The sequence below is a fragment of the Triticum aestivum genome, chromosome 3D (assembly GCF_018294505.1).
Source record: "Triticum aestivum cultivar Chinese Spring chromosome 3D, IWGSC CS RefSeq v2.1, whole genome shotgun sequence".
NCBI lineage: Eukaryota > Viridiplantae > Streptophyta > Magnoliopsida > Poales > Poaceae > Triticum > Triticum aestivum.
Window position 1 is genome coordinate 51791528 of NC_057802.1, and position 72089 is coordinate 51863616.

General features: G+C 45.4%; 3 protein-coding genes across 3 annotated transcripts; 1 reads left to right on the forward strand and 2 right to left on the reverse strand.

Annotated features, from left to right (window-relative positions):
* The first annotated feature begins 21452 nt into the window (after positions 1-21452).
* Positions 21453-25185, forward strand: LOC123077333 (brassinosteroid LRR receptor kinase BRL2-like). The gene has a single exon (XM_044499606.1). The coding sequence runs from the start codon at positions 21505-21507 to the stop codon at positions 24994-24996; it is 3492 nt and encodes a 1163-aa protein (XP_044355541.1). The 5' UTR covers positions 21453-21504; the 3' UTR covers positions 24997-25185.
* A 2303-nt stretch (positions 25186-27488) lies between these two features.
* LOC123074086 (dolichol-phosphate mannose synthase subunit 3) lies at positions 27489-28965 on the reverse strand. Its single transcript, XM_044497029.1, has 4 exons — positions 28819-28965; positions 28361-28482; positions 28161-28268; positions 27489-27784 (listed from the first exon to the last, which is right to left on the reverse strand). Exons 2-4 carry the CDS (start codon positions 28460-28462, stop codon positions 27725-27727), a joined length of 270 nt encoding a protein of 89 aa, XP_044352964.1. The 5' UTR covers positions 28463-28482; positions 28819-28965; the 3' UTR covers positions 27489-27724.
* Positions 28966-30110: 1145 nt separating this feature from the next.
* Positions 30111-37563, reverse strand: LOC123077334 (protein GET4). The gene is made up of 12 exons (XM_044499607.1): positions 37383-37563; positions 36955-37034; positions 36281-36359; positions 35772-35853; positions 35364-35520; positions 34891-34981; positions 34477-34560; positions 33272-33318; positions 32441-32569; positions 31047-31131; positions 30630-30710; positions 30111-30462 (listed from the first exon to the last, which is right to left on the reverse strand). The coding sequence occupies exons 1-12, from the start codon at positions 37446-37448 to the stop codon at positions 30457-30459; spliced, it is 987 nt and encodes a 328-aa protein (XP_044355542.1). The 5' UTR covers positions 37449-37563; the 3' UTR covers positions 30111-30456.
* Between the last annotated feature and the right edge of the window lie 34526 nt (positions 37564-72089).

Here is a 72089-nt window from a genome sequence, read left to right on the forward strand (position 1 = left end):
CTAAGCTCCCGAGTGGGAGGCTGGCCCTCCACTCGGTAAGATTTTGGAAACTTAGGCGAAACGGATTCGCGGCTAAGTCACCCACTGGGGGATTTTTAGACACAAATATAAGCAACAACAAACATTTTTATATACCGAAAAGCTCTTGTCTTTGATAATCGAAACGACAAAATGCATCTTTTATTACATCTCGACCGACTGAATTCTTAAGTATAGAAGGGGCGGAGCAGCTCCGCATTCCAAGCCCGGGGCTCATCTCTTTTGTGTTCGACATTGTACAGATGGTATGCTCCGTTGTGGAGCACTCTGGTGACAATGAAGGGACCTTCCCAGGAAGGAGCCAGCTTGTGTGGCTTCTGTTGGTCTACTCGGAGAACCAAATCTCCCTCTTGAAAGGCTCGACCTCTCACGTTCTTGGCGTGGAATTGACGTAGGTCTTGCTGATAGATGGTCGATCGGATCAGGGCCATCTCTCTTTCCTCTTCCAAGAGGTCAACTGCATCTTGTCGTACTTGCTCTGCTTCGTTTTCTGAGAAAAGCTCGACTCGGGGAGCATTGTGGAGCAAGTCACTCGGGAGCACAGCTTCAGCCCCATAGACCAGGAAGAACGGAGTTCGACTAGTCGACCGATTTGGAGTTGTTCTCAGACCCCATAGCACTGATGGAAGTTCATCGACCCATGCTCCCGCCGCATGCTTGAGGTCACGTATCAGTCGGGGTTTCAGGCCTTTAAGAATCAATCCATTTGCTCTTTCTGCTTGTCCATTCGACTGGGGATGGGCGACTGAGGCATAGTCGACTCGAGTTCCTTCCGAAGCACAGAAAGCTCTGAACTCATCAGAATCGAAGTTCGATGCATTGTCCGTGATGATGCTGTGAGGAACACCATATCTAAACGTTAGCTCTCTGATGAAGGTAACAGCAGTGCTGGCTTCAAGGTTCTTGATAGGCTTGGCCTCAATCCATTTAGCGAGTTTGTCGACTGCCACAAGCACATGAGTAAAGCCGCTTTTTCCAGTCCTGAGAGGTCCAACCATATCCAAACCCCAGACTACGAAAGGCCAGACGAGTGGAATGGTTTTCAAGGCTGACGCGGGCTTGTGAGACATGTTGGAGTAAAACTGGCATCCTTCACACTTGTCGACTATTTCCTTCGCCATCTCATTTGCTCGTGGCCAGTAAAAACCGGCTCGGTATGCTTTGGCCACTATGGTCCGAGAGGACGCATGGTGACCACAGGTCCCCGAGTGGATATCGTTGAGGATCACTCGACCTTCTTCTGGCGTTATACACTTCTGACAGACTCCAGTCGCACTCTCTCTGAACAACTGCCCTTTGATTACTGTAAAAGCTTTGGATCGACGGACGATCTTCCTAGCTTCTTCCTCATCTTCTAGGAGTTCTTTCCTGAGAATGTATGCTATATACGGTACCGTCCAGTCGGGAGTGATAACCAAAACCTCCATGATCAAGTCGACCACGGCGGGAACTTCTACTTCAGTCGGATCTGTGGCACTCTTCGGTTGTGGGGGCTCTTCAGTGAAGGGATCTTCTTGTACTGAAGGTGTATGTATATGTTCAAAGAACACATTGCTGGGAATGGCTCCCCTCTTGGAACCTATCTTTGCCAGATCATCGGCTGCTTGATTTTTCAATCGGGGTATGTGATGGAGTTCCAACCCTTCAAACTTCTTCTCTAGCTTTCTTACTGTATTGCAATAGCCAGTCATGGTTGGGCTTCTGACGTCCCATTCCTTCATCACTTGATTGACGACTAAATCTGAGTCGCCGTAGACCATGAGGTGGCGGACCCCGAGTGAAATGGCCATACGCAACCCATATAGAAGTGCTTCGTATTCAGCTTCATTGTTAGAAGAATCAAAGTGAATCTGAAGAACATAGCTGAGTTTGTCTCCTCGGGGGGATACCAATACTACCCCAGCATCGGAACCATTCAGCATCTTGGAGCCGTCAAAAAACATGATCCAGTGCTCCGAGTGAACTTGAGTCGGCAATTTCTGTTCGATCCACTCGGCCAAGAAATCTGCTATTGCTTGGGACTTGATTGCTTTCTTTGCTTCAAACTCAATGCCTAAGGGAAGGAGTTCAATCGCCCATTTTGCCACTCGACCAGTTGCATCTCTATTATTCAGGATCTCCGACAGTGGTGCGTCGCTGACGACTGTAATGGAATGATCAGAGAAATAATGAGCAACCTTCTTCGTGGTCATGTATATCCCATACACAAGCTTCTGATAGTGTGGATATCTTTGCTTTGATGGGGTCAAAACTTCAGAGAGGTAGTACACTGGGCGCTGAACTTTGTATGCCTTTCCTTCTTCATCTCGCTCGACCGTGAGCACAGTACTAACAACTTGTCCAGTGGCTGCAATGTAAAGCAGTAAGGGTTCTTTGCTGATTGGGGCAACTAGCACCGGCTGGGTGGAAAGCTGGGCTTTGAGCTCTGCAAACGCTGCTTCAGCTTCATCAGTCCACTCGAACTTGTCAGCCTTCTTCATCAGTCGGTAAAGAGGAAGCGCCTTCTCACCAAGGCGAGAAATGAATCGACTTAGAGCGGCCAAACATCCAGTCAACTTTTGGACATCATGCACACGCATAGGGCGTTTCATTCGGAGTATGACACCAACTTTCTCTAGGTTAGCGTCGATCCCTCGTTCGGAAACGAGGAAACCGAGCAACTTTCCGCCAGGGACTCCAAATGTGCACTTTGCTGGATTGAGCTTAATATCATACTTTCTGAGATTTGCAAAAGTTTCTGCGAGGTCAGCCAGCAGGTCGGAACCCTTTCGTGACTTGACAACGATGTCATCCATGTATGCCTCTACATTCCGACTGATTTGAGTGAGCAAGCACTTCTGAATCATCCTCATGAATGTGGCTCCCGCATTGTTCAGGCCGAATGGCATGGTGACATAACAGAAGCATCCGAATGGCGTAATGAAAGCCGTTTTTATCTCATCGGGCCCATACAGTCGGATCTGATGGTACCTGGAATAGGTGTCCGGAAAGGACAATCTCTCACACCCCGCAGTCGAGTCGACAATTTGGTCGATACGGGGGAGAGGAAAATGATCTTTCGGGCAGGCCCGATTGATATGCTTGAAGTCAATACACATGTGGAGTGAATCGTCCTTCTTGGGGACCATGACTACATTGGCGAGCCACTCGGAGTGGTAAATCTCTCTGATGAACTCAGCTGCCAAGAGCCGAGCCACCTCTTCACCAATGGCTTTCCTCTTCTGTACGGCGGACCGACGAAGATGTTCCTTGACTGGCTTCACTTTTGGGTCGACTCGCAAACGGTGCAGAGCCAGTCCCCTGGGCACACTCGGCATGTCAGCAGGCTTCCATGCGAAGATGTCCCAGTTCTCATGGAGGAACTGGATGAGCGCTTCTTCCTATTTGCTGTCAAGGGTGGTTGAAATGTGAGTCGGGGCAGCCTCAGGGTCAGTCAGATGAATATGAACCGGCTTGGTTTCACCGGAAGACTGAAATGCAGAGTCGGTTGCCGGCTTCTTGGATCGTAACAAATCACTCGGATCTGCATTCTTCTGATACTCTTGCAACTCTACAACTGCCATCTGCGCATCAGCGATCCTTGAGCCCTTCTAGAAGCACTCCTCCGCCTTCTGTCGATTGCCAGTGACAGTGATCACCCCCTTAGGACCAGGCATCTTCATCTTGAGGTATACGTAACACGGTCGAGCCATGAAACGTGCATATGCGGGCCTGCCCAAGATAGCATGATAGGCACTCTGGAAATCCACGACTTCAAAAGTCAACTTCTCTTTCCGGTAATTCTTGGAATCACCGAAAACCACATCAAGTGCAATTTGGCCGAGTGATTTGGCCTTCTTGCCAGGGATAACTCCATGAAAGCTCATATTGCTCGTGCTAAGTTTGGACATCGGAATGCCCATCCCCTTCAAGGTCTCCACGTACAGGATATTCAGGCCGCTACCACCATCCATCAGCACCTTAGTCAGTCGGGTGCCTTCAACCACTGGGTCGACCACCAACGCCTGCCTCCCGGGGGTGGCAATGTGCGCTGGATGATCAGACTGGTCGAATGTAATGGCGGTCTGAGACCACTTCAGATAGCTCGGTGTTGCCGGAGCAACCATGTTCACTTCTCTGTTTATTACTTTCAGTCGACTTTTGCTTTCGACATCAGCAAAAATCATCAGAGTGGAATTGACATTGGGAAAACCATCATCATCTTCATCCTTGTCATCACCCTTGTCCGACTCTTTCTCCTTCTCTTTGGGTTGTTTATCACGAAACTGCTGGATCAGGAGCCGACACTGTCGAGTGGTATGCTTTGGGTAAATGAAATTACCCTCTTCATCTTTCTTGGTATGAATATGGCATGGTAAATCCAATACATCGTTTCCATCTTGATCCTTTAGTTTTTTGGGGTTCCATGGCCCTTTGGGCTTCCCCTTGAACTTTCCTTGGGTCACTGCCAAGGCTTCCCCAGGAGCTGCTGGTTCGGCCTTCCACTTTTGCTTCCGACTGGAGTTTCCTCCTCCGGCATCTTGGGCGACTGTTTTATGCTTGCCGCTCCGGAGTCGGTCTTCCTCTTCGCCGTTAGCATATTTGGTGGCAATTTCCATCATTCGACTAAGGGACATGTCCCTAGTCCGACCAAACTTCAGGTTCAGCTCTCTGTACTTGACGCCCTCTTTGAAGGCGCAAACTGCCTGGTGATCTGACACTCCTTCCACCGTGTGGTTCAAAGTGATCCACCTCTGGATATAGTCCCTCAAGGTTTCACCTGACTTTTGTACACAGGACTGTAATTCTGTCAAGCCCGCCGGTCATTTGCATGTGCCCTCGAAGGTTCTGACAAACACTCGGGCCAATTCTTCCCAACTGTCTATGCTGCCAGGTGCCAGCTGATTCAACCACGCCCTGGCTGAGCCTTCCAACATCAAAGGAAGGTGTTTCATAGCTACATCATCATTTCCTCCACCAATCTGCACAGCCACTCGGTAATCCTCAAGCCAAGTGTCGGGCTTGGACGATCCGGTAAACTTACTGACTCTAGTCGCCAACCTGAAGTTGGGAGGAATCACTGCTGCTCTGATGGCTCTACTGAAGCACTCGGGACCAGAAACATGCACTCTGCTTCCAGTCGGGTGATCTCTGGCAGGGCCTTCCCTGTATGCTTTGTTCCTGTCCACCAGACCTTGAACGAGAATGGATCTCGCATCAAAACCTGGCCCCCTGGGGTCGACTGGAATCCTTCGTCCACCACTGGGAGGACGTCTGTCATCATGCTGCCGAGGCGCATAAGACCCGCTCCTCGGAGGAGGGGTGGGCACTCGACGCCGATCATCAGGGACTCGGTAATCTGACTGCTCATGATATCTGTACCGATCTCGCCGGTCTCCACGTCCCTCACGCCGCAAGGGCGATCTTGGGCTATGGGCCGACTGAACCATGTCTGCTCTTGCAGACTCACTGTGGATCCTATTACGTGACTGGGACACTGCTGTGTTCAACTCCCCAGCTGCCCGGAGCAAATCTCTGATCTGCACTAAGCCTCTACCAGCCTCCGATTGGGAAGGTTGGATCGACTCCACTATTCGGGCTGCTGCTGCAAGATTCTGAATTGGGGTTCGGTATACCTGAGTTGGCGGTGGAAAAAGTTGTCGACGACTGGATTCCGGACGTCGCTCCCGAGCACGTTCGTCCAGCGCGTGCTAGAGGTTCTCCAGTCGAGTGAGCTCGACCAGGTTGGCCAGGCGCGCTTCCTCCAAGGCCAGGGCCTCGGGGGTCTCTCCAATGATTGGAGTGTGAAGTGCATCCATGTTGCGGCGACGGTGCTCTTCTCTCCGCCGTGAAGAAAGAGACTCGGGGTGGTATTCTTCATGAACACGCGACGGATCGCCGCCACCGTTTCCGCCATCATTGCGGTCGAAGCCTGGAGGACTGCGTGGTCCGTCGACCATCAGGACTTCTGCCGCGGGGTCACCCGCACTCGGATGCGGTCTCGACGGAGCCAGTCGAACAGGCCGTAAAGATTTTTGTCGGGCTCAATTGCCGCGACCTGTGGGGCGGCCGACTGGCGAGCCGCTGCGTGCCTCACCCACCGCTGGAGCCGCGACCGACCAGAACGCTTGCGCTAGCGGGTAGCGGGGAGCGAGGAAGCCACAGGAGCCGACCGATACTGAGTCGACGGCTGACGGAGAAGAACGCCACGGACGCACGCGCGAAAATGCGTAGCCCGCGGACGGGGAGCGCGTCGACGTCGAGTGGTGCCTCCTGGAGCCAAGCGGAGTCGTCGGCGACAAAGCTGAGCGCTCCGAGATGGATCTCGCGCCCCTCGGCCAAACCTCCACCGGAAACCATGATGATGGGAGTCGGAGAAAATGCAACTTTCATCGGAAAAACGCTAAAACACCTGCCTCACGGTGGGAGCCAACTGTCGTGGTACTAATGCTGACAGTAGAAAGGGGGTAGGTGATGGAGAGGCAGGTTCTAGCTACGGTGAAGTTGTTGACAAGTGTTTTATGAGTTCAGGCCCTTCTCTGAGGAAGTAACAGCCCTACGTCTTGGAGCCCAGAGGCGGTCGACTGGAATATGAATATGTGTGTTACAGGGGGGTGCGAGCCCTTGTGCCAGAGGAGGGGGGTGGCTTATATAGAGTGCGCCAGGACCCCAGCCATCCCACGACGTCAAGGGTTCAATGTACGTTAAAACATGGCGTTATTGGTAACGCTAGCTATAAAGGACTATAAATGATCTTTAAAACTACAGAGTAAATATTCGGCCGTTGCTGTAGAGTGGCCTTTAATCTTCTTCACGTCGAGTGTCGTCTGGTGCGATCGAGTGCTTCGATCCTTCCGAGTGGAATGTCTCATGTCGAGTGAATGAAGATATCCCTCTTATGCTGATGGCTTTAGGGTAATGTCCTTAGGGCGGGTATCTAGGTCAGGCCTATAACCCTGCCCTAGGTATCTAACCTCATCAGTGAGTATCTCATAAGGAGTCTTGTTCAAGCCCTTGCGGAGGTAGAGCCGATTGGATGCATGACAAGCGGTGTTGATGGCTTCGGCCCAAAAGTTGTATGGAGACTTGAACTCCGCCATCATGGTTCTTGCCGCATCCATCAACATCCGGTTCTTCCTCTCCGCTACACCATTTTGTTGAGGGGTGTATGGTGCGGAATATTGATGCTTGATCCCCTCATCACTAAGGAACTCATCCAAGGTGTAGTTCTTGAACTCGGCGCCATTGTCGCTTCTTATTGTCAAGATCTTTGCATTGTGTTGTCGTTGGGCTTCATTTGCAAAGTCAATGACGGTTTGTTAGGTCTCGCTCTTCCTCTTGAAGAAGTATACCCACGTGTATCTTGAATAACCATCCACAATCACCAAGCAATACTTTCTACCCCCAAGCCTATCAAAGGATGGAGGTCCAAAAGGATCCAAGTGAAGGAGCTCCAAAGGCCTCTTCGAGTAGATGGTAGTCGTGGGAGGGTGAGCCTTTTCATGAAGCTTTCCTTCGATACAAGCACTGCAAGCACGATCTTTAGCAAAACTAACATTTGTTAGTCCACGGACATGGTCCCCCTTGAGAAGACTTTGCAAAGATCTCATATTAACATGGGCTAAACGGCGATTCCAAAGCCATCCCACGTCAACTTTAACCATTAGACATGTCGCGGTCTTAGTGGGTCGCTCCGAAAATTTAATCACATAGAGACCGTTCTCGACATGCCCAACAAAGGCTACTTTAAGAGTCTTGCTCCGCAAGAGGGCCACTGTATCAATATCAAAGAAAGTGGCAAAGCCCATGAGTGCAATTTGACGAACGGAAAGTAAATTCTATGCAAGGGACTCAACAAGCATGACCTTCTCGATCGTGAGATCATGAGAAATGACAACCTTGCCAAGCCCCAATACCTTAGAGGACGAGGCATCACCCCACTCGACATTGGTGGGCATAGATGGAATCTTGTGAACGTCCACCACCAAGTCCTTGCTTCCGGTCATATGATTAGTGGCTCCACTATCGAGCAACCATGATCCCCCACTGGAAGCAAACACCTACAAGAGATCAATGCTTGGTTTTAGGTACCCATTTTGTAATGGGTCCTTTGATGTTAGTGACAAGGGTCTTAGGAACCCAAATATACCATTCAATGTACTCATAAGGAGAACCAACAAATTTGGCATAAACATGCCCATCATTAGCACGGCACAACACATAAGAAGGGTTAAAGTCGCCGGCTTTGTTGGAAGGGGTGGCATTGCCCTTCTTGACACCACCACCCTTCACATTGTTCTTCTTCTCCTTGGAAGCACCCTCTCCCTTCTTCACAAAGGTTTGCTTGAGAGGGGGAGGTCGTTTGGTCTTGTCATTCTTCTTCTTGTTCTTGGGCATGGGTGCGAACCCAATCCCCTCCTTGGACACAACTTCCTTTTGATTGCTCAAAAGGTTGTTGAGGTTCTTCTCACCTTGTATGCACGACACAAGGCCTTTCTCAAGTTGCTCCTTCAACTTAGCATTCTCCTCAACAATATGCACATGCTCACAACAAGGGTTAGTAGCATTTGCATTATCAATTAAAACCATATGAGGAAAAGTGGCTTTCTCCTTGGTTAGCTTCACTTGGAGTTGATCATGAGACTCCTTGAGGCTAGCATGAACACCTTTCAAGACCTTGTGAGCCTTGTCAAGTATATCAAACTCCTCCTTGAGTCTAGCAAGATCAACCCCAAGTTTGGCCTTCTCGGAATTTAGCGCATGAGATACAACAAGAGCATGATCAAGATCTTTCTTTAATTTAGCATGATCATCGTTGTATGACTCCTCAAGAGCCAAACGATGACCATGCTCTTCCTCAAGAGCGTTAGAGAGATCCGATATCTCATCGGCATAGTCACGACTATGCCCCTCCATCCTAGAGATGGTCTCTTCGTGAGCCTCGATCATGTCATTGGCTTCACCAAGTTGTTCCAAGAGAGCAACGAAGTGCTTCTTGGATTTACCCTTGAGTTTGCTCATAAAAGACTCAAACTCATTCTCCTCCACATTAGACCCCTCATGTTCATCAATGCAATCCGTCAAAGAGGGATTATTAATGATGGTAGTTTTGATGTTGGGGGTTACCTTGTTGGTGGCTTTAGCCATGAGGCACTTGGCGGTGATGTTCTAATTGGGTGAGTCAAAGAGAGACACCCGTGGAGTTGTTGCAATGGCAACGGAGGCCATGGCAACCGACCCACCATCTTCATCATCATCATCATCCTCATTGTACTCTTCTTGTACCACCAACGCCTTGGGAGGAGTCTTCTTGGTGAAGTTGCTCTTGTTAGGGAAAGACTTGGCCTTGTCCTTTCGGATGAGCTTGCCACCATTGTTTTCCCTCTTCTCATAAGGACATTCCGCAACAAAATGGCTTACATTTCCACAATTATAGCAAGTCCTCACACGTTGCTTGACCTTCGTGCCACTTGAGTTGTTCTTGTTGAAGTTGGGCCTTGAGTTCTTCTTGCTCCAAAATTGCCTTGAAGCAAGAGCCATGTGTTCATGATAGGCATACTTGGTATCTTCGGGGTTGCTCTCCTCTTCTTCCTATTCATCCTCTTCTTCCACACTAACCTTGGATTTTAAAGCAAGGTTGGGCTCCTTTGCTCTTTGAGAACGTAGCACCGCATTGTCGGCGGTCTTGTCCAAGATGCTCATAGCCACAAACTCATCCAACACTTCACTTGAGGACAAGGTGTGGAAGTCCGGCCTTTGACGAATGACGGAGGACATGGCCTTGTGGTAAGGCATCATTGCCTTGAGAAATTTGCGCTTGATCCAATTGTCATCCGTGTCCTTGCTCCCATGATCTCGGAGTGAGACCGCAAGTTTGGTCACTCTCCGATAAAGCTCACGAGGTTCTTCATATTCTTTCATTGCAAACTCATTGGCTTCATTTTGCACCACTTCATAGTTGGAGAGTTGAATGCTTGCGCTTCCCCTGTAGAGGAAACAACTTGGTACCAAGCATCTTTGGCCATCGCGTAGGGCCGGAGGTGAGGAAGATCTTCGGGTGGAATTGCATCTTGGATGATGAAGAGAGAATTCTCATTGAATTGATTGTCCGCGGCTTCTCTAGGAGTGAAGTTGCTTCGGTCATGCGGATGGAAACCTTCTTCAGTGATTCTCCAAAGATTAGTATACACATGATTTAAATGACGCTTAAACCGATAGACCCAAGAATCAAAGTCCTCATTTTTTACAATCTTAGGGGGAGGACCGGCATGATTCAAATGAGTGGAAGGAATCGGTCCCCCATAAACAAGTGGAGGTTCCACATGGGCAAAGATGTCGGTGCCATTTTTACCACTAGAAGAAGGAGCCTTTTCACTAGTAGCTTCCCCCTTGTTGGAGTTAGCATCCGTCACCTTGTTAGTGGGATCACCCACTTTCATCGGTGCGGTGGATAGTTTAAGCCCTTCAATGAATTTGTTAAACATGCTTTCAACCTCGGTTGTCATGGAGGTTTTCAATGTGTCCAAAGCCACATTGAATTCCTCACAAGAGACCGCGGTTCCCCCATCGGCCGTAGACGAGATTGGATTCACACCGGAGTGCTCCTCACCACCATCTACGGTGTCAACCATACTCTTCAGACGGCAAAGTCCTTAATAAAGAGTCGAGGCTCTGATACCAATTGAAAGGATCGATATAGTTGACTAGAGGGGGTGAATAGGCAACTAACAATTTTTAGCTTTTCTTTACCAATTTAAACTTTGCATCAAAGTAGGTTGTCTAGATATGAAACTAGGTGAGCAACCTATATGATGCAACGACAATAATTACACAAGCAAGCTAAGGATACAACACAAATAAGCTTGTACAAGTAAAGGCACGAAATAACCAAGAGTGGAGCCGGTGGAGACGAGGATGTGTTACCGAAGTTCCTTCCTTTTGAGGGGAAGTACGTCTCCATTGGAGCGGTGTGGAGGCACAATGCTCCCCAAGAAGCCACTAGGGCCACCGTATTCTCCTCACGCCCTCACACAATGCGAGATGTCGTGAATCCACTATTGGTGCCCTTGGAGGCGGCGACCAGACCTTTATAAACAAATTTGGGGCACTCTCCACAACCGAATTGGAGGCTCCCAACGAAACCACGGAGCTTCACCACAATGGAATATGGCTCCGAGGTGACCTCAACCATCTAGGGTGCTCAAACACCAAAGAGTAACAAGATCCGCAAGGGATGAGTGGGGGGAATCAAATTTCTCTTGGTGGAAGTGTAGATCTGAGCCTTCTCAACCAATCCCTAGAAAATCAACAAGTTTGATTGGCTAGGGAGAGATATCGGGCGAAAATGAGCTTTTGGAGCAACAATGGAGCTTGGGGAAAAGAGGTGAAGTCAACTTGGAGAAGAAGACCTCCTTTTATAAGGGGGGAGACAATCCAACCGTTACCCCCGCTCAGCCCCGCACAGGGCGGTACTACCGCTGGGGGCGGTACTACCACTGTGGCCAGCGGTACTGCCGCACAGTGAGAAGAGAGCGAGAAGCAAAGCAGGTCCTGGACCCAGCGCGGTACTACCGCAGTGGTAAGGGCGGTACTACCGCCTATAAGCGGTACTACCGCCTCTACTGCCGCAGCTAGTGCCGCAAAACCCGACACGAGAGGAGAACCCTCGAGTCGAGGCGGTAGGAGCATGGAGCCACAACGGTACTACGGCTGAGAGTTCCAAGCGGTGCTACCGCTGTGGAGCGGTACTACCGCTTGTAACTCTCGAGCGGTACTACCGCTGGGGTTCGTGGTACTACCGCTGGGACCAGACCTCAGGGAGAAGGCAGCAAGGGACCCTTCAACGAAGTGGAAAGCTCGGAGGGTGTGAAGGGGATGTGTACGTGTTGATTCCACCCTAGCCTAACCAATGCGGACCCCCTCTTGATAGTACGGTGACTCCTACGACACAGGTCCACCAAAACTGAATCGAAAGGGCTACACCGTCTTTGCTTCAAACTCCGAGGGGAGGGAATCGTCTCGTGCCAAAGGATGAACCTCTGAAATACTCAACGCACATGTTTAGTCTGCAATGATGTTGTCATCAATCACCAAAACTACTTAGAGAGAAACATGCCTTAACAGCAGCAGAACTTGTCCGTCTTCGGGTTGTGGTAACTGCCAGATCCCTGGGCCCTGATCTTCTCCACCAGCTTCTCTTCGAATGACTTGACGTTCCCCTCGTCCACATCATCTCCAGAATCATATTGCACACATTAATGAATAACATTAATACATTATGCATTCAAATACTATAAACATGTAAGACTAACTCAATGCACAAATAACATTTCAACTAGGCCTTACCTCGTACGGCTCATCATCACTAGCATATGGGTCGAACCCAGTCATGTCAAACTTCCTCTTCTTGCCCTCAAGATCATCATTCTGCTATATTGTCAAGTAATTAAGCACATCAATTACAAGGAATTGAATTGCAGTTCAAAGAATGTCATTACGAACAAAATTGTGAAGGTGAACTACAAAGGTATGTTGCAAGGGACCAATATTGCCAATATATTTTCCAATGCAAAAACAATTTAATATGAAACCTACAGATAAATAGATAAAGCTACCTAAACAATTTGCTTTTGCATAATGAACGAAAGCTCCAAACTATATTGAAAAAGTGCATTGGTTACACATGGTATGTACATTTCAACAACTTATTCATAGACTATATATTAAGCTATATAGATACTAAACAGTAGGGTTATCAATATACAAGTTCATTGATATGTACATACAAATAAATGCTTTCCTTATAAATACATAATCTAAGCAATCAATCAACAAATAAGTGCTTTCCTTCATATATGCTAATGAAAATCCAAGATGGATTCTTAACATTCCTTGGATTAACCCAACACTTTTCTTTTGAGGCAATTTCCCCCACAATACTTAATGAAAAAAGATAGTGTATTTTTTTGCTAGGATGCTGCCTCGGAATATTCACTTCATAATTATACAATGATGACATCCCAGCTGCATATTTTTGTAAATCATCATAAGTAAGAGGAAAATCTCTGGCCAGGTTAATTTTATGAGGCTGGACAATAGGCCTGCCTACAACATTTGGTTTATAAAATTTTGTACAACAACAATATTTCAAGGCCATGTTCATGTTTTTGAGGCCACCCTTCTGCAAATGTATCCATATTTTCTTGTAAGTTCATTATAAAATTTGTACAAACTGAAACTTAAAGAGCCTTGGTATGCATTTAAAGGTTGAACAAATGGTGAAGCCTAACTCCTACATATAATTAAAATACCCTAACTCCAACATCTAATTAAAAACACTAACTCCTAGATCCACTGGATCATTGAATCACAAAGTTTACTTACATATATCATTGGATATAAATGAATCCAGTACAAATAACCCTAAATCATACATGTAATTAGAAAAATCCTAACTCTTACTTCTACTACATCACTCAGTCACACAATTTAATTACATTTATCACTGGCTATAAATGAATCCAATACAAAAAACCCTAACTAAACATCTAATTAAAAACACTAACTACTACATCTACTACATGATTCAATCACAGAATCTATATATAACTGGCTATAAATGAATCCAATACAACAAAACCCTAACTAAACATCTAATTAAAAAAACCTAACTACTACATCTACTGGATGATTCAATCACAGAATCTACATATCACTGGCTAAAATTGAATCCAATACAAAAAAAACATAACTAAACATCTAATTAAAAAACCCTAACTACTACATCTACTGAATGATTCAATCACAGAATCTACATATCACTGGCTAAAATTGAATCCAATAAAAAAACTAACTAAACATCTAATTAAAAAACCCATCTACTGGATGATTCAATCACAGAATCTATCCAAACTTCTTTGTACCCCATCCCTCAGTCCGGCTACTTCTAAACTAATCTAATAATCATATGTGGTCCACCATTCTTGCACGAATCAAATACATAAAACCCTATAATGCAGAGAAAACCCCCCATCCAACTAATCTAACCCTCCATCCAACTAATCTAAAGCAGAGAAAACCCTAGAATCTAAAAACTACCAACTAAAAGGGATAAGAAATTACCTTCTGCTCCACCTGCTCCTCGCCAGAGCCGGCCTCCACCTTGTGCGCCTCGCCAGAGCCCGCCTCAACCTTCTGTGCCTCGCCGGAGCTCGCCAGAGCGGGCGCATCTGGCTGGACTGCGCCACTCCAGCCCGCCTCCACCTTCTCCAGATCTGCAACATCTGCTGCACCGTGCTGGACGCCGGCACGTCCCCTCACAAATGTGCCCGCCGCAACCTGCTGCGCCATCTTCACCAGATCTGCGCCCCAATCGGGGCGCTCGCCTCCTGCGTCCGCCATGGCGATGGAGGTGATGGAGAGGATGCGGTTGGGGAGGGGGAGAGGGAGACGACGAGGTGGGAGAGAAGAGGGAGACGATGCGACGGGGGGAAATGGTGGGCGATGCGGCCGGGGGTGGTTCCCCTCGTCATTATAAGATGGGACAGTTTTGGCAACTTCCCATGACACGTGCTGCCCACGCGCGGGCGGTTGCATGCGAAAACGAATCACCGGCCGTATACGAATACGACTAAACGAATACGCATACGAACTAATCGGGTCGTGTACGAACCCCGCAAGGCTCCTCGACGGCTATACGCGGGGGCAACAAAGACGATCGTGCCTCTAGTTCTGAACCGTTTTTGGTTCATCCTGACCGTTCTTGTGTTTTTCCCCCTCACGTTCAGCCCAGGGGGGAGCACCGGAGCAGCAACGGCCAAAGCATTTGGGGAATGGCGTGCCTTTTATGCTTCCCAGGCGAGCGTAAGCTCCTTTTTTTTAGAATCAGCGTCTCTGTTGTAAACTATTCCTGGCAGCAACCATGCCGCCGCAGCCTGCGTCCTATTAGCATGGCAAGGTGCTACTGTGCTTGGGCCGTGTACTTCCGTTGGTAAGTCCTGAGGCCATGTTTCGGAGTGCACTTTTGGTATGAGTCTGTTTAGGACACATCTAGATGTGATATAGTTATGTCACATCTAAGCTGATGTCCACTCTGTTTATTGTCTATTTTTTTGTCCTATTTTTTTTGTTTCTTGTTGCTTCATTATATATTTGTGAGAGCTTAGATGTGACATCCTTAAAAAACATCTAGATGTGAATTAGACAAACTGTTCTGGTATATCCAGAGGTGAAATCTTGTCAATAGACATTTTAATTTGTCTATAAGATCAGTTGTGGCAAAGTTTGTTAGCAACCAAAAACATGCCCCCTTGGCACGGTGTTGTCATGGGATTGCTTTTAAGGTCCTGGTGTTTTTGTATTTTAGCTAAAAAATACTCCCTCCGCCCGAAAAAGTTTGTCACTTAAATGGATATATCTAGCACTTGTTAATTAAATGGATGTATCTAGCACCAAGTTAGTGCTAGATACATTCATTTTGAGGGATAAGTTTGGGACAAGCTTTTTCGGACGGAGAGAGTATTTAGGTATTTGGGGTTGCTTAATGAAAAGATTTTGAAAGGGCAGGACAATACAACTCAAAATATGTTCTCTAATCTTAGTGCTCGACAAACTTTTCTTCCTTGTGTGTCTCTGCATTCTTGTATGTTTTCTCTAATACCATTTTTTTAATCCATGAACATTTATTTTTAATTTTTGTGAACATTTTTCAAAAAATAAATATGCGAGCATTTTTAAATCCATGAATTTTTTTCAAATTCATCAATATTTACCAAATTTCACATTTTTTAAAAAAGCACAAAAATTCATATTTATGATTTTTATGAAATTAATGGGCGTTTACAAAATTCTTGAATATTTTTTCAAATTCACAAACATTTTTAAAAATCCACTAGAATTTCTAAATTTATGAACATTTTTAGAAATTCATGTTTTTTTTACATTTTTTTGTACGACTTTTCAAATTCTAGGATAACCGGATCTAATTTTTTTTCCCTGAATCGTGAGCGCTGGCGAGCTAGCGGTCTGTTTTTTCTAGCGTCCAGCAGAGACGAGCGAAACAAAACAACGAGCGGGAAAGGAACGAGCGAGCGACTGGGCCCGCCCTCCCGCCGCGTCACCCAGGAAGCCGCCTGCGCGCGACGAGCTGCAGCCCACCACTCGCCGGCGTCAGATCAGTGACGAGTTAATTGCACGAACCCATGCCGGTACTCGAACGTAACGAGCACATTGTTCTGAAAAAACCGTAATGAATCACATGCTTGCTTATACAGTAGAAAGGAAAAAAAAAACATAGCTTCCACGGTAATCTACAAGGATGCATCCAAATTGGCCCGCTGCTTGAGAGTTTTGTCAGCAAAACTAACATCTCAGTCTCACTTGTGACTTGTGAGCGCTGTTGCTCGCCACAAAAGCAAGTCAGTACTCAGCACCATCCAACCAGCCAGCATTTTGCATTTGCCAAAAAAAGAGAACCGTACTGTCGGACTCAGCACGACGTACACTATAGTAGCGAGTGTCAAAATCTCAGACCATCTGGAAATTTACAAAAATGTTTCGCATTCGAGAAAAACAACATAACTGATCCTTTTCTCCACGAGAACAATTGTTTTGCATCAAACTATAGATTTCTTCCAAGAGTATAGCTGCAATTGTTTGTTGTTGTTTTTGCTTGCCACGTGACATGTACTTCCCATGTCTGAAAATTTCAATGTTTATGTAAATATAAAGTTGCCAAACTTAAGTTGAGTTGTGCCACAATACCTTAGGCATATGTTTGGTCACAACTGCATATTTGGCTTGCCACATATTTTTTATCTAGATGGTCCAAATGGCACAAGCTCAATTTTTTTTGTGGCAACCTCAACTTGTCCAGAATTAGCTGTGGCAAAGTTTGTAGCACCAAACATGCCCCTTTGCACAATGTTGTTATGGACTTGCCGTTAAGTTCCTAGCGTTTTTGTGTCTTGGCTAAAAAATATTTAGGTATTTTTATGTCGCCTAAATAAACGGATTTCGGAAGCATACGAGAATACAACTCAAAACATGTTTCTTAATCTCCTGCCATGTCTCGAAAGCTCTTCAAAATCTTTTCACACACATTGGAGAGCTTTCTGTCGTTGTTTTAGTTTGTACTATATTGTATTTTGCATAAAAAGCATATGCGATATTTTGTACCTTCTTAGTAATTAGAGTTTTGGAGGCATTTTGAGAAAATACCTTCGCCTATTCTTGTATTCCTATACTTTGGAACATCTTCAATTTTTTGACACACATTGTTGCCTATCTTTGGACAACACCAATCGTTGCCATGCGGGGCAAGCCCCTAATCGTCCCCCTCGACGGTCGTCTAGTCACACTTAAATGCGAGGTCTATACTGTATGACCATCGTAGAAAAATTTACACGCAACATCTCCTCATGTTTATTCAGCATGATCGAAAACATGAGTAAATCCATAAGGCATATAAAAAACATGTAAAAAAATTACAATATCTCAATACGTCCTTTCAACAATTATTTTTAAGTATGGACATATCCCCATTGGTCGTAGCCACTGTAAAGGAAAAAAAATATCACACACATGCAACATAGTAAGCCAAAGTTTGCAACATCGCAAAAACACTTGTGCTACATAAACACAACATTCCTGTAATTGGTAGAGAACATCAAGAATCATCACATCTGTGTCTTTTCCCAAAACGAGCTTGTAATATGTCCAACGAAAATACACAACATGAGCTTTCCCATGACTTCATATATGAAAATGACATTGGAGAACTCCAATCGACCGAGTCAAAGAAGCAATGCAGGAGGAAGAACAACCGAGTAAAAGTAGGAGAGACGAAGGAGGATCTTTATGGGGACCACACAATGTGGGCACCAGAGCGACATGAAAGGATGTAGAGAAGAAGAGGAGGCAGTGGGGTATAAATCGAGAAGGATGAGAGGGTGTACAGCGGATGGGGGTGGGGCACTAGTAGGCCAAGGAATGCTACAATGGAGCAACGTGTCAAGTCGACCCAAGGTTGACGCAATCAACAAAGCAGATTGTATCATTTCCTTAACTCTTTTTTTTATACTTTCATTTTTTTCAAACGTTACAACACATGCCTCTACTAGTCCAAAGCAATTTGCATAAGTTGTGTTTTGTCCAACATGTCCAACACTTTAATAATAATAATAATAATATTTTGTAAATAAAGTAGACACACTTTAATGAGGCATAACAGTGATTAGAAACAAGTTTGAAAAATAAGAGGAAACGAATATAAAACAAACAAACAAAATAAATTATAATAGATCATGATTTTGGCTGATTTGGAAACAAGTAGGGTTTTTTCATAAATTTATTTCACACTGCATATGTCCAAATGAGTAGATGTAAGAAAAGTGGAGGGGGCAAATGTAATTGCCCCCACCTCCTATGTTTCTTTCTTCCCCAACGCCAGCGTTCCCCTTCCGCCGCAGCAGCAGCTTGTACGGTCGGACGAGCTTGCGAGGCAAGACACAACAGACGCCTCGCCCTCTGCCAATATATACGTTGTAACTGACATGCCCCTCACTTTAACCGCCCGATTTGACCTCCACTTCACCGAGACGCCCCTCGACCCACCCGCCACGGAACAAGAATGGAGGCTCGCTACCGCGGTCATGCCCATGTGCGAGGCCCTCCCGACTGTCGCTCTCCTCCACCCAACGCCGTTGCGCGAGCGCATGCCCTCCCCTCTTCACGTTGCCACTCGCCACTGCGCGAGCACGGGTTACTCATCCATCACCGCCACCGAGGGCCTCCATGCGTGCTCATTGCCGCTTCTCCCCCCTCCCGCAACCGCAACCTGTTCTCTATGATGGACATCACGCCGCACCGCTTGACCTTCCGCCCCTTCCACCTCACCGCCGCACACCTCCCGACCATCATGGGCGAAGCTAGATGAGTACATGGGTGTAAATATGAACACCCATTATTTCCTATTTAAAAAAGAGTATATAGGCTCATCTGTTAAACCATATGGTCTAGCAAATATATGATTAAAGTTGTACATGAGTGCTCCAAAAATGAGTATATCTGAAGCAATTCCTTACATACGATTAAATTTGTACTCTAGAATTTTTTACATATAGCTTTCCTAATCATATAGTACAACCACTATTACGAATATTTGTCAAATCATATGTTTTAGACATATATCTAACATAGATATGTATAAACCATATAATTTACACAAGTACCAAACACTATTTAGAAAAATCATTTTTGTTATAAAGTACAAATTGAATTCAGCGCAATACATGAGTATTTTTCAATAATATATATTACAAATATATAATAAATAAATAATACAACTAATTTTTAACTTTGTTATGTTGTTAAGTATGCCACATAAGTAATAAAACTATAATTCTTAAGACGAAAGTATGATAAGTATAAAATTTTAGTATAAAATATATCAAGAGGAGCGGGCCGATCGATAAGACTGAAATTGGTGACTTAATAAAAATAAAATTGGACTTATGTACACTTAAAATTAAAATTTTGGCTCCGCCACTGCGCGTCGGCCCAGCCCTCGCTGCCACGCGTCTCCTGCCTTCTCTCCACATCCGCAACTTCGAAGCTCACACCACGCTCCTCATCACTTCTCTCTGCAGTCGCCGCTTCAGGGCGCTCGCCACGCACCCCCCTCCCCCGCTCTGGGTCTAGGTTCCCAGGGTGCCCAGTCGGTACACGGGCACAGGCGCGCGCGTCCCCGTCCTGAGGGCAGGCAGCTTGCTGGGCTACGTGAGCGGTGGCGATCTTCCAGCTGTTGGGACCGTCTTCCACGGGCCAGCGAACTGGGAGGTTGTCTTCGCCCTGCTTCTCACGCGTCGCCGCCTCATCCGCGCCCCTCTCCACCTCCGCCCATCTGACGCGGACCTACAGGTCGTTGACGGCGCGGTGGTGCGTCTTCCAGCACCAGCACCAGCACCGGCATGGGAGGCCGTAGCTCGAGGGCGTCCTCTCTGCCGAGTAGGGTGGCGGGGGTGTTCTATAACACCCCTATGTAATGAGCTACAGTAACCTCTTTTATTAAGCTAAGTCTTTTTCTAAACAGTGCTTGATCATCTTTGTCTCATATCTTATTTCAAATTCCATTTTAAAATCAAATTTAAATCATAAGTGAAATTGAGAAATTCACAAACATGATAACTAAAATGTTCATAATGTGGCAAATAATCCATAGATACTGTTGGTGGAGAAACCAACATTTTATAAAATGGTTTAATGCCCTAAAATAATTAAAACAGGGGCCAAAATAATAATTTAAATGCTTTTTAAATTATAAAATTTCCAAACTAATTTATTTAATTGCCAAACTTTTTGAGCAGTGGCCTAATTTATAACACTAATTTAGGTACAAGTTTTATATTTTATAAAACTAAAATACTTTTGTTTTAAAAAGAAAACAGAAAACAAATAAAAGAAAAGCAAAAATAAAAGGAAAGGAAAAAGGCCCCCTATTCCCACAGAGTACGAGAAGTGCAAGTTCTGTGATGCTCTCGATCGGGCAGAGTAGAAGAAGGCGGTGCTAGGAGAACCGCCACGACGCCCGCTTCTATGTCGTGCTTTTGCCAGGGTGTCATCTATTTAGTTTGTCAATTTGTATGGCTAATGTCATGTTGAACATCTAGTGTTTTTAAGTAACATTTTTGCTAAGTCTCAATCGACTGAGACTTGGTTATGTCTCAGCCAATGTTATATTCTTGCGTGGAGATCCGTGCATTTTCTTTCTTTCTTTTTGTCTTATATACTATGTCACTTGATTGAGACTTGACTAAGTCTCAGTCGACGGAGAAATAGCCACACCCTTTGAGTAATGCTAGATTCACATGTATTACAGAGTTTACAGATTGATGTTAGTTGGACTTTTCTGATTGGGTTAGGAAGGGTGGAGGGGCCCACACTCATGAGCGACGAGTTAATTAGTGTGAAGGGAGTCCGTAAAAGTCCGTAGTTTTCCATTGATGTAGGATTATCGAGTTTTTTTTTTCTAGCTACATCGAACATCTATCTAGTAGTTTACAATGAAGATAGGGGAAAATTGAGTGCTAGCGTTGGATGACCAGTTTTAGGGAGTGTTGCTGAGCTCGGTGCAATTTCCATTCATAAGATCAATGTGTTCCTGACTTCGTGTGCCATGATTCGCCTCCGCTTTCTCACGTGCATGCCTTCCTTTTCCCTCGTGCACACATGATTCCCCATGGTTGATCCAGAGGTAAAGCAGATCCTACCATCATTAACGCAATATTAGCAAAAGCCTTAAGACACGCACACACGCCGTGGGTTAACCGACCGATGATGTTTCTAATACTCCTACACACACAACAAAAGCCATCTTTATCGAGCTTTTTACCGCCAAAAGCCACAATGGCGCACGCTCTCTTTCTTTTCCTCAAACACCTTTCTTGCTACTAAGCTCAGACCATCCAACATGAGGGAGACCATGAGTCCATGACATTCCTCATCGGCGTCCCCGTGCCAGCCATGCCAGTGGCCATGGATCGCATGCTCCTCCTCGCCGCCTTCCTCCTCCTCTCGTCGACTTGCACGACGACGACCGTGTCCGCGGGAACCGGCGACGACGCGGGGGCGCTCCTCCGCTTCAAGGCGTCCGTCCACAAGGACCCTAGGGGCGTGCTCTCGTCTTGGCAATGGCAGCAGCAGCAGCAGCCAGGGACGCCGGGCGGTGGTGGTAGTGGTAATGGCACGTGGTGCAGGTGGTACGGAGTGACGTGCGACGACGAGGGGCGGGTGGAGCGGCTCGACCTCGCCGGCTGCGGCCTCTCCGGGCGCGCCTCGTTTGCAGCGCTGGCCTCCATTGACACGCTGCGCCACCTCAACCTCTCCGGCAACGCCCAGCTCCGCGCCGACGCCGCTGGGGACATTCCCATGCTCCCCCGTGCGCTGCAGACGCTCGACCTGTCCGACGGCGGCCTCGCCGGCGGCCTCCCCGACGACATGCAGCTGGCGCACTACTACCCCAACCTCACCGACGTCCGCCTCGCGCGGAACAACCTCACCGGCGCTCTCCCTCTTAAGCTACTGGCGCCTAGCACGATCCAGGTGTTCGACGTCGCCGGGAACAACATGTCCGGGGACGTCTCCAGCGCGTCGTTTCCCGACACGCTGGTCCTGCTCGACCTCTCCGCCAACCGTTTCACCGGCACGATCCCGCCGTCCTTCTCCGGCTGCCCCGGCCTCAAGACGCTCAACGTGTCGTACAACGCCCTCGCCGGCGCGATTCCAGAGTCGATCGGCGACATCGCTGGCCTCGAGGTGCTCGACGTCTCGGAGAACCGCCTCACCGGCGCCATCCCACGCAGCCTCGCCGCGTGCTCGTCGCTGCGGATCCTCAGAGTCTCGAGCAACAACATCTCCGGCTCTATCCCGGAGTCCCTGTCGTCGTGCCGCGCGCTCCAGCTGCTCGACGCGGCCAACAACAACATCTCCGGCGTGATCCCGGCCGCGGTGCTCGGGAACCTCACGAAGATGGAGATCCTGCTTCTCAGCAACAACTTCATCTCGGGATCGCTCCCGAGCACCATCTCTGCCTGCAACAACCTCAGGGTCGCCGACTTCAGCAGCAACAAGATCGGCGGTGCGCTGCCCGCCGAGCTCTGCACGCGCGGCGCGGCGCTGGAGGAGCTCCGGATGCCGGACAACCTCCTCACCGGCGCGATCCCTCCCGGTCTGGCCAACTGCTCGCGCCTGCGGGTGATCGACTTCAGCATCAATTACCTGCGCGGCCCGATCCCGGCGGAGCTCGGCATGCTCCGTGCCCTGGAGCAGCTCGTGACGTGGCTCAACCAGCTAGAAGGCCAGATCCCCGCGGAGCTCGGGAAATGCCGGAGCCTCCGCACGCTCATCCTCAACAACAACTTCATCGGCGGCGACATCCCCGTCGAGCTCTTCAACTGCACCGGCCTCGAGTGGATTTCGCTGACGAGCAACCGGATCAGCGGCACGATCAGGCCGGAGTTCGGCCGGCTGTCCCGGCTCGCCGTGCTGCAGCTGGCGAACAATAGCCTCGTGGGCGACATCCCCAAGGAGCTCGGCAACTGCAGCAGCCTGATGTGGCTGGACCTCAACAGCAACAGACTCACCGGCGTGATCCCGCACCGCCTCGGCCGGCAGCTCGGGGCGACGCCGCTGAGCGGCATCCTGTCAGGCAACACGCTGGCGTTCGTCCGCAACGCTGGGAACGCGTGCAAGGGCGTGGGTGGGCTGCTGGAGTTCGCCGGCATCCGGCCGGAGCGGCTGCTGCAGGTGCCCACCCTCAGGAGCTGCGACTTCACGCGGCTCTACTCCGGCGCGGCGGTGAGCGGGTGGACGCGGTACCAGACGCTGGAGTACCTGGATCTCTCGTACAACAGCCTCGTCGGCGCCATCCCGGAGGAGCTGGGCGACATGGTGCTGCTCCAGGTGCTCGACCTGGCGAGGAACAACCTCAGCGGCGAGATCCCGGCGTCGCTCGGCCGCCTCCACGACCTCGGCGTGTTCGACGTGTCGCACAACCGGCTGCAGGGCAGCATCCCGGACTCCTTCTCCAACCTCTCCTTCCTCGTGCAGATCGACGTCTCCGACAACGACCTCGCCGGCGAGATACCGCAGCGCGGGCAGCTCAGCACGCTGCCGGCGAGCCAGTACGCCGACAACCCTGGCCTATGCGGCATGCCGCTGGTGCCGTGCAGCGACCGGCTGCCGAGGGCGAGCATCGCAGCCTCCTCCGGCGCCGCAGCTGAAAGTAGTAACGCCAGGTGGCCTCTGCCGAGGGCGGCGTGGGCGAACGCCGTGCTCCTGGCCGTGATGGTCACCGCCGGGCTGGCGTGCGCGGTGACGATCTGGGCGGTGGCGGTGCGCGTGCGGCGGCGGGAGGTGCGGGAGGCGCGGATGCTGAGCAGCCTGCAGGACGGGACGCGGACGGCGACGACGTGGAAGCTGGGCAAGGCGGAGAAGGAGGCGCTGAGCATCAACGTGGCCACCTTCCAGCGGCAGCTCCGGAAGATCACCTTCACGCAGCTGATCGAGGCCACCAACGGCTTCTCGGCCGCCAGCCTGATCGGCTCCGGCGGGTTCGGGGAGGTGTTCAAGGCGACGCTCAAGGACGGCTCCACCGTGGCCATCAAGAAGCTGATCCCGCTGAGCCACCAGGGCGACCGCGAGTTCATGGCGGAGATGGAGACGCTGGGCAAGATCAAGCACCGGAACCTCGTGCCCCTGCTGGGCTACTGCAAGATCGGCGAGGAGCGGCTGCTGGTGTACGAGTACATGACCCACGGCAGCCTGGAGGACATGCTCCACCTCCCGGCCGACGGCGCGCCGGCGCTGACGTGGGAGAGGAGGAAGACGGTGGCGCGCGGGGCGGCCAAGGGGCTCTGCTTCCTGCACCACAACTGCATCCCGCACATCATCCACCGCGACATGAAGTCCAGCAACGTGCTCCTCGACGGCATGATGGAGGCCCGCGTCGCCGACTTCGGCATGGCCAGGCTCATCAGCGCGCTGGACACGCACCTCAGCGTCAGCACCCTCGCCGGGACCCCCGGGTACGTGCCGCCGGAGTACTACCAGAGCTTCCGCTGCACCGCCAAGGGCGACGTCTACTCCCTCGGCGTGGTGCTGCTGGAGCTGCTCACCGGGCGGCGGCCCACCGACAAGGAGGACTTCGGCGACACCAACCTCGTCGGCTGGGTCAAGATGAAGGTCAGGGAGGGCGCCGGGAAGGAGGTCGTGGACCCGGAGCTCGTCGCGGCCGCGGCCGGCGACGAGGAGACGGAGATGATGAGGTTCCTGGAGATGGCGCTGCAGTGCGTGGACGACTTCCCGTCGAAGCGGCCCAACATGCTGCACGTGGTCGCCGTGCTCAGAGAGATCGACGCGCCGTCGTCGCAGCCTCCATTACCGGCGGCAGGTGCGTGCAATGGTCATGGCCAGGACGCGTAGTAACGAGGCCTCCATGGTTTTTTGTGTTGTAATTGCTGCTTGTATGTGTTGCAATATGGTGTATACAATTGTTGTATGTACGTAGCTTTTTGCCCTTGTGTTGGACTAATAATAAAGCAGTGTGTTGCTGTTGCATATAGCCACCTGTCGCGTCATGGTTTGTCCCTGGATACTGAAGAAAACCCAACCCTTTGCAAGACAATTTTCGATTGGTTGCTACACATTTGTGTGTCATTTTGATCCTTGTGGTTGATAATGTGCTTAATGAAGTGACAATGACAGATGTCAGATGGGTGACACGCCCCACTCCCGGGTAATAGGAAGCATCACCTACTGTGACTATCTTCCTTTTTGCTACGAGTGAAAAAAAAAACTTTGCGTCGGTCGATCCCGATTCCTCCATAGGAAAGCCGAAAGTGCAGCCACAAAGTATGAGACGGGGACATCACCTCCCGCGTGAGTACGAGCCAATAACAAGTGGGAGACGGGGAGCAAGTCAGAGGCTTGACGGTTCAGGTTACGGGGTGGGGGTCGTCGCTGTCGCTGAAGAAGGGGGGTTGAAGAAGTGGGAGACGGGTTTAGAGAGATGACTGGGACGGCGGCGGCGCGGCGGAGGTTGTGGCTCCGGCAGGCCAGGGCGGCGAGGAGCAGTGGCTTGACCAGGATTTTTGGGAGGAAGAAGATCAATGTGGGTTGAAACTTAAAAGAAAATCGGGAGTGTCTATTTACCACTCACCTAAAAAAATTGTGTCGGTCGAAATTATAGTCCGTTGGATCACCATCCAACAGCCATGATCAAGTGCTACTTTTCATCTTCAACCTCCATTCTCTTCTTCCTCCCGCGCCTCCAACCTTCCCCATCACATTCGCCTGCCTCCATCCCCAAGGTCGGCGGGCGTTGCCGTGCGCTGCCCCGCCCTCCCCTCAACATCCCCCGACCGTCACGACTATCCCTTTAAGTCCCTCTTTCTCCAACAACGCCGACGGCCCCACACACCTGTCAACCTGCTCCCTCGCATTTGCAGCTCGTTGTCGCTTGCAGTGTTGTCTCCGTCTCCAGCAAGGTCTTGGTTCAGCCACGCTGGGTCGACGTTCATTGCTGCCGCTCCTCACAATGTCCTCGCCTTTTGTCTCGCCAGAAATCAACTGACCAGTTAGAAAAAAGTAGGTACCTGACGTTTAACAAAACTGAAATAAATCAGGTAATTACAGCTTATGTGGTCCGGTATCCTTGTGGTTTGCTTTGAATAGTTTGAGACTAGTTGCCCTCAGTCAGGGGTAAAGAGGGTCAGAGTGAAGCGAAGGAATGATGGCTAAAAAGGCTTGACGACAGGTCACAAGCTAAATAAAGTTAATTTTTGATGCGGATGATGATGATATGAACAACTCGAATAAGAAAATGTAACTAGCACCTACTGACAGAGATCAAAAGCACACTTTCAATCGATGGTAATGATGCTGCCACTTGTGCTGCTTCCATGGTAATTTCAGCACAACGAACGGGAACAACTCACAGCAGCCAAGAGCCAAGGCACTTGGTTGGTACTTGTTCATAATGATCAGGTCAGTGTTAACAACAGAAGGTATGAAAAGTACTCTCTTCAGTACTAAGTTAGCAGGAACTGCTAACATGTTTGTTAACTGCGAGATTGTCCGTTGAATGCTCTCAAAACTGTCCACAAAATGTCAGCAACTGGTACTTCTGAAAGAAAAAAAAAACAAAGTGCTTTTTTTTTGGAGAATCACTAGCATTAGGTAAACCTCAACCTCACATAGAAGGCGCCAATAGGACCCAAAAATCCAACAGCACCACAAACTCCACTATAATTTTTTTTAAACTTTTGACATGCCAAACCAGGAACAGAACAGCAGCATACATGTTTAAGCAACAGACGCCAAGGGCCTGGTATACGAAACACACAACATATATGCACATATAATGGCCCAAGGGGCTCCAGGGAGGGGCTGTCGAGGACTTCATGCAGGTCACAGGTGCAACAGACGAGGAGGCAGCGACAGAGAACCGCACGGCAGAGCGAGTTCCCAATGCCAGAGAAGATGATGGACCAGCCTCAAACAAGTCCCTGCCGGAAGCAGCTAGCTCAAGGTAGCAGGCGACTGTCTGCTGTCAAATTGGCATGTGACTGAACATGTATATAATAGCATTATGAGTTGAAACAGGTTCACTGCACAGTCCATTCTACAATTGTTTTTTAAACATGGAGCAATAATGGTATCGGTAAAGGTTTAATGATCTTTTGTTAAATCATGAGGAGGTCAAACTTCAAAGTGCCAATGAGATGGAACTTTGCTGAATTTGAGAAGTTCCAGAGTTGCCAAATGAAAGGAACCTGCACTGGGCAGAAACTTACACACTAGAACTAAACCATCAAAAGAACTAGCAATTTGAAGCATCACCAAAGGCGATACTGCAGAGCACAAACTGATACACATCCAGTGATGAAACCCAGATGGTTACAAAGCAAAGCATGTCATGAACACCGGCGGACTTGTTAATGAACCATTCTTAGTTGTTCTCACAATGTTTTCTGACACAAGTAGTATCGTGACAAGCCATCCACCTCAAATGTAGAATTGTAACACGCGACTCACAAAAACTGTGTTAGTAACAGTATCTAAGCATAGTGAAATGTCATATAACCTTTTCTAGCTATGGTATCCAGGAAGCTTCAAACTGGCCACAAAATATTAAACATTGGAATCGACCTCAGTCAGAGCCCACATCAACACCCCTTTTGGATAAGAATTCCTTTGCCTCCACAATATCCTGCATAGTAGGTCGAGCACAAATAATTAGAAATGGGAACAAAGCAAAGATGTAATTATACAGAAAATTTAAAGTTTCAAAATCAGGTGGCTTGGTTTTATTTGTAGTGGCCATTATGAAAAGCCATACAATCATACACATAAGGGACAAAGAAACTTATGATCCCTTCTGCATAATACCTTGAATCTCATTATGCCAGCAGAAAACCAAAATAAAAGAGTGTAAAATATACAATGCACAAGTGTATATTAAGCTGAGAATACCTAGGATGTAAATTCTAGCGATTATTAGTTCTCAGCATGGCAATGAGACTGCATAGACAAAAAGAGAGAGAGAGAGAGAGAGAGAATTAGGTTACTAGGACTACATCCACTACCTGCTGTAGTAGTATGGCTTCTCGAGGACAAGTGGGAAAGAACATCAGCCCATACCCAACCATGAAAAGGCCGTAGCATCCAAGCGCCACTACCAAGTAGATGGGAAGCTACAAGAACAGAAGTCACAAGCAACCATCTTAATCGAAAGACAGTGTCTTAACTGCAATAAATTAGCAAGTGAAAAATTGATGGCACTCACCAGCCAAGTATAACTGCGAGGAACTGTCGAGGTTTCAAGGAGCGCAACCCAGACGGCCGAGATCGCCGACAGCACTGCGATGATCTTGAATATGTGCTTCATCTAGGAAATGCAGCGTTCGTCTGCCATCAATCAAAAGGGCGAATTAGAGCCTAAAATGCAGAGCGAAAAAATCAAACTAGAATTTGTAAACATTTGCTCCAGCAAGCATTATCAAAAACACCTATCAACTAAAATCCTTTAACATGTAAACTTGAACATGCACTGTCAAAACCATGCAGCAAGTACTCATCAAGAAATAGTCATCATTATATTCTCACAATATGCAATCTAAAGCCAGTACTCATCCAATACAGAAATCAGGGAGAACATTTGAACAAGTAGAGGATGCAAGAGGAAGGAGGGAGGGAGGGAGGGAGGTGGGGATGAGGGAAGGAGGAGGAAGGAGAGGTGGCTACCTTCCTATGGACTGGTCGCCGGCGTTGCCGGGCGGGAGCGGCTGCTCCAGGGAGGGAGGCGCTGCTGTGCTCCTGTACCGGAGGCGGGGCAGCGGAGGCTTCGGCTGGCTGGGCAGGCCGCAGCGGAGGGCCGGCAGTAGTGGCGGCGGGCCGGCGGCGGCCTAGGACCCGGCCTTTTTGTGTGACGCCTGACACGAAGGCGCCACACTACACTGTGCAACGCCTCACATATAGGCGCTACACGCCTGGCCAGCGTCGCATCCGTGTGATCCGAAAATTACTAAGTCAGTGTGCAGCGCCTAGCTTCTAGGCGTTGCACTAGTGATTGCTTTATTTTGTAGTGCAACCACTAGTGCAGCGCCTGAGAGCTAGGCGCCACACTATACAGTGCAGCGCCTAGCTCTTAGGCTCTGCACAATGACTTAACAATTTTTAGGCAGTCTGGGGTGCAACGCTGGCCAGGCGTGTAGCGCCTATCTATGAGGCGTTGCACAGTGTAGTGTGGCGCCTTCATGTCGGGCGTCACACAAAAAATTCAGCCACGTGAAATAGTTTCACGGACAGTTTATTCTGTGGTTTGATTTTGTTCATAGGTCAAATTTGTCAAATTTGCCGAACCCTAGAGACGTCCTCAGTTGGATCGGCGGACTGTAATGTACTTAGTGGGAAAAATTGGCAAGAGTACATCACCAAATTATAATTCGACTAAAATTTACATTATCAAAAAATAGATTTTACATTACCAAAAACCTTCAACTCCAACGAATAATGTAAAATTTACATCACCAAAAAATCTCCAACTCCAATAAATAATTTAATTTACATCACCGTGGAGGTGAGGTGCACCAAAGCATGCTTTGGCGGCCACGGGATCTGAGGAGGCGTTCATGGGGTCTGGCAGCGGCAGTCGCGGCACAAAGGTTTTGCATCACTTGGTGCTCTATTTTACATCATGAGCTAATCTTGAATAAAAAAGTTGCATCTACGTCATCTGTTTGAGCAGCATTTTTGTGCCTTGGAGATGTAAAACTCTATTATTTTTACATCTACTGAAGGTGCTCTAATGTAGTCATTCATTATGCTCAATTTTTAAAATTCTCGGTGTTCTCCTTTTTTTCTGAATTTCCGAGGATATGCAGTCAACAAACAAAGCTTGTATACCTCATGTTTGCAAACCCAACTGATTGAAAGAAAATAAACAGGTTTAATGCAGGACTGTCATGGTTTTCGAAAAGTGGAATTATAGCACCTGATATCTTTGCTTAAACCATCAAAACAAATTTAGCACGGAATGAGGAAAAAAACAAAACAAAATGCCATATCATCTTATAATATCTGTTACACTGCTGGAAAGCATCAAAACCCTTTAGGAGAAGAAAAGAAAAACATCAAAACCAATAGAACAATTTTACAACAGATCAGCGGCGCATCTTCATGTAGTTTGATGTCAAATGTACTAACTCCGTCGACTATGACTGAGGAAGCTCCAACAAAGCACTTCCTGTGCGTTTTTCCTGGGTGACCCACTGTTGATCTCCCACAAATGTATTATTTTGGTCAATGGATGCCTTTTTTTAGCTGAAAACCAATCATTGCATTGAAGGCAAGGACATGATGATCAAGTTCGTTTCTCGTCAATTACACCTGCACAAATATAGAATATGAGCAGTGATGAGGAAGTGTATCTATATAAATATAAATAAAATAGCACATGGAACTGGTTAGAGCAAAACCCAGCTAATTTGGCAGACTTTAAAAGGAAGCAATTCAATATAGCGACCACCATGAAGTCCATAAAAGAAAGTGTTTACCTTGAACATTTCACCAAAAAGTCCCTCCAGAGGATTCTGTTGCCGTACACCATAAAATTTTGCAGCTATTTCATCCAATAACTGCAAAGCGTACACCATAAAACGATGAGGAAGTGTAACATCATGAGGTCTATTTCTGTTTGCATTCCTTATTTTCGTAAGAACAGGTGGTCTCCAACATTAAGCAACAACACAACATGGGGTTTCCCGCCCTTTTTTATTAACAAGTGGTCCTTTGTGAGCAATTCATCGATTTCCAGAGTGGAGATCATGTTATGTTGAACATGTCTCACAGCGATTTCCAAATTATCTAAAAACATCTTTCACGGATTCACATTGTTTCGTAACAATATATATAATTTTTTGATAAATAGGACTCCTGTTATAGAGCTACAAAATTTCAATAGTGGGCCATACCTCCTCAAATACACTGTCTCGATCTGTACTTGTCCTGTACTTTTGTCGAAGTGTCCTAAAAAGAGGGTAAGCATCTCTTTCAAGCCTGTAAACAACATCTAGTTAGTAGTGCCCATAAGGCCATAACAAAAGAAAAGAATGATAAAATAGCTTGTTATTTCATGTATAAGATAGGAAAAGAAAGTCGATCTTGATTTACATATGGTTACAAATCAAGTACATGAGAAACTGTCAAAATATGATATCAGTCATTTCTGACATGGGCATTTGAATATATTGGTAAGGCAGGAGCATTCGTAACACCTACAGGCAGTAAATTTATCTTTCTAGCGATAGAACTATAAAAACATGTGTAGCTGACGTCTGAGAACTATCATGCAAACTGCAGCATTATTTCACAAAATTTGCATGTGGTGTATGGGAACATCGTGGAACAAATAGAGAGAAGTGCATATTACACCCCTCAACTCTAGCCCTAGTCTAATATACACCCCCCAACTCTAATACCATCTAGTTTACACCCCCTAACTCTCAAAACCGGCCAGAATTCAACCCTCCCCTCCTCGTTGACCGGTTTTGACCCAGTTGACCAGTTTTGACCTGTTGACTGGATGAACAGTAACTAAAATAAAAAACGTTTTTTCAACAAGTGAACAGTAATTCAGAAGAAAAAAAGTTGGAAATAAAATTCAACAAACAATTCCAATTTCTTATCGGGTGAATAGTAAATTCAAAAAATTACTAATTTTTTTTCAAAAAGATCTGAAATCTTTTTGCATGGACGATTTTTTAGTGGGTGATGTTCGTGCCAATATTCAACTTGTTTGAACATTTGAGTGGTATCTTAAAAAAAATATCGGCCCGAATTGTACACGAACAGTTAACTATTTCACAAACATCACATTTGTCTTTTTTGCTGAGAACTACTCAGATGTCCGAACAAACTAAAAATTGGAACGAACATCACGCACTCAAACATCGTCCATGCAAAAATAATTCAGAAAATTTATTTTATTTTATTTTTCGGAATTACTGTTCACATGAACAAAAAAATAAATTTTTAAAATTAAAATTATTTTTTGAATTTGTATTGTATTTTTTCTGAATTTACTGTTCACTCGTTGAATTTTTTTAAAAAAACTAGTTACTGTTCACCCAGTCAACAGGTCAAAACTGGTCAACTGGGTCAAAACCGGTCAACGAGGAGGGGAGGGTTGAATTCTGGACGGTTTTCAGAGTTGAAGGGTGTAAACTAGATGGTATTGGAGTTGGGGGGTGTATATTAGATTAGGGCTAGAGTTGAGGGGTGTAATATGCACTTCTCTCGAACAAATATGCATACATGGAAAGGACACCCGAAATACAATGCAAGCCAAAGAATATGAGAGACTCACGTTTGAAGAAGATACTTGATAAACTCAATTAAATCTGTTTTTGGAAGTTCCAAGTCAGCAGATTTTAGCTGCTCCTTCATCCCATCCATAAGTAAATTTGCGTCTCTGAGATTCCCTAGTGATAGATACCTTTAAGAAAGAACAACATATTAGAAAACCCGGCATCTCCATCCCCAAAATCCCAGTAAAATTCTATCCCAACAATGAGACGATATTTAATTTACAGTCTTAAAGTGTTCTTCTGTATGCATTTCAGTGTGATCACATGGAGGATATTGTGTTGAGGCAGTATATCATGTTGCACGCATCCCTAGCACACTGCTAACTGACGTGTATCTATCGCTGTAAATGAAACAAACACTACACAATTCCTTCACATCGGTTTCTACAGTGCGAAGTGCGCCCCTTTTCAATGGTATCAGACTTTCCTCTCATACAACTTACAAGGGATGATCTCTCATGTCATGACTATGGGTCATGGTTCCAAATAAAGAGAAAGATTATCTTGTAGGCAAACTGAAGATATTACTAGCTTGGTATTTGTATTGATCTATAGATTCGTTGACATTTTTTTGGAAGGGACGTTACAAATTGCTTGGGCGAGACCCATCTATATAAGGGCTGCTGCATCCCTTTTTTCAATTATAAGCAAACATTAAACTAAACCTCTCTCGCACATCTCCATCTACTAACCGCTACCTCAATTGTTTCACCCTTCCTCTTGTTTCATCTACCAATTGCTTCTCCTCTATCCCAACTATTCTACCCTACATTAGTCCTTAGCACATAACATCACCAGAGCAAACAAGAAAGAAAGGAATGAAATCTTACATTAGGACACTGCGTGCAATTGCAGTATCATCTTCACCAGGGTAGCACTGTACAGAAAGGAAGAAAAAAGATCAATATGATTCTATATTACACAATGTCAAGAGCATATATGAATCCATTTAACACCTAACAAAAGTTGGGCATGAATAATGAACACAGATCCAACCCACAAACAGATTGGGGTATAAGACAGTGATTTAACAAGCTTGTGATTGTGTTCTGTTTCCATATTTTCATATTTTGACGAAGGATGACCTATACATTAGTAAACCCATTGTACAAAGCAAATTGTTGTGGACAACATGGATTTACTAATCATATCGAGCAATTGCTAATTACACTAAGCAGCATTAAGGAAACCATCAGTTTTTCAATCCTCAGTCTGATTTTCAAACCGATTCTCCAAAAGTGTTTAATTTGCATCCTATATCTTTCTATGTCATGTAAACCCCATTTGTTGGTTCGGTTGCTTTGACCTCCGTTTCATGCTTAGATGGACGCCAACATGGAAACCAGCAAGCAGGTAAAACATTAAGGGCCAGTTCTTTTGGTGGCCTTTTTTGGGCTTCTAGAATAAGCTGCCCCCTACCCAGCTTATTCTAGAAGGCCAACCAAAAATATATTTTTAGAAGCCTACTAATCAAGTCTTAATTAATAGGTTTCTAAAAAAATAAATTTGGTTAGGCTTCTAGAATAAGCTGGTTAGGGGGCAGCTTATTCTAGAAGCTAGCAACAGAACTGGCCCTAAAAAAGTTGTGCAGTTACAACATCTCTCTGACAGATTCACTTGTATTTCTCCTTAGCAATCTAAACAGAGGGTGGGTGACCTTGGAGACCGATAGATGGGCCCCCACACACATGGCATCCATGTGAACGACAATGAAATGAACTATTTCACATAGATGCTGCAACAGTCAAAAAACATGTAAAACGAACCAGGGGATATATTCATGGTGTTGGAAAAAGAGGATTCAAGTTAAACGGTTTTGGAGAATGACGTGGATAAAAAACTCAGGCGATAGCTTGAAAGTGACCTTATTGTACAGAAGAAGTAATAAAATTACTATGTTTGTGAAAGACGTTGGAAATATTTTGGTAGGGTAAACTTTTGCTATCTCTCAAAGAAACAAATATATATCATTCAAACAGAATTCACTAATTACCAAGCATCATTTGTAATACCTACTGTTTAGAACAACAATTACCTTGCCCATAAAGTTTACCAGCATAGAAGCAAATTTTTTAGGATCGTTACCGCGCACAAAATGACTTGATACTTTAGTCATGTCCTGCAGTCAAGGTCACTCCAGGTTAAACTGTAAGCATAATTACCGAAGTAGTAAAAATATTAACAGCATCGATGACAAATAAAAATCGTAGCTCTACAATGCTCTTTCACTTGCTTTCTAGATATCAATTTACTGCATGCATGCCATTGGGCACCATCTAGGACTAGAGGAACATACATCATCTAAGAGCAAATAAATGGCCTAGTGAAGAGGATTAATACGATCTTTCCTAGGCATGACTTGGTTGACATGCAAATTACTCAAATTTTGCGATTGAGGAATGTAAAGAGCAGAAGATATTCACAGTAAGACACAGAATCATGGCAGTACCGTTTCTGGAGATTCCGAATAAATGTATTCACCCAACATAACATGCAGATCAGGAGATCCGTTTCTTGATGTCCCAAACTCAGCAGACCACCTTAATAGCAGGATGATACATTATTAGTGCATAACAGCCAGAAAAGGGAGAAGAAAAACACCTCCCCTGGTAACATAGTAAACAAAATAAATATGTCTCATGGCAATCGGCATCCAGAGTTTTGGATGCGCTGAGAGGAAATCGAAAGGAACCAGATGTTCAGAACGATGCATGCTCCTATCATGTTAAGCCCATTAATCACTAATGCTCAAAACTAGAATTCATAACTGCAGGTCAAGTTATCCGTACTGTTCAACAATTTGAGGTATTAGACTACTGGATATATTTCCACTGATTAACACTACTGGTTTGGATGAAGTTTCATGCTTGGAAGGACAGCACTTGTGATTTACTTGGATTTATTGAAATCAATATACCTTACCTGAGAGCTGCTCTTAGAAATGATGAACAACCTTCAGAACGCACTTTTGCAGCAGAAATAGCTTCGGATAATTTCTGCCCATCATCGTCATAATCATCTCCAAGGAAATGTGGCATATTTATCCTGGGGAAAGCCTCGTATATCTTTCTGACACGATCTGTAGTTGATGCAATAGAATTACCATCACTGAAGTGACATCTAATGCCAAAGTTTACAACATGACAGCATTTAAAAAATACAAAAGAAAAAGAGAGAGAATGCTTCACTCGGCTGATTTAGTAGAGACACAAAAAGGAAGAAATATTATTTTCTGAATGCAAACTAGTGACACTATTGACGCGATAGGAGGATTACAAAAAATGCACTGCAAATATGTCCCAAAAATCAAATGTAAAACAATAAACTTACCAAAAGTTTCTTCATTATAAGGAAATTGTCCTTTGACAAGAGTGTCCACGAACAGCACAGCGAGTTCAGCACCGCAAGTTATCTGAAATTGGTAACCACTAAAGTAAAGTCTAGCTCTTTGACCAATAAGAAAGAAAAGAAATATTTAAAGTAGTACATTAGTTAATTTAAATATTTTATAGACTACAAGTACAACATACTAGAATAGTAACCTAGCACACACACACATCGAGCAGCAAAAAAGAAAAGGAGGGGGAGGGGGGGGGGGACTATTGATTGGTTCCTCATGGCTCTACCCTATTACTACAGAGAAATGCTATGGGGGAGAAAATCCATGCCTTAAAATAACCAAGACAGCTTTCAGGTTGTTTTTTGCTCGTTGTATAGCCTCTGGATTTGAAAAGGGAATGTGTGCAGTTGGGTAATATCATACAGGAAAAGATGAATTAATAAACATCTTTGGACAACAACTTTTAACTCGGCAGAAGCCAATAAGGCAAAGAGTTAACCTGTCCATGCTTCAACTGGATTGTAGCTCCTGACTGAAGGATGTCCAAGCCTTCCGAATACCTTTGACAAGTAATGTATCTGCATGTAATGACCAAAAAATAAGTCAAAACAGCAACTTGATGTTCAGTCATTGATCAACAGACACAAGCACGAAACTAATTTTGTTGATTTTTAACACAGTATGTATCCTGAAGCTACAGTTATGTGATTACTCTGTGGAATACTCATTTTGCACTCAGCCTAAAACATACATGCACATTCTGTGTGAATAACAATGGCCATTGTCATCTCAAACATAACTCTAGTATTCATATTAGGATTATATCCACATGCAAAGATCCTGGTCATTGATTTACTTTGATTTTCTTCAAGTACGTCCTGGCATGAGCTTATTTTAAGATGTTGCATCTGTTGCCAGTTTGCCATAGTTACACACAAACTAAGCACAACAATGATGTCTCACACTGAACGAGTATAGTTAATCCAATGATCTCACACTGAACTCATATAGTTGATCTAATTAAAATAATGTGAAAAGGTAATGGCTGGTTTCTGTTGAAATATGTTAATAACATGTAAGTACAAGAATGTGCAATATGGTTGAAACATTAAGTAGTGAAAGGCTGAAGGCCCAAAGGGAGCCAGCTACTGCTGCCTCCGTTAAACCGGATACCTTGCACTGGTAGATTTGTACATTTGTTGGGCCTCGTAATAACTTCCCCCTTCCACCATCTTCTCAAACCTTTCAATTGTCTGAAAAACACAACGCATAATTACAAAAACTGATGAGAAACTAACCTACAAGCCGGCCCTATGCAGCCAAGCGATTCCACCGAACTAATTTCACCCTCTCGTGTAACCGAGACATTGAGATCGCTGCTTGAACCCTAATTCGAACAAATTATACAACCGGAGGCAACTCCTCCACGGCGCAGGTGTGGCGCTGCAAACCGAGATCCGACCCGCGAATCGCTCGACACGCCGGTACGATCTCGTCCCAATGCACGCACGCATAACACAGACGCAGCCGCGCGCGAGTGCCGGCGGAAGCAGAGGGGGGCGGGGAACGGGGAGGCGGGGCGGGGCGGGGGGATCCCTCACCTTCTGGGGAGACGGCAGGTCGCGGCGCGAGGCCGACCTCATGTTCAGGCTCATGGACCGAGACATGGCTCTCCGGCGAGCACGGCGGCGTCGGCGGTGATCGGAATCGCGGCGTCCGCTGCGCGAATTCGCCTCGGAGACGAGCTGGGCCTCCGGCGTCAGAGCAGAACAGGGGATTTTGGGCGGGTGGGCGGGCGCTTATCGTGCTGGCGCAAATCTTAAAGCGCTTCTCCGTGTTGCGCTCCCGTTTGGTCTTCGAACCACATCCGGAATTAACTCGTTTCTCCGGGTTATTGTACTTCTCCGTTTTACATGTGCCAAATTCTGGGAAAGGAGAAAAAAAAACTTGGTGATACCTAGGAAGATAGAATAAAGGTGCTCATGTGTGACCCTCACGCACATTTAGGGTTGTAAATAAAAAGCTCGAGGCTCGTAGATCGACTCATATTTGGGTTTGACTTGAGATCGATCGGAAAAAAAATGAGTTGAATATGAGCCTTTTATGTACCTTGATCGAGAAACGAGCTGGTCTTGAGCTAACACTAACATGCTCAATTTTAACTCGAAGCTAAATATAATTTAATTGTATTAAATAATTAATATGATAATTTATTACCATATTGTGTACGATCTTTCTCTATTTTATCTACTAGCAAACATGAAAACTTGTTTAAGCATGAAGAAAATTTAAGGCATGTAATGTGATCAGTCGTTTGTTCAATATCATGTTTTTTTACACAGTACAGACGCTCGTATGTACGCACATACACTCATTTCTATGAATACACACGTACACCATATCCCTATGAGCACCTCCAGACGTCTTCGTAGTTGACGAGAACGTCTCTTTCTACTGAACACATATCGCCGGAAGGCCTGAAATAAATCTAGAAAAATACTGACACTGTTGGGGATATAGCTATTGGTGTAACCCGCCCAGGAGGGGCCGGGTTACACAGGACGAGTCATTACGTGAAGCCCAGTATATACTCTGAAGATGGCGGTTCAAGTTAGGGCCAAAGGCCCAATGGCAACTTAAGGCCCGTAGTGATAAACCGTCGTAATGGTATGACTTGAATTGTAAGAAAAGATTAACTAGTCGCCGAGCCGGACACTGTTTATGAGCCGGCTGGGACTCTGTGAGTCGCCTGGCGTCGACCTGTGTATATAAGGGGGCGGCCCAGCGGCGGCTCGGGGCAGGTAACATCAAATTGAGGTCTAGGTCAAGCGGATTCGCTCCCTAGTCATCGAAACCTTAGTAAACACCCTCAAACTGGACTAGGCTTTTACCTTCACCGTAAGGGGCCGAACCAGTATAACTCTCGTATCCTTTGTCCCGATTAACCCCTTCTTGCTTCCTAGTTGCGATGGCTCTACGACTAAGTCCTTCTGCTAGGACATCTGTCGTGACAATTCCACGACAGTTGGCGCCCACCGTGGGGCCTGCGCACGGTGGATTTGAATTCTTGAAGGGCAACTTCGAAGGGCTCAAGGGATACGTTGTGGGCCGGATGACTAAGAGTCGTCGCGGCAAGCTCTACATCGATGACGAAGGCTGGGGCCCCGACGCCGGCTCAATAGAGTACGGGTACCGGGTCCCCTTCGGCGCCATCCACGTCTTCATCGGCCGGATCGGCGAGCCGGGCCCTGAGCCGGACATCTGCACCGACATCATCGAGACGGCTCAGCGTGCGAGACCCGCCCGAGCTCAGCCGGCCTTAAGGCGTGCCTTCGTGGGTTGCATCCATGGAGAGGAACTTTCTGAAGAGTCTGTGGATGGTGGTGAAACGGCTATCTACTCTGATGGTGCGTCGTCTACAGGTGAGACAGATTCATTATATCAACTGCAGGACGGCGGGCTTGGGGGCTGTTCCGATGGCAGCAGCATTCCGGACCCCTTTGAGTCGCCTAGCAGGGTAGGGATCTTCATGGCTGGTACACAACCCGGCCAAAACTCTGCAGCTGCGACCGCAATAATCTCCGGGTCAACGACAGCCGGGGCAGGAGGCCCTGTGCACCCGTCGGCTCAGGTTCTGATAGATCTCACGGACAAGCTGATGACCCTGTTAACCGCTACAGTTAATCCGGCGGATCAGGTGGAACACGACGCAGCGGTGGCCCGGGTACGTGAGGAGATAGTACAAGCCAAAGGAGACTTGGCAGCCGAGGACACCAGATTGGCCGCAGAGCGGGCGACTTTGGATGCACGGGCCCAGCAGCTGCAGTCAGAGGCGTTCCGGCTTACGATGGACTTGAACGCATCTAATGAGGTGATGAGGAGGAGGCACCAGAAGTCTCAGTCTCGTCTACCACCCGTATATGATCCTAGAAACCTCTTCTGCACACCCGGCGAGGGTCCTAGTAACCCGCCAGAGGCAAACCTGGCTGCGACACCCGGAGCGGGGGCGCCGGTTCAGCCACGTGTGGTGGAGCCCCCTCGTGTGAACCCTGCACCGCCTCAATATGTACCAACACCACCAGGTCATTATTCTAATCCGTTGGAGAACATGATCGCTGCAGCGGCGCGTTTGGCGGCTCTCCCGATGGAAGGCGACTCTCCAGCAGCGACCAAAACACGAAGGGCCAGAGAGCTTCTTCAAACAGCTTTGACACAGCAGGAGGCTTATTCTTACAGTCGAGACAAGATTCATTCGACGCCTCGCCCAAGCCGGAGCCCGAGCTATAGTAGACGTATGGAGTCCGCGGCCATGTCAAGTAACGCTCAGCGTCGTAATCAGCCGGGTGGGCATAACCCGGCGCACGATTTGATCCATCAGGCGGTCGAGCAGGCGGCTTACTAGCTTATTCCGCTTTACCCAGGGATTTCGGTCGAGACAGGTGTGGCCACAAGGACCGGCGGTGTTCCATGTTTAGTGGCGGCTCTGCGTAATGAGCGTCTGCCCAAGGATTTCAAGGGGCCCCGAAAGGTGTCGAATTACACGGCCGACTTACAACCTGGGGCCTGGACTGAGAGCTATGAGATGGCAATGGAGTTATTGGAGGTCAGTGATGCGGCCATGGCTAAGTATTTCACCATGATGCTAGATGGAACGGCCCGGACCTGGTTGAAGGGACTGCCACCCAACTTCATTGGGTCCTGGGCCGAGTTAAAGGCCCGGTTTATCCAGAACTTCAAGGACACATGTAAGCAGCCCATGTCAATTGTGGACTTAACCAATTGCAAACAAGAGGAAGGCGAGTCCACAACTCATTGGGTGCGCCGGGTGAAGGAGATAATACATTCATCTGATAAGATGGATGCCGGCTCTACGGTCCTGATGTTGGAAAAGAATTGTCGTTTCGAGCCTTTAAAGCAGAAGCTGGGGCGGCTCAAGCGTGATTATAATGATATGGGGCAGCTGATGGCGGCTCTAGTTAAGTATGCCGACTCTGATAGTACCAAGGACCCTGTGTCTAATGAGGAAAAGATAGGGAAGGGAAAGAAGAGCGGCAATGGCAAGGGTAATCATCATAACCCGACAAATCAAGGAGGTAACAAGCGTAAGGCGGATGGTAACCCGGAGTTTGTGGCCAACACCAATACACAGGGCAACAATCAGCGACGTAAGGGGAGACCTCCTCCATGGTCTGGCGGGTCAGGTCCTACTCTCGAGCAGCTGTTAAACGAGCCTTGCCCAAGACATGGTACTCGGGAGAAGCCGGCCACGCATCTGTGGAAGGATTGCACGATTATGAAGGCTTTCAAGAATTCCAACATATATGATGGTGGCCCTGGGCCCGCTGGCGGCTCAGGCGGAGGCGGCTTTCATGGCCCGGGAGGTGGCCCGCATCCAAATTATCAAGGCCCTCAGGGTGGCCAAAGTGGCTATAATCATCACTCTGGCCAAGGAAATCAGCAGCAGCAGTCCGAGTATCAGAGTAACCCAAAGCAGTTGAATAGTGGGCAGTATCATGTCTTCACCACTAGCTTATGCAAAAGGGATCAGAAGCTTCATAAAAGGGCGGTTAACGCTGTTGAGCCGGCAGTTCCGCGTTATCTAAGGTGGTCAGAACAGCCGATCGTGCGGAGCAGAGAGGATCACCCCCCAAGGGTGGATAATCCGGGTCACTTAGCCTTGGTGGTGGCACCCCAAGTGGGAGGATATAATCCTGGAATGCGAGGAAGGAGACGCTGCGTACGCTGAGTCTGTTTGTGCGGCAGAGAAGTTGAAATTTTATAAGGACAATGTTGACCCGGCGGACATGACCTCTCTGAAAAAGCCAACTACGGAGCATGAGCCAGTGATGAAGTTTAAGTCAGCTAATGACACCAAGCTTGTTGATTTTATTCCTGGTGATTCATCCAAGCAGTTTACTATCAGTGCAACTTTGGATCCTAAATAGGAAAGCGAGCTCATCAAGTTCATCCGTGAGAACCGGGACATCTTTGCATGGAAACCTTTTGACATGCCGGGTGTACTGAGAGAACTTGCTGAGCACTCTCTTAATATTGATCCAAAGTTTAAGCCGGCCAGGCAGTTTCTCCAGCGGTTTAATGAAGAAAGGCGTGAAGCTATTGGTCAGGAAGTAGCCTGGCTCTTGGCTGCCGAGTTTATTGTTGAGGTTTTTCACCCGGAGTGGTTAGCTAACCCGGTGCTCGTACTAAAGAAGAACGGCACCTGGCGCATGTGTGTGGACTACATGGACTTAAACAAAGCTTGTCCGGCTGATCCTTTTGCTCTTCCTCGTATTGATCAAATTATTGATGCTACGGTGGGTTGTGAGCGCTTAAGTTTTTTGGATGCTTACTCTGGTTATCATCAGATCAAAATGGCAGTTAAGGACCAGGAGAAGACGGTGTTTATCACTCCATTTGGAGCCTTCTGCTATGTGTCTATGCCTTTTGGGCTTAAAAGTGCCCAGGCGACTTATCAGCGATGTGTACAGAACTGCCTTCACAAACAGATTGGGCGCAATGTACATGCTTATGTGGATGACATTGTGGTAAAGTCCAGAGAGAAGGAGACCTTGATAGATGATTTAAGGGAAACCTTTGACAATCTCCGGGTCTACAAGATGATGCTTAACCCGGAGAAGTGTGTTTTTGGAGTGCCAGCTGGCAAGCTTTTGGGTTTTCTGGTTTCTAACAGAGGCATTGAGGCTAACCCGGAGAAGATCAAGGCAATCACTTCTTTGGCCAAGCCGAAGTGTATCAATGATGTTCAGCGTTTGGCGGGTCGCATTGCTGCTTTAAGCCGGTTCATAAGCCGGTTAGGTGAAAAGGCCATACACTGTATCAGATGATGAAGAAGACAGATGAATCTGTCTGGAGTGATGCTGCCAATGCTGCTTTTGAGGATTTGAAAAGGCAACTTGCTGAACCGCCAGTCCTTGCTGCTCCGGTTGATAAGGAGCCATTATTATTATACGTGGCGGCTAATGCACGAGCCGTCAGTGTGGCCATTGTGGTGGAGTGCAAGGAGGCTGGCAAGGAGTATCCGGTTCAATGACTGGTTTATTATGTCAGTGAGGTGTTGATTGAGTCTAAGCAACGTTATACACATTGGCAGAAGCTTGTGTACGGGGTGTTCATGGCAAGCCGGAAGCTTAAGCAGTACTTTCAAGGCCATCCCATTACTATGGTAAGTTCTGCTCCTTTGGGAGATATCATTCAAAACAGGGAAGCCACAGGACGAGTCGCCAAGTGGGCCATTGAGCTTGGGCCTCATGGTCTAAGGTATGTGCCACGCACGACTATCAAATCTCAAGCGTTGGTGGATTTTATCAATGATTGGACAGAACTTCAAGTACCTGAGGAGAAGCCGGACAACACATACTGGACTGTTCATTTTGATGGATCCAAGCAACTGGAGGGCTCGGGGGCTGGAGTTGTTTTAACTTCCCCTCGAGGTGACAAGTTTTGTTATGTGCTACGGTTGATGTTTCCCTGTACTAATAATGCAGCTGAATACGAGGCTTTGCTCCATGGTCTCCGGATGGCTAAGGAGATGAACTTGAGCCGGGTAAGATGCTTCGGCGATTCAGATTTGGTGGCTCAGCAAGTATCAGGCAAGTGGGATTCCAAAGATCCTCTCATGGTGGCTTATCAACGTGAGGTTGATGCCATTGCTGGACACTTCAAGGGTTACATAGTGGAGCACATTGATCGCAGAAAGAACGAGGCGACTGACGCCTTAAGCCGGCTGGGCTCTCAACGTAAGCCGGTGCCGCCTAATACTTTCTTGGATATTTTGCACAGCCCTTCTGTTAAGTTGCCTACGGAGGAAGACTTGGCATTCCCAGACCCGGAGGCGTAGTTGGTGGCGGCTCTCCATATTATTCCAGATTGGACAGTGCCGTACTTGGCTTATATGACCCGGGGAGAGTTGCCCGAAGATGAAACTTTGGCCAGGCAGATAACCCGGCGGTCTAAGTCAATGACGATTGCTAATGGGGAGCTTCATCGTCGCAGTACCACTGGGGTGTTTCAACATTGTGTCTCTCCTGAGGAGGGTCAGACGATACTCCATGAGATTGATGAAGGAGATTGTGGTCACCACGCCGGCTCAAAATCTCTTGTGGCCAAGGCTTTCCGTCATGGTTTTTACTGGTTGACGGCTCATGCTGATGCAAAAGATCTGGTTAGCAAATGTGATGGCTGTCAAAGGTTCTCACGAAGGGCTCATGTGCCGGCTCAAGAGTTGAGGATGATTCCAATAACTTGGCCGTTTGCAGTCTGGGGGCTTGATATGGTCGGGCCTTTCAAAAGGTCGAAGGATAAAAAGACCCACCTCTTGGTGGCGGTTGATAAGTTCACGAAGTGGGTTGAGGTAGAGCCGGTTAGTAAGTGTGATGCAGCCACGGCGGTTCAGTTTATGAAAAAGGTGATCTTTCGCTTTGGTTTTCCACATAGCATTATTACTGATAATGGTACAAATTTTTCTAAGGGTGACATGGAGGAGTTTTGTCAACGTGAGCATATCCGGCTTGACGTTTCTTCTGTAGCACATCCTCAATCCAATGGGCAAGCTGAAAGAGCCAATCAGGAAATCTTGAAAGGCATCAAACCCCGGCTCATGGTTCCTTTGAAGAGGACACCGGGTTGCTGGGTGGAAGAGTTGCCCTCTGTGGTATGGAGCATCAACACCACCCCCAACAGGTCCACGGGCTACACACCCTTCTTCATGGTTTATGGCGCCGAGGCAGTGCTACCAAGTGACATCCGTCATGATTCACCCCGTGTGGCGGCTTACGTGGAAGCTAATAATGAGAAGGCTCGTCAGGATGCACTTGACCTGTTAGATGAGAACCGTGACCTAGCAGTAGCCCGTTCGGCGATTTACCAACAAGACCTGCGCCGCTATCACAGCCGCCGGGTTAGATCTAGAACCTTTCAAGAAGGTGACTTGGTGCTCCGGCTCATCCAGGATCAAACAGACACACACAAACTGTCCCCGCCTTGGGAAGGGCCCTTTGTGGTCAGCAAGAATTTGCACAACGGGTCATATTACCTCATTGACGTTCGAGAGCATAAAGACTCACGTAAGTCGGAGGAAGAGACCCGCCGGCCGTGGAACATTGCTCATCTCCGGCCTTATTATACTTGAGCCACCGACTCTCGTGATGTACATACTCTACCAATGTATATATTATGATAAGTTATAAAGCAGGACCTCTGTCCTTATCATCCTCAACAAATCATGAGTTTATCATACTACTTTTTTGCAGATGATCAAAGGAGGGATGGATCATATTTGAATCTCTTTCCCCTTGGTCCGGCTTATGATCGTATTCGAATCTAGCCGTTAAAATTATGGTCACTTGGGAGCTTCCTGTTCAAACATAGGTCGTATTCGAACCAAAGAGAACATAGCTATCGAAACCCTTTTGATCGGCACACTGCCAAACCCATTAGAGGGCTTCCTGATCGTATCCGAATCATAGCTTACCTCTTTTGGGTCCGACTTGGATCGTATTCGAATCAGGGTCATTAAAAACCTCTCAAGGTCATTTGGGGGCTTCCTGCTCAAACATGGGTCGAATTCGAACCAAAGAGAGCATAGCTGTCGGTACCCACTTGATCGGCGCAACGCCAAAGCCACTGGGGGCTATATGATTGTATTCGAATCTTAGCTCAACCCCTTTGGAGCGGTTTACTGATCGTATTCGAATCAGAAAGCCTTTAAGTGTTTATCTTTTGTTTAAAGTTTTCTTTCACAAGTATTACTTGTCATATTTACTTCAAGAATTTATTATGATAAAATCTAAGTATACAACCGGTTTACATTTAACCCGGCTTGATTTACATTTAACCCGGCTTGGTTCATAGCTAACCCGGTGTTATTCAAGTAGTCACAGGAACAATATCAAGATACGTTATGACCCGGCTTGTAGTAAGCCGCCGAGATACTTGTGCTGTTTTTCTCTGTATGCAGGAGGATTGAAAAAGCTTTCTTCAAACATCCAGGGCAAAGACGATAGAACATAACATAATATATGTCAGATGGCGGTTTAACAAAATTGCCATCAGACCACGACAGAGTTAAGCGTATCTATTCTATTACATGACTTTTCAAGTCAAAATAATTAACATTGTTTTTCAGTATGGCCATGAGCCACCGGCTGGGTCAGTTAGTAGGTTGGCCTGAAGCCTCCGGGTCATCCCTCTCCACTTCGGCGTCTGGTTCCCTCTCCCGGAAGGTTGATGATGACCAGTCAATGCCACTCAAAGCTTGAAATATGGCCTCATCATCAATTAACCCGGCCAGATTAACTTTAGGGGCAAAGGTGTGCTTACAAGTCGGAGGGATCAGACTAAGTTCTTCATAACGAGGAGTTGGAATGCGCTGGTTGTTTGCGTCGTAACCCGGCTGGTACTTGGTAAGATCAGCGTCGTTACCAAGCAACGTGGCCACAAGGCGCACCTCCTTCACACATGCCGCAAAGTCCGACTGCTCAAAAGCCGTGCCGTCTTCCTTTAAACTGGGATAGCCTTTAGCGATGTCAGCCGGATCTAACTCCGGCAACCACGCCTTGGCCCGGCTCAAGGCAGTCACATCTCCGGCTCTGGCAGATGATCTTCTCAACTCGTTAACCCGCTCGGGCAGCACAGCAAGTCGCTTTAGCACGTCTGCTCGGTGTGTGGGGGACTTGGTTTGATAGAGCCACGGCAGCCAAGGCACGTTGCGAGCCGGCATACAGTTGCTCCACCAGTGTGTAAACCGCCTTGAGCTTGATCAGCATGCTCTGATTCAAGTTTGAGCTCCTTGGGCCTGCATTATAAGCTCAGGTTAGTTGATAATAGCATTATGTTTATCAGAAAAATTTAAACGACTTAGTATTTGCACGGCGGCTTACCAAAAATCGCTGACCATCTGCGAGATGTGGCGTTTTAAGCCGGTGAGTTCAGCTGTCGTCTCTGCAAGAGCCGCTTCAGCTGTTTCGGCCCGCGTGGTTAAGGTGGCCTTCTCATCTGCCCAAGTTTTCCTTTCCACAGCAAAGCCCTTTGTTAATTTTTCTTGCTCAGTTATGCTGAACTCGAATTTAGAATTGGCTTTCTGGGTCTCGAGTTCTTGTGCTTCCAGGCGGCTTTTCAGGTCAGCTATCTCCGACTCAAGTTGACTTGTGATGGCCTGTACAAATACCGGGTTAAAGTCCGGATCATTATAAGGTATGCGTTAAGTCCCAAGTACTTTACAAGCAAAGGTACTTAGCACTTGGGGGCTAATGAATGCTAAAGAAATTTATTATTTATGGTAACAGTTCATTGTTCTAAGTCCCAAGTACTTTGCAAAGCAAAGCAGCTTGGCACTTGGGGGCTAATGTATATTGCTGTTTAAAATATTTTAAGTCTTTCTGTAAACCATATGAAGAGCCGGCTCAATCACATTGATTAACCCGCCACTTGGGGACTAAGGAGTAAGCCGGAGTTTTTTATGGTTATTTTAACTATGTTGCTAACCTTATCAAATGTCTCTGAAAGTCTACAGCATATTGATCATAAGCAATAGACTTGGGGACTAGTATGGTAAGAGAAGAATGAATATGGACAAACTTCATACCTTAGATTTTTGATAGATGTGCTTCACAATGTCAATCTCGGCGTCACGACTGCTGTGTACTTGGCTCATAAAGCTGGAGAAGGCTTCATTAATGCTCAGCTGAGTGTAATCAGTAACACCCAGCTTGGCCTTTCGGCGTTCCAGTAGCTCTTCTTTTGCTGAGCACTTGGCCAGTACAGTTGGCCTTCCCGGCTCAACGTAACTGGTCTTGATAATTTCTACCTCAACATCTTGAGGAGCAGTTGTCCTTGCCGGGCTTGGGGCGTCCGGGTTTCTAGAGCTGGTGGCGGCTTGTTTGGCCGGCGGGTCAGCAATCGACGTTGGCGTAGCTGGAGTTTGTTGAGGCGGCGGTTCAGGAGTGGAGGACTCAAGCACGGATATCTCAGCTTCCGGCTCAGTCCTGTCCGGTTCTTCGGCCGGCGGGTTCTTCTTGGTCCTCTTGCTAAGTTTGGCTTGTCCGCTTAAAGTGAAACAAAGGTTAGTATAAGTATAAATTGAAATGAATACAAGATTAAGTAAAGTTATTCGTACCCCGGCGCGGTCTTGAAAGCCGGAAGGCTGGACTGCATCGACTCGCCGGAGGAAGGGGAAGTTTCCTGATAATTGGAGTCGGAAGAATTGAGCGGTTGACGAAAAAGACCCGCCAAAGGGTAAGATAAATGTAAATCGGAGGAAACCTTGTTCGGCGCTTCCTGGTGGCGTCAGGTAAGTCGGAGGAGATTTCCGCGTCTTTACTGGTCTGGGTCTGCCTCCGGCTTCCATAAATCTGTTGCTTCAAAAGAAATTGAGGATCGAGGTAAGCTAAAGGATGTGAGAATCTTACTTTCTGGGTTACCCTTCGGATTTTCTGTCTTGGCAAGGGCTCGGAGTCGGAAGAAATAATAGTTACCTCTTCGGTTCTGCCTTGGCTGTTTCCCGTGTCCTCCTGCTGACAGTCAGTGTCAATAAGATAGTTAAAAAACGAGCCAAGAGAGTAAAGGACTACCTCCGACTCAGAGGAATCGTCCAGTTGAAGCAAGTCTGAGGCACTAGTCTTGCTCCCCTTCTTCCGGGCTGTGGTTTTCCGGACGACCTTCTTGGCCTTCCTGGCCTTCTTGGCGGCTTCATGATCATACTTAGCCTTCCAAAAGGCGTCAGTGGCCTGTGAATGACAATAACGGATTTTGAGTAAATGAAAAAGATTATTGAAGGTAAAAGTAAAGAAACGTGAGAAAGGCGGCTTACAGGAGGGGCCGGGTTAGTCTTGCAGAATGGAGCTAAGCCGACAGTGCCGCAGTCTGTCAAACTCTCGTTCAGAAGGGACTTGGTTATCTCGTCCACCATGTCATTAGGTAACTCATCAGAACTATGCCCCAGAGGATCATCCTTCTCACCGGTATAGTCGCACATTAACCTGGGGCGGCGGCTCAGAGGGATAACCCGCCAGGATACCCACACCCGGGCCAGATCGACGCCAGTCAAGCCGTTTCCCAAGCGAGCCCTGATCTTCTTTAGAGTCGGAACAAGCTTCTGGCGTTCAGCAGTGGATAACTTATCTGGCAGAGGGTGATTAGACTCAAGACGCAGAGCGTGAAGTGCTCATCAGCCGGAGAAGTATCTTGACAATAGAACCACGTCTGGTTCCAGTCCTTGGGATGGCTTGGCGGCTCAGCATACGGGAAAAGGCAATCCCTGCGCCGTTGGATTGAGATGCCACCAAGTTCTAGGCTGGGCCCGTTGGCGCGTTCGTTCTGACGGTTCAAATAAAACAACTCTCAAAAGAGCAGCAAATTGGGCTCTTCTCCAAGGTAAACCTCGCAAAATACTTGGAAGTTGCAGATATTCGACACAGAGTTGGGCCCAATATCTTGAGGTCGGAGGTCAAAGAAGTGTAAGACGTCTCTGAAGAACTTTGAGCCGGGCGGAGCAAAACCCCGGATCATGTGATCAGTAAAAATGACAACTTCTCCCTCCTTAGGTTGAGGTTTCTCTTCGGACGGGCCAGGAGCACGATAAGACATTAATTCCTTTTTTGGCAGATAGCCATGCATAACAAAGTCGTCAAGGATGGCGTCTGTGACGTTAGACCTGACCCAGTTGCACGTAACGGAAGCTTTGGGTGCTTTGGGTGGCATGATGATAGCCTATGATAGAAAATAAACTCTGGTTCAAATTTAAGCCGGAACAAGACGTAAAGATGCATATTCAATATGGCGGCTTAAGAGGGGCTAATGGCATATAGCTAATCATGACGGATTAGTTAAGCCACCGAAAGCAGTTAAGGTTATTAAGAGCCGCCGTGAGCGGTCAAGGATATTCATTCAAGCTCTGCAGATTAAGTTTGGTGGCATGAGCCGCCATGACATGGTGAAACTAACGTACGGTTTTTTGTCTAAGTCTTACATAAACAAGTTTCCTAAGTTGCAGCTGGCGTTTTGGATCAAACAACGGTTCCGAAAAGAAAACATTTGAGACCTAAATATGAAGAACAGAGAAGCTCGCCAGTTCTAAAGAGATTTTATATAAGGAAAGGGGATCTGTGAGCATATAAAATGGATGCGAAACCACTATCGCGTGAGTTCTGCGCTCTCTTTGGATCAAAAGAGGCCGCGGTGGAGAAACTATGAAGGGTTCATGACGAACAGTAAAGAACACCGACGAACTCGAGAAACCCTAATGTGGATTTGAGATGAGAAGAGGCGAGAACTTACAGCGTCGAGGTGGTTGCGAGGGTCGCCGCCGTTTCTCTGGACAGATTCAGGTCGATGCAGCGGCCGGGGTTGAGGAAGACAAGGTGCGCGGCGGCGGCGACGAAACTTGAGCGGCAGAGGGTGCGAGAGGAAGAAGAAGAGGAGAAGAAGAATGAGGACCTGGTCGTGCCTATTTATAAGGAAGGACTTAAAGCGGGCGCGAGAAACAAGGAGGTTAAAAAATGGTTATCTAGCTAACCGGACGCCTCGATTTTCGGGATGGTCATTAAAGATAAAGATCCATTGAGATACGGTGGAGCGAAATATTAATTAAATAAGAAGATGACGTCATGGCGGGTTATCATGAATCCAGAAGATGACGTCATGGCGGGTTATAATTTTTTGGGCAGATAAGGCAGAAGATTTTTCTGACGCGTTGAAGATTGACATGAACCGGTCCAAATCAATCTGGGGCCTAATGTTGGGGATATAGCTATTGGTGTAACCCGCCCAGGAGGGGCCGGGTTACACAGGACGAGTCATTACGTGAAGCCCAGTATATACTCTGAAGATGGCGGTTCAAGTTAGGGCCAAAGGCCCAATGGCAACTTAAGGCCCGTAGTGATAAACCGTCGTAATGGTATGACTTGAATTGTAAGAAAAGATTAACTAGTCGCCGAGCCGGACACTGTTTATGAGCCGGCTGGGACTCTGTGAGTTGCCTGGTCGACCCGTGTATATAAGGGGGTGGCCCAGCGGCAGCTCGGGGCAGGTAACATCAAATCGAGGTCTAGGTCAAGCGGATTCGCTCCCTAGTCATCGAAACCTTAGTAAACACCCTCAAACTGGACTAGGCTTTTACCTTCACTGTAAGGGGCCGAACCGGTATAACTCTCGTATCCTTTGTCCCGATTAACCCCTTCTTGCTTCCTAGTTGCGATGGCTCTACGACTAAGTCCTTCTGCTAGGACATCTGCCGTGATAATTCCACGACAGACACCAATGTAAAGTCTAGGACTTGAACCCTGGTGAGTTGAAGATACCACTGTCCTTGTAACCATCCAACCATAGGTTGGTTCGCACCACGGATATCATGGTACCTTTGACAAAAGTTTGAGAGCAAACACACCTTCCCTTCGTTTTCTTCTCTTGCTAGTTCATCCGCAAACTCTGGCGTGAACAATAACGCGAAAAAATAGTAGATGTTCGTATTAGTGTCACAAGCATGCTTGACAATTTTCATGTGAAATGGAAAAGTTGTGTTCCGTCGGTGAAAAATACAAATTTGGGTGACATTTGGGGTTAATCGTTTGGTGTTCAATTTGTTTTTTTTTGCACAGGCCAAAATGCTTAATATTTTTGCCTCGAAATTTGCAGGTGGCGTTTGGATGTGAGTATGAACACATAAAAAAATTGTCTTGATTCTTTTGGCATTTCAAAAATTATTTTTGGGCCCAGGAGCCTGTGCTCTCGGGGGCCGAATTGAATTTGCGCACAAACCCTTGCTATTAAGTATCAATTTATTAAATACTCGTCTTCAATTAAGAGAGAATAAGTCTGTTTAAAATAATTTTTATATAATCATTTTGATTGAATGATACTTATAGTCGTGTTGTGCTCTGTATTGTTCAAAAATTGTCTTAAATTATTGAAAAAATCCATCCTATTTAGCTTGAGATTGACCCGAGATCATTACAAGCATAGCACGAGCGACTTTCACAACTCCACCTTAAGCTTCACTTGGTTTGAGATCGCTCAAGTTTTAGAATAAGTTGAGCCGAGTCTAATCTAACTCGCTCAAACTCGACTCGTTTGTAGCCCTACACGCATTAAGGATGTGTTTAGTTGCCTGCATGTTTTCTATTCGATCCACTTTTCATTGTTTGGTAGTTTGCATAGAGCATCCTATGTTGAGTAAAGCCCAAATAACCCCATGTTGAAATGTCCTTTTACTATATTTATGTAATGAAAAATATGCACCTAATTTTATTTACCATGATTCACAAAAAAGTGTATTTGTAACTACTGTGGTATCCTCACCACCTTAAGAGGAGGTAGCCACATCTGCTTAAGGTACATCCTACCAAACACATTCCCAGTCTAGTATGTCTAACCAGATGCGGGCTACCAAACAAAGTCTCAGTTCAGCAAGTCTCAACACATATACCGCTATCAAATGAAGTAACCTAACAGGCCTCGTGAGTCGCTCGGCGACTCACGAGGCGTCCAGCGCCGCCACCCAAAAAGCCTCTCCATCGTTCCCTCCTCGCCGCCGCCGCTGGCGGCTGGCTGCTAGGCCTCTTCCGTCTCCACCCATGTTTAGTCCCTTCTTCCCATGACCCTCGACCTTGGAGCCCAGTGGCACTGTGCTGCAGCCACGCGCTCGTCCTTCCCGGAGATGTCGCACGCGTATGAGAGCTGGTGTACGACGGTTCGTCACCACGGAGGTCAGCTATGCGCTCGTGTTCGGCGGTTGCGTATGTCCCATCCTGCCCGACGGCACGCGTATGGCGTCCTGTGTGCGTCGGCCCGGATCTACCACGGCCTGAGGCGGGCTTGCTCCTAGCGGCTCGATTGAGGGCCTGGCAGGAGACTCTCAACATATGGATTGTTGCGGCGGCTGTGGTGGTGCACGGGCAATCGGATCTATCCTGTTTGATACCGCTGCGGACGCACAAGATGCCGGCACGGATCAAGACTAATCTGATACTTGATGGTAGTTCTTTGGACTTTAGGTGGTTGTCGATACGGCGCTGGTTGGCTGAGTGCAGCTCTGATCTGCTCGATGGCCTTCGGAAGGCATGCCACCGTTGGTGGATGGTTGGGCGGCTACAGAAGGCGATTTGACGTAGAGGGTATGGTTGCGCAGCGGCGTGGTGGATTCTAGTCCAGTGCATGTAGATGTTGGGATCGTGGAAAGTGATGGTGATAACACATGATTGACTTCGATTTGGTGGTGCTTCTAGTACCTGGTCTCGAGCTCGGGGGATGAAAATCCTAGGTGTAACCCAAGATGGTTTTACCTGGCAATGGCGATGTTTTTGCGTTGTTACCTTGTTGAAGGCATTGCATGGATATGCTCGGACTTGCTTCTTCAAGGTAAAAACCTAGATTCTGATCATTGGTGGTTGGATCCGGTGATGACGGCGTTTGAGCATCATTCCCTTTATGAAGGCATTGATGTTGAAGAACTTTTTCGTTGTCCTTGTGGTGTGAAGAGATGATTGGTGCGGATATGGTCGTCGATGTAGTTTGTTGGTCGTTGTTTTGATCATAGGTTTTTTTTACTCGCTTAGGCATAGCTTTGGTCTTGTATGACTTTGCTTTTTTGCCAGCGTATTTTTTAGTGCGAGTGTGTTAGTGTTGGTTGTGTGCATCCTACCTATGCAGAGGCCGGGTGTGTGCTCTTTGTGTTTGTATCTCCTTGATGCTTCATTTTGAGTCAATAAAATTACGCTCGGTAATTATAAAATTCCTTCATCGGATCATCCGCGAGAAGATGATCTTCTGGCAGCTATGTGCAAAAATAAAAGTGACTATAAACGGCGACGAAAACTCAAAATTCTTCCACGCCTCCGCCTCCCAGAGACACCGAAACAACAAAATACCTATGATCCTGCATAATAATCAAGAGTACACGTCTCCTGTCCCAAAAATTCAAATCCTTACGTCCTTCTTCACATCCCTTCTCGGAGTCTCCTCCCCCCCTCAATTTGGAACTTCTCGCTCCAAAGCCTGTACCCTACCCCTATACCCCAGCTATTACACCTAGACTCCCCTTTCTCTGGACAGGAAATCTACGACGCTTTTGCTAACATGAACCAATTGGCTAGCCCTGTGATACGTCTCCAACGTATCTATAATTTTTGATTGTTCCATGCTATTATATTATCTATCTTGGATGTTTTGTATGCATATATATGCTATTTTATATGATTTTTGGGACTAACCTATTAACCTAGAGCCTAGTGCCAGTTCTGTTTTTTCCTTGTTTTTGAGTTTCGCAGAAAAGGAATATCAAACGGAGTCCAAACGAGCTGAAATTTTACGGTGTTTTTTCTATGGACCAGAAGAAACCCCCGAAGCAAAGCAGTTGGGCCAGAAGAGTCCCGAGCCAACCACAAGGGTGGAGGGCGCGCCCTATCCCCCGGGCGCGTCCTCCGTCCTTGTCGTTGACTCGTGGACCCCCTGCTTGTTCTCGACGCCAAAAATTCCTATAAATACAGAAACCCCCAGAAATAAACCTAGATCGGGAGTTCCACCGACGCAAGCCTCTGTAGCCACGAAAAACCAATCGGGACCCTATTCTGGCACCCTGCCGGAGGGGGGAATCATCATCGGTGGCCATCTTCATCATCCCGGCGCTCTCCATGACGAGGAGGGAGTAGTTCACCCTCGGGGCTGAGGGTATGTACCAGTAGCTATGTGTTTGGTCTCTCTCTCTCTCTCTCGTGTTCTTGATTTGGCACGATTTTGATGTACCGCGAGCTTTGCTATTATAGTTGGATCATATGATGTTTCTCCCCCTCTACCTTCTTGTAATGGATTGAGTTATACCTTTGAAGTTATCTTATCAGATTGAGTCTTTAAGGATTTGAGAACACTTGATGTATGTCTTGCAAGTGCTTATCTGTGGTGACAATGGGATATTCACGTGATCTACTTGATGTATGTTTTGGTGATCAACTTGCGGGTTCTGTGACCTTGTGAACTTATGCATAGGGGTTGGCACACGTTTTCGTCTCGACTCTCCAGTATAAACTTTGGGGCACTCTTTGAAGTTCTTTGTGTTGGTTTGAATAGATGAATCTGAGATTGTGTGATTCATATCGTATAATCAAACCCGCGGATACTTGTGGTGACATTGGAGTATCTAGGTGACATTAGGGTTTTGGTTGATGTGTGTCTTAAGGTGTTATTTTAGTACGAACTCTAGGGCTGTTTGTGACACTTATAGGAATAGCCCTATAGATCGATCAGAAAGAATAACTTTGAGGTGGTTTCGTACCCTACAATAATCTCTTCATTTATTCTCCGCTATTAGTGACTTTGGAGTGACTCTTTGTTGCACGTCGAGGGACTGTTATATGATCTAATTATGTTATCATTGTTGAGAGAACTTACACTGGTGAAAGTATGAACCCTAGGCCTTATTTCCAAGCATTACAATACCGTTTTTGCTCACTTTTACTTGTTACCTTGCTATTTTTATATTTTCAGATTACAAAAACCTATATCTACCATCCATACGCTTGTATCACCATCTCTTCGCCGAACTAGTGCACCTATACAATTTGACATTGTATTGGGTGTGTTGGGGGCACAAGAGACTCTTTGTTATTTGGTTGTAGGGTTGTTTGAGAGAGACCATCTTCATCCTACGCCTCCCACAGATTGATAAACCTTAGGTCATCCACTTGAGGGAAATTTGCTACTGTCCCACAAAACTCTGCGCTGGGAGGTCCAACACGAGTCTACAAGAAGAAGGTTGCGTAGTAGACATCAAGCTTTTTTCTGACGCCGTTGCCGGGGAGGTTAGTGCTTGAAGGTATATCTTTAGATCTTGCAATCGAATCTTTTAGTTTCTTGTTTTATCACTAGTCTAGTCTATATAAGAAAACTACAAAAAAATGGAATTGAGGTGGCCTCATATGCTTCATCTTTTTAATGTCTTTCATGAAAATAAGGATTCCGATTATTGTGCCAAAGTGTTAGAAGAAGTATTCAATAAAATGTTTGGCACTAAATCTTTGAATGATGAGCATGATTGCACTGTTGTTAGTATAAATTCTATGAACATCCAAAGTACTAATGATGATTGCTCTAGTCATGATAAAGTTGTTTCTTGTAAGCATGTCAATTTTTGTGGAGTGCATAGAGTTTGTGAAGACATGCCTTATAGGGATGATAGATTTTGTAAGAAGCATAAACATGATGAAACCAATCAGTGGATTAAGGTGATAGATAAATTTGCTACAAATTTATGCTCTTTTCATCCCATTACTTGTGAACTTTGCAATAGAGTTGGTCATCTTAATTTTCAATGCATACTTTTTCATGACCGAATTGTGACCAAATATTGCAATGACTTGATCAACCTTGAACTTTATAATGAACTTTGTTTATTTTTGGGGTGTGAAGAATTGTCACATAAAAATAGTTGGTTTGAAGCATTTATATTCACGGACCATGCTGAAACTACTCTTAGAGAAATCTATATGTTTTGCATGGTAAATTGAATGAGAATGCTTATATTGCCAACTATAGAAAGATGGGAAAACTATTAGAATATAAAAGAAATACTAATGAAAGGGTAAAGCTCTCCACTTTCCCTCCTATTTTCTCTCATGATGAAACATGTTACGAGAATGAGCTTCCTATGCAACCAATCTCATCAATAAGGAGCTCCAAAAAGGTGATTAAACCCACACATGATGTGAAGAAGAAAAAGAAAAGACGAAAAAGCAAAGATAAAAAGGTATCTCTCCCAAATGATGTTGCCCCTATTATTGTTATGCCTCTTGAGAGTGAATCAAAAATAAATGTGGATGATGATGTACTTCACAATGATATTGATTCTTTGCCTTATGGTACAATGTCCGAAGAAACTATTGAGGATGATTTTGTTATGCCTATTACTCATTGTGATGATTATGATTGGGAAAATAATGATACTTCTTATAATCTTGAAAATCTTTTTGGCATCAACTTAGAAAGTTGTGATGATAATTGTTATACTATTGGTGCTATTCATACTATTAATGATGAGAGTGATTATGCTTATGATATGCAAAGGCCCAAGCATGGGGATGCTATGTTTGATGAAGATGATATTTTTAGTCCCCCAAGTTTTGATGAGAAAATTTCTTATGATGATAGCATGCCTCCTACTTATGGTGATTGCAATATTTATGAAAGTGGGTTTGGAAGAGTGTCAACTTTAGATAATAGTTATCCCACTTTTTTTGGAGAGTGTTGAATCTTATTATAATGATAAAAGTGGATTTGGAGAGGTTGTGACTTTATTTAGTAATAATTCCACTATTTCGGAAGAGGTTTCAATTGACTATGATGAGAACAAAGTTGCTACTTATGATGATTATTGTGATGACACTTATGTTATAAAAAGTACTGATGATTATATTTATAAAGCTTGTCATAATTATGATTACCCTTTTTCTGTTATTCTTTTAATGTGGAAACAATTTATACTATTCTAGTTTCTTATGATACCCCCACTATTCCGAATGAGAAGAGTTTTGCTTATGTGAAGAGTAGTAAAATTTCTATGCTTATGGATCATGAAAGTAATGCTTTATGTGATGGTTATATTGTTGAATTCATTCATGATGCCACTGAAAATTATTATGAGAGAGGAACATATGCTTCTACATATTGCAATAATATCAAGTTTCCTCTCTATGTGTTGAAAATCTTGAAGTTATGCTTGTTTTACCTTCCTATGCTAGTTGATTGTTGCTCCCATAAGTTGTTTGCTCACAAAATACCTATTCATAAGAATTGGGTTAGACTTAAATGTGCTTGTCATATGCTTCATGATGCTCCCATTATGTTTCAATTCTTATCTTTTATGTGAGCATCATTGAAATCATCATGCCTAGCTAGAAAGGCATTAAAAAAGCGCTTGTTGGGAGACAACCCAACATCGTTACCTACTGTTTTTATGTGTTCACATGATTCAGCTACTGTAGTAATCATGTTTTATAGCTTTTGTTTCAATAAAGTGCCAAGTAAGACCTTTGGGATGGCTTACGGTGATAGTTGTTATGATCTTGCTGAGAAACAAAAACTTTTGCGCCCAGGAAAACAATTTTCATAATTCACAGAAGCGTGCTTTTGATCTAATTCTTTTGGCATCTGATTGATACACAAATTGCCCAGGTTGTACTAATTTTCCAGAATTTTTGGAGTTACAGAATTATTCGAGAGTTACAAATTACTACAGACTGTTCTATTTTGGACAGATTCTGTTTTCTATGTGTTGTTTGCTTATTTTGATGAATCTATGAGTAGTATCGAAGGGTATGAACCATGGAGAAGTTGGAATACAGTAGATAAAACACAAATATAAATTTAGAATGAGTTCACGATAGTACCTAAGTGGTGATTTGCTTTATTATACTAACGGAGCTTATGAGTTTTCTGTTGAGTTTTGTGTTGTGAAGTTTTCAATGTTGGGGAACGTAGTAATTTCAAAAATTTCCTACGCACACGCAAGATCATGGTGATGCATAGCAACGAGAGGGGAGAGTGTGCCCACGTACTCTCGTAGACCGACAACGGAAGCGTTGACACAACGTAGAGGAAGTAGTCGTACGTCTTCACGATCCGACCGATCCAAGTACCGAACGCACGACACCTCCGAGTTCTGCACACGTTCAACTCGATGACGTCCCTCGAGCTCTGATCCAGCCGAGTGTTGAGGGAGAGTTTCGTCAGCACAACGGTGTGGTGACGATGATGATGTTCTACCGACGCAGGGCTTCGCCTAAGCACCGCTACGATATTATCGAGGTGGATTATGGTGGAGGGGGGACCGCACACGGCTAAGAGATCAAGAGATCAATTGTTGTGTCTATGGGGTGCCCCCTACCCCCGTATATAAAGGATGGAGGAGGGGAGGCCGGCCAGCCCCTAGGGCGCGCCAGAAGTGTGGAGTCCTACTAGGACTCCCTAGTCCTAGTAGGATTCCTCCTCCCACATGGAATAGGAAAAAGGAAAGGGAAAAGGAGAAGGAAGGAAGGGGGCGCCCCCCTTCCCTAGTCCAATTCGGACCAGACCATGGGGAGGGGTGCGGCCACCTTTTGAGGCCTTTCTCTCCTTTCCCGTATGGCCCATTAAGGCCCAGTACGAATTCCCGTAACTCTCTGGTACTCCGAAAAATACCCGAATCACTCGGAACCTTTCCGATGTCGGAATATAGTCGTCCAATATATCGATCTTTACGTCTCGACCATTTCGAGACTCCCCGTCGTGTCCCAGATCTCATCCGGGACTCCGAACTACCTTTGGTACATGAAAACACATAAACTCATAATATAACCGTCGTCGAACTTTAAGCGTGCGGACCCTACGGGTTCGAGAACTATGTAGACATGACCGAGACACGTCTCCGGTCAATAACCAATAGCGGAACCTGGATGCTCATATTGGCTCCCACATATTCTACGAAGATCTTTATCGGTCAAACCGCATAACAACATACGTTGTTCCCTTTGTTATCGGTATGTTACTTGCCCGAGATTCGATCGTCGGTATCTCAATACCTAGTTCAATCTCGTTACCGGCAAGTCTCTTTACTTGTTCCGTGATACATCATTCCGCAACTAACTCATTAGTTGCAATGCTTGCAAGGCTTATAGTGATGTGCATTACCGAGTGGGCCCAGAGATACCTCTCCGACAATCGGAGTGACAAATCCTAATCTCGAAATACGCCAACCCAACAAGTACCTTTGGAGACACCTGTAGAGCACCTTTATAATCACCCAGTTACGTTGTGACGTTTGGTAGCACACAAAGTGTTCCTCCGGTAAACGGGAGTTGCAAAATCTCATAGTCATAGGAACATGTATAAGTCATGAAGAAAGCAATAGCAGAATACTAAACGATCGTGTGCTATGCTAACGGAATGGGTCAAGTCAATCACATCATTCTCCTAATGATGTGATCCCGTTAATCAAATGACAACTCATGTCAATGACTAGGAAACATAACCATCTTTGATCAACAAGCTAGTCAAGTAGAGGCATACTAGTGACACTCTGTTTGTCTATGTATTCACACAAGTATTATGTTTCCGGTTAATACAATTCTAGCATGAATAATAAACATTTATCATGATATAAGGAAATAAATAATAACTTTATTATTGCCTCTAGGGCATATTTCCTTCAGTCTCCCACTTGCACTAGAGTCAATAATCTAGATCACATCGACATGTGATTTAACATCAATAGTTCACATGACCATGTGATTAACACCCATAGTTCACATCGTTATGTGACCAACACCCAAAGGGTTTACTAGAGTCAATAATCTAGTTCACATCGCTATGTGATTAACACCCAAAGAGTACTAGGGTGTGATCATGTTTTGCTTATGAGAGAAGTTTAGTCAACGGGTCTGCTACATTCAGATCCGTATATATTTTGCAAATTTCTATGTCAACAATGCTCTTGCACGGAGCTACTCTAGCTATTTTCTCCCACTTTCAATATGTATCCAGATTGAGACTTAGAGTCATCTGGACCAGTGTCAAAACTTGCATCGACGTAACCCTTTACGACGAACCTTTTTTTTGTCACCTCCATAATCGAGAAACATATCTTTATTCCACTAAGGATAATTTTGACCGCTGTCCAGTGATCTACTCCTAGATCACTATTGTTCTCCCTTGCTAAATACAATGCAGGGTATACAATAGGTCTGGTACACAACATGGCATACTTTATAGAACCTATGGCTGAGGCATAGGGAATGACTTTCATTCTCTTTCTATCTTCTGTCGTGGTCGGGCTTTGAGTCTTACTCAACTTCACACCTTGCAATACAGGAAAGAACTCTTTCTTTGACTGTTCCATTTTGAACTACTTCAAAAACTCGTCAAGGTATGTACTTATTAAAAAAACTTATCAAGCGTCTTGATCTATCTCTATAGATCTTGATGCTCAATATGTAAGCAGCTTTACCGAGGTCTTTCTTTGAAAAAAATCATTTCAAATACTCCTTTATGCTTTGCAGAATAATTCTACATTATTTCCGATCAACAATATGTCATTCACATATACTTATCAGAAATGTTGTAGTGCTCCCACTCACTTTCTTGTAAATACAGGCTTCACCGCAAGTCTGTATAAAACTATATGCTTTGATCAACTTATCAAAGCGTATATTCCAACTCCAAGATGCTTGCACCAGTCCATAGATGGATCACTGGAGCTTTGCACACTTTGTTAGCACCTTTAGGATCGACAAAACCTTCTGGTTGCATCATATACAACTCTTCTTTAATAAATCCATTTAGGAATGCAATTTTGTTTATCCATTTGCCAGATTTCATAAAATGCGGCAATTACTAACATGATTCGGATAGACTTAAGCTTAGATACGAGTGAGAAACTCATCGTAGTCAACACCTTGAACTTGTCAAAAACCTTTTTGCGACAATTCTAGCTTTGTAGATAGTAACACTACTATCATCGTCCGTCTTCCTCTTGAAGATTCATTTAATCTTAATGGCTCACCAATCATCGGGCAAGTCAATCAAAGTCCATACTTTGTTCTCATACATGGATCCCATCTCAGATTTCATGGCCTCAAGCCATTTTGCGGAATCTGGGCTCATCATCGCTTCCTCATAGTTCGTAGGTTTGTCATCGTCTAGTAACATGACCTACAGAACAGGATTACTGTACCACTCTGGTGCGGATCTTACTCTGGTTGACCTACAAGGTTCAGTAACAACTTGATCTGAAGTTTCATGATCATCAGCATTAACTTCCTCATTCATTGGTATAGACGTCACAAGAACCATTTTCTGTGATGAACTACTTTCCAATAAGGGAGCAGGTACAATTACCTCATCAAGTTCTACTTTCCTCCCACTCTCTTCTTTCGAGAGAAACTCCTTCTCTAGAAAGGACCCATTCTTAGCAACAAATGTCTTGCCTTCGAATCTGTGATAGAAGGTGTACCCAACAGTCTCCTTTAGGTATCCTATGAAGATACATTTCTTCGATTTGGGTTCGAGCTTATCAGGTTGAAGCCTTTTCACATAAGCATCGCAACCCCAAACTTTAAGAAACGACAACTTTGGTTTCTTGCCAAACCATAGTTCATAAGGCGTCGTCGCAACGAATTTTAGATGGTCCCTATTTAACGTGAATGCAGCTGTTTCTAATGCATAACCCCAAAACGATAGTGGTAGATCGGTAAGAGACATCATAGATCGCACCATATCTAATAAAGTATAGTTATGACGCTCGGACACACCATTACACTGTGGTGTTCCAAGTGGCGTGAGTAGTGAAACTATTTCACATTGTTTTAACTGAAGGCCAAACTCGTAACTCAAATATTTCACCTCTGCGATCATATCGTAGAAACTTTTATTTTCTTGTTACGATGATTCTCCACTTCACTCTGAAATTCTTTTCAAATGTTTCAGACTTATGTTTCATCAAGTAGATATACCCATATCTACTCAAATCATGTGTGAAGATCAGCAAATAATGATACTTGCCGCGAGCCTTAACACTCATCGGACCGCATACATCAGTATGTATTATTTCCAATAAGTCAGTTGCTCGCTCCATTGTTCCGGAGAACGGAGTCTTAGTCACCTTGCCCATTAGGCATGGTTCGCAAGCATCAAGTGATTCATAATCAAGTGATTCCAAAAGTCCATCAGCATGGAGATTCTTCATGCGCTTTACACCAATATGACTTAAACGGCAGTGCCACAAATAAGTTGCACTATCATTGTTAACTTTGCATCATTTGGCTTCAATATTATGAAAATGTGTATCACCACGATCGAGATCCAACAAACCATTTTCATTGGTGTATGACCATAGAAGGTTTTATTCATGTAAATAGAACAACAATTATTCTCTAACTTACATGAATAACCGTTTTGCAATGAACATGATCCAATCATATTCATGCTCGACGCAAACACTGAATAACATTTATTTTAGGTTCAACACTAATCCCAAAAGTATAGGGAGTGTGCGATGATGATCATATCAATCTTGGAACCACTTCCAATACACATCGTCACTTTACCCTTAACTAGTCTCTGTTCATTCTGCAACTCCCGTTTCGAGTTACTACTCTTAGTAACTGAACCAGTATCAAATACTGAGGGGTTGCTATAAACAATAGTAAAGTACACATCAATAACATGTATATCAAATATAGCTTTGTTCACTTTGCCATCCTTCTTATCCACCAAATACTTGGGGCAGTTCCGCTCCCAGTGACCAGTCCCTTTGCAGTAGAAGCACTCAGTTTCAGGCTTAGGTCCAGACTTGGGCTTTTTCACTTGAGCAGCAACTTGCTTGCCGTTCTTCTTGAAGTTCCCCTTTCTTCCCTTTGTCCCTTTACTTGAAACTAGTGGTCTTGTTCACCATCAACACTTGATGCTCTTTCTTGATTTCTACCTTCGTCGATTTCAGCATCGCGAAGAGCTCGGGAATTACTTTCGTCATCCCTTGCATATTATAGTTCATCACAAAGTTCTAGTATCTTGGTGATAGTGACTAGAGAATTCTTGTCAATTACTATCTTATCTGGAAGATTAACTCCCACTTGATTCAAGCAATTGTAGTACCCAGACAATCTGAGCACATGCTCACTGGTTGAGCTATTCTCCTCCATCTTGTAGGCAAAGTACTGTCAGAGGTCTCATACCTCTCGACACGAGTATGAGTATGAAATACCAATTTCAACTCTTGGAACATCTTATATGCTCCGTGGCGTTCAAAACATTTTTGAAGTCCCGGTTCTAAGCCGTAAAGCATGGTGCACTTAACTATCAAGTAGTCATCATACGGAGCTTTTGTCAAAACGTTCATAACGTCTGCATCTGCTCCTGCAATAGGTCTGTCACCTAGCGGTACATCAAGGACATAATTCTTCTGCGCACCAATGAGGATAAACCTCAGATCACGAATCCAATCCGCATCATTGCTACTAACATCTTTCAACTTAGTTTTCTCTAGGAACATATCAAAACATAAATGGCGAGCAACAACATGAGCTATTGATCCACAACATAGATATGCTAATACTACCAGGACTAAGTTCATGATAAATTTAAGTTCAATTAATCATATTACTTAAGAACTCCCACTTAGATAGACATCCCTCTAATCCTCTAAGTGATCACGTGATCCATATCAACTAAACCATGTCCGATCATCACGTGAGATGGAGTAGTTTCAATGGTGAACATCACTATGTTGATCATATCTACTATATGATTCACGCTCGACCTTTCGGTCTCAGTGTTCTGAGGCCATATCTGTTATATGCTAGGCTCGTCAAGTTTAACCTGAGTATTCCGCGTGTGCAACTGTTTTGCACCCATTGTATTTGAACGTAGAGCCTATCACACCCGATCATCACGTGGTGTCTCAGTACGAAGAACTTTCGCAATGGTGCATACTCAGGGAGAACACTTATACCTTGATAATTTAGTGAGAGATCATCTTATAATGCTACCGTCAATCAAAGCAAGATAAGATGCATAAAAGATAAACATCACATGCAATCAATATAAGTGATATGATATGGCCATCATAATCTTGTGCTTGTGATCTCCATCTCCGAAGCACCGTCATGATCACCATCGTCACCGGCGCGACACCTTGATCTCCATCGTAGCATCGTTGTTGTCTCGCCAACTTATGCTTCTACGACTATCGCTACCGCTTAGTGATAAAGTAAAGCATTACAGGGCGATTGCATTGCATACAATAAAGCGACAACCATATGGCTCCTGCCAGTTGCCGATAACTCGGTTACAAAACATGATCATCTCATACAATAAAATATAGCATCATGCCTTGACCATATCACATCACAACATGCCCTGCAAAAACAAGTTAGACGTCCTCTACTTTGTTGTTGCAAGTTTTACGTGGCTGCTATGGGCTGAGCAAGAACCGTTCTTACCTACGCATCAAAACCACAACGATAGTTCATCAAGTTAGTGATGTTTTAACCTTCTCAAGGACCGGGCGTAGCCACACTCGGTTCAACTAAAGTTGGAGAAACTGACACCCGCCAGCCACCTATGTGCAAAGCACGTCGGTAGAACCAGTCTCGTGTAAGCGTACGCGTAATGTCGGTCCGGGCCGCTTCATCCAACAATACCGCCGAACCAAAGTATGACATGCTGGTAAGCAGTATGACTTGTATCGCCCACAACTCACTTGTGTTCTACTCGTGCATATAACATCTACGCATAAAACCAGGCTCGGATGCCACTGTTGGGGAACGTTGTAATTTCAAAAATTTCCTACGCACACGCAAGATCATGGTGATGCATAGCAACGAGAGGGGAGAGTGTGTCCACGTACCCTCGTAGACCGACAATGGAAGCGTTGACACGACGTAGAGGAAGTAGTCGTACGTCTTCACGTCCGACCGATCCAAGTACTGAACGCACGGCACCTCCGAGTTCTGCACACGTTCAACTCGATGACATCCCTCGAGCTTCGATCCAGCCGAGTGTTGAGGGAGAGTTTCGACAGCACGACGGTGTGGTGACGATGATGATGTTCTACCGACGCAGGGCTTCGCCTAAACACCGCTACGATATTATCGAGGTGGATTATGGTGGAGGGGGGCACCGCACACGGCTAAGAGATCAAGAGATCAATTGTTGTGTCTATGGGGTGCCCCTTCCCCCGTATATAAAGGATGGAGGAGGGGAGGCCGGCCAGCCCCTAGGGCGCGCCAGAAGTGTGGAGTCCTACTAGGACTCCCTAGTCCTAGTAGGATTCCTCCTCCCACATGGAATAGGAAAAAGGGAAGGGGAAAGGAGAAGGAAGGAAGGGGGCGCCCCCCTTCCCTAGTCCAATTCGGACTAGACCATGGGGAGGGGTGCGGCCACCTTTTGAGGCCTTTCTCTCGTTTCCCGTATGGCCCATTAAGGCCCAGTACGAATTCCCGTAACTCTCGGGTACTCCGAAAAATACCCGAATCACTCGGAACCTTTCCGATGTCCGAATATAGTCGTCCAATATATCGATCTTTACATCTCGACCATTTCGAGACTCCTCGTCATGTCCCCGATCTCATCCAGGACTCCGAACTACCTTCGGTACATGAAAACACATAAACTCATAATATAACCATCATCGAACTTTAAGCGTGCGGACCCTACGGGTTCGAGAACTATGTAGACATGACCGAGACACGTCTCCGGTCAATAACCAATAGCGGAACCTAGATGCTCATATTGGCTCCCACATATTCTACGAAGATCTTTATCGGTCAAACCGCATAACAACATACGTTGTTCCCTTTGTCATCGGTATGTTACTTGCCCGAGATTCGATCGTCGGTATCTCAATACCTAGTGCAATCTCGTTACCGGCAAGTCTCTTTAATTGTTCCGTAATACATCATTCCGCAAGTAACTCATTAGTTGCAATGCTTGCAAGGCTTATAGTGATGTGCATTACCGAGTGGGCCCAGAGATACCTCTCCGACAATCGGAGTGACAAATCCTAATCTCGAAATACGCCAACCCAACAAGTACCTTTGGAGACACCTGTAGAGCACCTTTATAATCACCCAGTTACGTTGTGACGTTTGGTAGCACACAAAGTGTTCCTCCGGTAAACGGGAGTTGCATAATCTCATAGTCATAGGAACATGTATAAGTCATGAAGAAAGCAATAGCAGAATACTAATCGATCGTGTGCTAAGCTAACGGAATGGGTCAAGTCAATCACATCATTCTCCTAATGATGTGATCCCGTTAATCAAATGACAACTCATGTCAATGACTAGGAAACATAACCATCTTTGATCAACGAGCTAGTCAAGTAGAGGCATACTAGTGACACTCTGTTTGTCTATGTATTCACACAAGTATTATGTTTCCGGTTAATACAATTCTAGCATGAATAATAAACATTTATCATGATATAAGGAAATAAATAATAACTTTATTATTGCCTCTAGGGCATATTTCCTTCATTCAAGTTTTGGGTAAAGATTCGATGGACTATGAAATAAGGAGTGGCAGGAGCCTAAGCTTGGGGATTCCCAAGGCACCCCAAGGTAATATTCAAGGATAACCAAGAGCCTAAGCTTGGGGATGCCCCGGAAGGCATCCCCTCTTTCGTCTTCCTCTATCGGTAACCTTACTTGAGGCTATATTTTTAATCACCACATGATATGTGTTTTGCTTGGAGCGTCATTTTATTTTATTTATGTTTGCTTGCTGTTATTTAGAATAAGGCTTTGTATCTTTTATTTCAATAAAAGTGTCAAGGATAGCCTTCACCATGCACAATTTGCAAGTTTATGAGTTGCTGTTTCAAAACAGAAAGTTTGTCGCTATTGCAAAAATTCCCTATGTGATAAAATGTTGATTTTTTTTTGCATAATAAGCTATGATAAATTCTCTACAGTGTGGTAAAGTTTCAAAAAAAATTGAGTTAAATAAGTATGATTCCTCTTGAATTCTTTACAGACTGTTCTGTTTAGACAGATTGGTGTTATGTTTGCATTGTTTGCATATGTTTGCTTGTTTAATGATTCTATTTGAGGATAGGAGTGTTAAATATGCAGAGGCATTTAGTAGGCAATATCAAATAATAATTTTAGTGATTTTATACAGTAGAGAATGATAAGGTTTTACATGGATTTATACTAACTTATCTCACGAGTTCTTGTTGAGTTTTGTGTGGATGAAGTTTTTAAGATTCCGGGAAACTATGATATGAAAGGAATTAAGGAGACTCAAAAGCTCAAGCTTGGGGATGCCCAAGGCATCCCTAATTAATATTTCAAGAAGTCTCAAGCATCTAAGCTTGGGGATGCCCCGGTTGGCATTCCACCTTTCTTCATCAACAATCATCGGTTAGCCTCGGTTGAGCCTAAGTTTTTGCTTCTTCACATGATATGTGCTATCCTTGGAATGTCATTTCATTTTTTGCTTGCTGTTTGAATAAAATATTAAGATCTGAAAATACTTAAATGAGAGAGAGTCCTCACATAGCTAAATAATTATTTGACTACTCATTGATCTTCACTTATATCTTTTTAGAGTAGTTTTTCATTTACTCGTGTGCTTCACTTATATCCTATGAGTAAATTGTTGAATGAATTGAATATCATAAATCTGAAATTATGTATGTTTCATATGCTTATACCCTGGGGAGTAATGACTTCACATATAAGAAGTAGAGGTGGTAAATTTATTGAGAGTTAGCAAACATAGTATTGGTCACTTGAACAATTCATGAAAGAATATTGAAGGAAGAGAGATTTCACATATAAATATACTATCTTGGACATCTTCTATGATTGTGAGTCCCATTAATTATTTTCAAACCTGAGCAAATTAGTTGAAGTTGGACAAGGAAGACAACATAATGAGTTATGTTTGGGTATATTTGTATAGAAGTTATATTGTTATGGATCCTCCAACATGTGGTGCTTGCTATTTAGAATCTTTTGCTAGCCAAAATTTCTGTACTAAGCGAGAATACTGCTTGTGCATCCAAAATCCTTGAACCAAGTTTCTTCCATGAGTGTCCATCATATCTACCTATATGCGGTATTTACCTGCCGTTCCAAGTAATTTTGCTTGTGCCAAACTCTAAACCTTCAAATAATAATCTGTTTTGTATGCCTGAATCGCTCATGTAGCGACTAGGGGCTGTCAGTATCTTCCATGCTAGGTGGGTTATTCTCACGATGAGTGTTTATTCACTTATCATTCACGAGAGAGTGGCTGGTAATTGGGATGCCCAGTCCTATGATCAAAAGATCAAAAACGAAATCATAAATAATTAAACAAAACTCCCCCAGGATTGTAGATAGTTGGACGGTACCCGTTGTTTTGGACCAGCCGTGGAATGTGCTTGTTGGTGGTGGGGGAGTAAAAACTTTACCATTCTGTTTGGGAACCGCCTATAATGTATCTAGTATGGAAGATACTGGGAACTCTTGGTTGTTATGTTGACAATGAAAGCATACCTCTCAAAATTATTTTCATCTCTATTTTAAAAGCTTCGAGCTCTAGCACCTCTGCAAATCCCTGCTTCCCTCTGCGAAGGGCCTATCTTTTACTTTTATGCAAGAGTCAGTAGTATTCCTTCTCATTCCAACCTACTCTTTAGTTGGCAAGCATCATGTGATGGGGAAAGACCTAAGCATATATGGCCATTCAAATATATTTGATCATGAATTATTATTGTTGACAATTATCTATATGATAAATAAGTTGGGAGGCAAAACATTAAGCCCCTATCTTTGTCTGTGTTCAATGGATGCTATTTGTTCGAAAAATATGCTTTGAGTGGAAGCAATCATGGAAGACTATATGATAGTTGAGTATGTGCGATTTGCTAAATCAAAGCTCTTACATAGACCCTTCCTGAAAATAAGATGAATTGCAATTGTTCGATGACTGAGAACATAGTTTGTTAGTTTTCAATAAAGTTTATGATCTATGCTTTAACATGTGAATAGCTTGCTACTTGATCATGAGAAGTTTTATGATATGAGCTACTGTTATGATATATAATGATGCTAGAAAAAATGATTGAAATTATTATTGATCAAACTTGTGCACTTGATAGCATTCCACATAAAAAATTCTGCTTTTATCATTTACCTACTCGAGGACGAGCAGGAATTAAGCTTGGGGATGCTTGATACGTCTCCAACGTATCTATAATTTTTGATTGTTCCATGCTATTATATTATCTATCTTGGATGTTTTATATGCATCTATATGCTATTTTATATGATTTTTGGGACTAACCTATTAACCTAGAGCCCAGTGCCAGTTTCTGTTTTTCCTTGTTTTTGAGTTTCGCAGAAAAGGAATATCAAACGGAGTTCAAACGAGCTGAAAATTTACGGTGATTTTTTATGGACCAAAAGAAGCCCCCGAAGAAAAAGAGTTGGGCCAGAAGAGTCCCGAGCCAACCACAAGGTTGGAGGGTGCGCCCTACCCCCCCGGGCGCGTCCTCTGTCCTTGTCGTTGACTCGTGGACCCCCTGACTTGTTCTCGACGCCAAAAATTCCTATAAATATAGAAACCCCCAGAAATAAACCTAGATCGGGTTTTGCCGCCGCAAGACTCTGTAGCCACAAAAAATCAATCGGGACCCTGTTCCGGCACCCCACCGGAGGGGGGAATCATCACCTGTGCCATGTTCATCATCCCGGCGCTCTCCATGACGAGGAGGGAGTAGTTCACCCTCGGGGCTGAGGGTATGTACCAGTAGCTATGTGTTTGATCTCTCTCTCTCTCTCTCTCTCCCGTGTTCTTGATTTGGCACGATTTTGATGTACCGCGAGCTTTGCTATTGTAGTTGGATCTTATGATGTTTCTCCCCCTCTTCCTTCTTGTAATGGATTGAGTTATACCTTTGAAGTTATCTTATCGGATTGAGTCTTTAAGGATTTGAGAACACTTGATGTATGTCTTGCATGTGCTTATCTGTGGTGACAATGGGATATTCACGTGATCTACTTGATGTATGTTTTGGTGATCAACTTGCGGGTTCTGTGACCTTGTGAACTTATGCATAGGGGTTGGCACACGTTTTCGTCTCGACTCTCCGGTAGAAACTTTGGGGCACTCTTTGAAGTTCTTTGTGTTGGTTTGAATAGATGAATCTGAGATTGTGTGATGCATATCGTATAATCAAACCTGCGGATACTTGTGGTGACATTGGAGTATCTAGGTGACATTAGGGTTTTGGTTGATGTGTGTCTTAAGGTGTTATTTTAGTACGAACTCTAGGGATGTTTGTGACACTTATAGGAGTAGCCCAATAGATCGATCAGAAAGAATAACTTTGAGGTGGTTTCGTACCCTACAATAATCCCTTTGTTTATTCTCCGCTATTAGTGACTTTGGAGTGACTCTTTGTTGCACGTTGAGGGATTGTTATATGATCTAATTATGTTATCATTGTTGAGAGAACTTGCACTAGTGAAAGTATGAACCCTAGGCCTTGTTTCCAAGCATTACAATACCTTTTTGCTCACTTTTACGACTTGTTACCTTGCTGTTTTTACATTTTCAGATTACAAAAACCTATATCTACCATCCATATTATGCCTGTATCACCATCTCTTCGCCGAACTAGTGCACCTATACATTTTGGCATTGTATTGGGTGTGTTGGGGGCACAAGAGACTCTTTGTTATTTGGTTGCAGGGTCGTTTGAAAGAGACCATCTTCATCCTACGCCTCTGATACGTCTCCAACATATCTATAATTTTTGATTGTTCCATGCTATTATATTATCTGTTTTGAATGTTCAATGGGCTTTATTATACACTTCTATATTATTTTTCGGACTAACCTATTAATCGTAGGCCCAACCCAAATTGTTTTTTGCCTATTTCAGTGTTTCGAAGGAAAGGAATATCAAACGGAGTCCAAACGGAATGAAACCTTCGGGAACGTGATTTTCTGAACAAACGTGATCCAGAGGACTTGGAGTGGACGTCAAGCAATCAACGAGGAGGCCACAAGGCAGGGGCGCGCCTACCCCCCTGGGCACGCCCTCCACCCTCGTGGGCCCCTCATGGCTCCACCGACCTACTTCTTCCTCCTATATATACCTACGTACCCCGAAAACATGAGAGGAGGAGCCAAAACCCTATTTCCACCATCGCAACCTTCTGTACCCGTGAGATCCCATCTTGGGGCTTTTTCCGGCGCTCCGCCGGAGGGGGCATTGATCACAGAGGGCTTCTACATCAACACCATAGCCTCTCCGATGATGTGTGAGTAGTTTACCTCAGACCTTCGGGTCCATAGTTATTATCTAGATGGCTTCTTCTCTCTCTTTGGATCTCAATACAAAGTTCTCCTCGATTCTCTTGGAGATCTATTCGATGCAATCTTCTTTTGCGGTGTGTTTGTCGAGATCCGATGAATTGTGGGTTTATGATCAAGATTATCTATGAACAATATTTGAATCTCCTTTGAATTCTTGTATGTATGATTGGTTATCTTTGCAAGTCTCTTCGAATTATCAGTTTGGTTTGGCCTACTAGATTGATCTTTCTTGCAATGGAAGAAGTGCTTAGCTTTGGGTTCAATCTTGCGGTGCTCGATCCCAGTGACAGTAGGGGAAACGACACGTATTGTATTGTTCCCATCGAGGATAAAAAGATGGGGTTTATATCATATTGCATGAGTTTATCTCTCTACATCATGTCATCTTGCTTAAAGCATTACTCCGTTCTTATGAACTTAATACTCTGGATGCATGCTGGATAGCAGTCGATGTTTGG

Bases quoted from the DNA above. Each gene is read 5' to 3' on its own strand.
- LOC123074086 (XM_044497029.1), bottom strand. From the start codon at position 28,462: ATGAAGCACATATTCAAGATCATCGCAGTGCTGTCGGCGATCTCGGCC. The intron at 28,269-28,360 runs GTGAGTGCCATC...CTGTTCTTGTAG, and splicing joins CTCGCAGTTATACTTGGCTG to CTTCCCATCTACTTGGTAGT. The intron at 27,785-28,160 runs GTAGTGGATGTA...CCTACTATGCAG, and splicing joins AAGCCATACTACTACAGCAG to GATATTGTGGAGGCAAAGGA.
- LOC123077333 (XM_044499606.1), top strand. From the start codon at position 21,505: ATGACATTCCTCATCGGCGTCCCCGTGCCAGCCATGCCAGTGGCCATG.
- LOC123077334 (XM_044499607.1), bottom strand. From the start codon at position 37,448: ATGTCTCGGTCCATGAGCCTGAACATGAGGTCGGCCTCGCGCCGCGAC. The intron at 35,521-35,771 runs GTAAGTTTATTG...CATCAACTACAG, and splicing joins TTATAATGAAGAAACTTTTG to ATCGTGTCAGAAAGATATAC. The intron at 34,982-35,363 runs GTAAGGTATATT...CCTGCTATTAAG, and splicing joins TTTCTAAGAGCAGCTCTCAG to GTGGTCTGCTGAGTTTGGGA.